This window comes from Scleropages formosus, chromosome 3, assembly GCF_900964775.1.
Source record: "Scleropages formosus chromosome 3, fSclFor1.1, whole genome shotgun sequence".
Lineage (NCBI taxonomy): Eukaryota > Metazoa > Chordata > Actinopteri > Osteoglossiformes > Osteoglossidae > Scleropages > Scleropages formosus.
The window spans coordinates 37,383,740-37,455,828 of record NC_041808.1 but is presented as its reverse complement, the minus strand read 5'-3'; the positions used below and the strand labels follow the sequence as shown (position 1 = coordinate 37,455,828).

At 42.5% G+C, this 72,089-nt stretch overlaps 2 protein-coding genes across 7 annotated transcripts; both read right to left on the bottom strand.

Annotated features, from left to right (window-relative positions):
- Positions 1 to 13,130: 13,130 nt before the first annotated feature.
- Positions 13,131 to 27,456, bottom strand: LOC108929582 (MICAL-like protein 2). The gene is given in 16 exon segments (XM_029250723.1): positions 13,131 to 14,157; positions 14,246 to 14,292; positions 14,619 to 14,733; positions 15,500 to 15,573; positions 15,869 to 15,968; positions 17,261 to 17,384; positions 17,854 to 17,918; positions 18,597 to 18,763; positions 19,184 to 19,253; positions 20,192 to 20,322; positions 21,054 to 21,572; positions 21,660 to 21,790; positions 22,137 to 22,324; positions 22,668 to 22,827; positions 26,595 to 26,643; positions 27,177 to 27,456. Coding segments are annotated over 16 exon segments (2,178 nt in total). The 5' UTR covers positions 27,320 to 27,456; the 3' UTR covers positions 13,131 to 14,062.
- Positions 27,457 to 35,025: 7,569 nt separating this feature from the next.
- Positions 35,026 to 69,344, bottom strand: ints1 (integrator complex subunit 1). 6 transcript variants are annotated; one of them, XM_018744235.2, is made up of 50 exons: positions 69,266 to 69,344; positions 69,067 to 69,147; positions 68,807 to 68,885; positions 68,291 to 68,584; positions 67,437 to 67,633; positions 67,212 to 67,349; positions 66,708 to 66,867; positions 64,593 to 64,698; positions 63,671 to 63,857; positions 63,298 to 63,443; positions 63,060 to 63,201; positions 60,521 to 60,697; positions 60,007 to 60,115; positions 59,791 to 59,911; positions 59,512 to 59,589; positions 59,054 to 59,211; positions 58,445 to 58,541; positions 58,205 to 58,296; positions 57,196 to 57,256; positions 56,838 to 57,035; positions 53,695 to 53,824; positions 53,408 to 53,587; positions 53,050 to 53,199; positions 52,438 to 52,617; positions 51,291 to 51,395; positions 50,984 to 51,151; positions 49,881 to 49,992; positions 49,608 to 49,766; positions 49,343 to 49,489; positions 48,961 to 49,059; positions 48,724 to 48,848; positions 48,250 to 48,504; positions 48,004 to 48,163; positions 47,422 to 47,553; positions 45,498 to 45,669; positions 44,487 to 44,613; positions 44,196 to 44,326; positions 43,937 to 44,024; positions 43,426 to 43,661; positions 43,248 to 43,301; positions 42,107 to 42,236; positions 41,871 to 42,004; positions 38,056 to 38,248; positions 37,534 to 37,661; positions 37,204 to 37,313; positions 36,512 to 36,625; positions 36,347 to 36,417; positions 36,179 to 36,270; positions 35,985 to 36,094; positions 35,026 to 35,453 (listed from the first exon to the last, which is right to left on the bottom strand). In XM_018744235.2, exons 3-50 carry the CDS (start codon positions 68,859 to 68,861, stop codon positions 35,338 to 35,340), a joined length of 6,624 nt encoding a protein of 2,207 aa, XP_018599751.2. In that variant the 5' UTR covers positions 68,862 to 68,885; positions 69,067 to 69,147; positions 69,266 to 69,344; the 3' UTR covers positions 35,026 to 35,337. The 6 variants fall into 6 exon arrangements, with proteins under 6 accessions (XP_018599751.2, XP_018599754.2, XP_018599753.2 ...); XM_018744238.2 differs by having other exon boundaries at positions 36,512 to 36,610; XM_018744237.2 differs by having other exon boundaries at positions 44,487 to 44,610.
- Between the last annotated feature and the right edge of the window lie 2,745 nt (positions 69,345 to 72,089).

Genomic DNA, 72,089 nt, shown 5'->3' with positions numbered 1-72,089 from the left:
AAGTGCCCCCAGTGGTTGAACACGTTATTTACAATATACCCACAATTCAACTATTTATAATAAACGCATTCCCTGCTGGAACTCACAGTAACACGGGTTGTTACAATATTGTTTAGAAACCCCTCTGTTGCTGATCTCATCCCAGTAGGTAGGCAGAGCTGAACTGACACTTCCTGCACTACACATTTTTATTCCTTGTAATTTGACATAATTAATGCCTACATTACTGCTGATAATTTAGCTGGTTAATTAAACTCAGAGGAGATAATTAAGGAGAAACGAGTGCTTGGGTTGCTAATTGTTTATGTCATTATTTTGGACCATGGGGTGGAGCTGCAGGCAGCTGCTGGGTGAGATGCGCTGTCCCTATCAGGTAATGGGTGAAATGCCAGGCCAGGCTTGTGCTTGGGCTGCAAGGAGATGGTACACTGATAAGGTGGAAGATGTCCATAGGTAGCAGTTTTAAATTTACCTTGAAACTGTGTTGAAAGAACTGGTTGTGAACCTGTGTTTTGTTATCGAGAAGAAAGAGCCTGTGATGTGTGTCTCTGGCATAAGACAGTTCACACCAAGGCCTTGGTAGGGCTACAGCAGGAGCCAATCCCCACTCTGACAGAGGCTGGGTACTAACTGGGACAAAGTCATGTGATAAAACATGCATTTGTTGGGAAATTTATGTTTAGCTGACACTTTTTGCTAAAGTATCTTATGGTTACAATTATTACTAGTGCATTTTAGGGTAAGTATGTTGCTCAAGAGCACTAGAACCAGAGGTGGGGATTGAACCTGCAATCTTAAGAACCAAGGGCAATAGCTTCAACTACTACTCTACCACAGGGGATGCGGTGGCGCAGTGGGTTGGACCACAGTCCTGCTGTCCGGTGGATCTGGGGTTCGAGTCCCGCTTGGGGTACCTTGCGACAGACTGGCGTCCCGTCCTGGGTGTGTCCCCTCCCCCTCCGGCCTTACGCCCTGTGTTGCCGGGTAGGCTCCGGTTCCCCGTGACCCCATATGGGACAAGCGGCTCTGAAGATATGTGTGTGTGTGTGTGTGTGTGTGTGTGTGTGTGTGTGTGTGTGTGTGTGTGTGTGTGTACTACTCTACCAGCAATAATCGCAAAGTGCTTTTCCAAAATGTTATCCTTTAAGCACTTTCCAAACCAAAGCATTGTCCAACACTCGATAGTGTAGCGAACTTTTGAAGATTAAGAGGCACTTTATATATGCCATTCATATTAAAAAAGAATAGTTCCACAACTGTACAACAATGGCCACTTTATTAGGTTCACCTAACTGCAGCTGGGTATGACCCACTGTTGCTTCATAAAGACAACCTTCAGTCTGGTTTCTACCATGACCATTGCACATTGCATCCTTGTTGTTAATAATATTCTGATCTCATCTAATCCTCATCATACCAACCAGTGTAAATAATCGCTTGCCCTGAGCAGGGTTGCGGTGAGCCAGAACCTACCCAGCAACGTGGGACACAGGGCTGAGGGGAGAGGGGACACACTCGGGACAGGATGGCAGTCTGTCACAAGGCACCCCAGGCAGGGCTCTGGGCCCACACAGCAGGCACTGGTCAAACCCACTGTGCCACTAGGCCCCCCCGTCTTTGTCATACCTCAGTCATTATGTTGTTGTTCTGAGATGTTGCATTTGATACTGTGGCTCATAGACTCTTACTCAGTAGACCTAAATAACTGGTTAGACTAATGTTCTGAAATGATTCTGTTCCTCATTACCTGATCACCAACAGTTTATGGTGAAATCTGATGACTGTAACTCTTTGTTCTTATCTACTGTTGAATATGGTGTGCCTCAGGGTTCAGTCCGTTTCTTTAAGGCCTGATGACTCATTGTAAGTTGTGTCTTTAGCAAATTACTTTAGTAATATAAAGCTGGAGATGATACTTTTCTGTCTCTCAATGATAGTAAAATTTGCGTTCTTGTGATGAGTGGTGTTGCCCCAGAACTCATCATTTGTGTCTTATGCTGTTGCGTTGACTAGGTCATGATTCTTTCATTTGAGAAATATAGGTATATTAAATTTTCATTGAAGCAAAATGCTGAGAAACTGGCTCATACTTTTGTATTGAGTAGAACTGACTATTGTAATGCTCTGTTACTGAGCTTCTGGTTAACTTTGAAGTAGATTGTTGGCGCAGCCATCTATGCGTTAGAGAAGTGGTAAATTAATTATAATTAACGGAGGTAACAAAATACACGCTCACACCATCAGTTTCCTTACACTGGAAGAGAAGAACATTTATTTACATATGTGCTTCATCAGGAAACATCATGTACAAAAGTCATGTGATCAATATGTCACCAACATGAGAGCACACTGAATAAAACTTCCAACATAGATTATTTTGCTCTTGACAAATGAGGAAGTAAATAGCACAGGCAACTGATTACTTTGGTGAGATCAATTCTTATTGATTCTTATGTTCCACAATGTTGTCTTCAGTCATCAGATGCTGATTATCTTAAATTACCTGTGATTAATAAGATTTCAGTAATAGGCCATGCCTTTAGCTACAGAGTCCTGAAACTTTGGAACAGCCTGCCTGTTGTTGTTTGGAAAATCTTGTCTTTGCCTTTAAATCCAGACTTAAGACAAATCTGTGTGCTGGCAAAACTAGTATAACTGATGTCAGTTTGTACCTCAGTGTCTTGTCTTTTATTGTAAAACTGTCTGGTTTCATTAACCCCTTCTTGTTGTTTTGTTGAGCATTGTTTCTCTTCTGATGATGCATGACGAGATCACCTGTGATGCTAGCGCTCCATGTTGACAGGAGACACACAAAGGTTTATTTTTCTTTTTTGCCTTTTGGTTGGGAGTTCACTGTTTTTCTTTCCTCTGTGGCCAGTTGTCTTACTTTATAGCTTTATTAACTAGTGTGGTTGTTTAACCTTTAATCTTTAATTTAAAATTTTATCTTTATTGTTGCTATGTTTCTTGACTCTTTGTTCTGCACTCTGTCTTCTGTCTATGTGAGAAGAGTGTTCTATTTAAAAAAATATTATTATTATTATTATTATTATTAATAATTAATCTTAACACAAAGGCAGGAAGATCTCAGGAGGATAGCTGTTTCTGTGGTTTAGGAACATATGTATCAGACACCAAAGATCATGATCAAAGTTGCAATGACTTCTGCATGCTTTATATAATTCACAGCCACATTGCTCACTTTGTGAGGGGAGATGTATTAGTAAGTGCTTTGAGTTTTGTTTACCAATGAAATTCATATTACTATATACACACACACACACACACAATATCTACAACTGCTTGACACCAGCGGGGTTGCGGAGAGCCGGAGCCTAACCCAGCAACACAGGGTGCAGGGCTGAGGGGGGAGGGGACACATCCTGGATGGGACGCCAGTCCTCCACAGGGCACCCCAAGCAGGACTCGGACCCCAGACCCACCACAGAGCAGGCCCCAGCCAAACCTACTGCGCCACGGCGGCCCCCCCGCCATTTTACTATACTATATCTTATACATTACACACACTGGCATATATCTTTGGTCAATACAAAAATCTTTATTGCACTATTTGCAGTCTGACATAAATTATTGTGTGCTGTTACTGTATTGTTATTGTGTACATTAAGAATGAATGATCTTGAAACTGGGGGTGCGGTGGTGCAGTGGGTTGGACCGCAGTCCTGCTCTCCGGTGGGTCTGGGGTTCGAGTCCCGCTTGGGGTGCCTTGTGACGGACTGGTGTCCCGTCCTGGGTGTGTCCCCTCCCCCTCTGGCCTTATGCCCTGTGTTGCTGGGTAGGCTCTGTGACCCTGTATGGGACAAGTGGTTCAGAAAGTGTGTGTGTGTGTGTGTGTGTGTGTGTGTGATCTTGAAACTTTGGAGGGCTTCAGTTATGTAAAGAAAAAGATGAAATAGAAGGGAAAAGGTAGTGCCCCCATTAAATTACAGTTTTTCATAATAAGATATGGTAATCCAAAAGGGCGCAGAACCCAAAAGGATTATCCTGGAAATATGGATACTCTTCTTTTAGGAAGAGTAGAAATATGAAATTAAAATGGGTCAATATTGAAAAGTAATTCTATTTGTGCCTTTGGTGAAGTTTCATATAAAATGAAATCTATTATATCATTCAATTTGCAGGGCAAAAGAGGGAAAATTGGTTATTGTCCAATGCAGGGAGACTGCAGCATAGCACCTGTATTTCTTCACTGAATTTAGAAATAAACAATTGTCACAAACAGTTAGAAATAGACTCCTGTATTAATGGCTAACAAAAGAGCCATCACTCTCCAGAACAGTTAGGAAGTGATGCCTTTTTCGTGTTTATGGAAAGGAGAGGTTTCAATGATGTGTCATAGGGCTCCACACATCTACTCATGACAAATACATTTTTGGCTCTGTATTTATACTTAAAAGAATCATACACTGGATATAATTTTTTCTGCACATGCCTGACTGGAACCCCTTTGCCTCCATAAAGAAACAGGTTTGAGGAACACGGCCACATTGTGGCCATGTAAGGGTTGTAGACATCTGAAGCTGTAGTAAGATTATTAATTCTTAAATATTAAAAAGCACAAAAGATTTTCGGTTCTGGCTCTGACATCGTGGAATGACCTCCCCCTCTTACTCAGAACTGCTTTCAAAATCTAGGAAGGGTCTTAAAACTCACCTCTTTCGGACTCACTTCTCCATTGATCGCTTAAGTGTATGATAAACATGTAAATATTTATGTTCAAAAATGTTGTCATTATAAATGTTGAAAAATGAATAAACCTTTATGCAGCTACTCGTGATGTTAATGTTTATGTTTCATCATTGTGTGATTAGAAATTGTTAAATAATTGAAAAACCAATATTCAGCTACTTGTATAACGTGTATGTAATGTATACTGGTTCACATGGTGTAAACTGTATGGCAAAGGGCCACAGTGGATGTTTCACTTCAGAGGGATAACAATATCCTTGTGTGCAGCCATCCAGTAAGTTACTGTTACACAGGCCTCAAATAGGACCGTACAATGGAGAGCACCTCATTTCATTTTTTTGATGTTCCTGAAGACAAAAGGAGGCCAAATGAACCAATATTTGTGATTACATAAGCCAATGTGGCCTTTCACCATTCCTGTGGAATCAGACTGGTTTGAGGTATTCCTTTCCACATGAAAGTGGAAAATGTATGGTCATCATTCACATGATCAGATGTTCTTCCTGCAAGTAGTGGATACTGGATGGCTGTACATTACAAGTGGAGACCACCAGGGATGGATCAGGCATGCAAAGAGATTCTTTACCTGATGCGTCACAGTATAGGTCATAAGGTGTATGGTAACATGTTGCTAAATGCAGGGGATGAGGTAGATTAAACCCAGCATAACTATGCCTGTGACTTTTCAGCACTATAGTATAGCTTATTGCTATAAAATACGTAAAAGTAAACTTATCTGGTCATTTTATATTCCCTATACTTTGGTGGGACACTGTACAGCGTAGTCCCTGTGCAATGCTGTTTTGTAAGGGAAATTTGTGTCACCGTTTTAATTTTGATAGGATTATTTTATTTTGAGACAAGTCTGAAATGTTGTGAAAAATGTAGTAAATTTTGGGCATGCAATTAACAGCTGTGCCAACCTTCATGATTGTGTGGATAAGTGAAGAAATGTCTGTCTGAATGTCACACAGAGCCATTCTCCTAAATACCAGAGTCAGTGACTAGAGAATAATGTACAACAGTGAGTTATAAACTGCAGATAATTCTGCAGTTCACAGATTCATTATCTGTGAATCATGCATATGCACAAACTCTGATTAAAAATAAATTAGGAAATCAATTTCAACAATAAAAAGTACTCTAAGGTGAAGGTGTTGCTGTTTCAATAAATGGGACAAAGAAAATGCAGCTTCATTACAAAGACCCTGCAAAGACCCCGTTACACTTTTAGAAAAGTTGTCCTTTTTAAAACTTTTGCATCCATCATAAAAGTAGAGTTCATCCTACTTTTTAATATTTAAATCAAAGCTACCACTCATTTAAGTTCCATAATTTAAATTCAAAACATAAACATGGAAACTTCTTGCCCAAACATTCTTTCCATATTGGTATATCTACCTTATAGTCTCTTAAAACATTGCTATGATTAATGTTTTTTTTTTTTTTTTTCCATGAAACTGGGAAATTGATTACATAAACTTTCAGCTAAGGCATACTTATTATAAATGTAATTATTTGATGAGCTGTGCCTGAATTGGTAAGTGTTTTCTTGAAGTCTCAATTCCCTGTCCTGAATTTCAAAGGCACAATCATATTTGCTATGGGGGTGAATAAATGCCAAGTAATTTGTCATGTGTAAATTAGGTAATCAAGGTTTTTACATCTATTTTAACCAGTGAAATACACTTCTTTTAAATATGCTGTAGGGTTATGCCAGAGATGGCAAACTACATTTCTACAAAGGGAACATTTTATAGGATAAAATAAACCTAGGTGAACACATGGATGTTTAGTGTCGCTATAAAGTGCAAATGCCAACACTCCCCGTGGCTTCTAGAAAAATACTGATCAACAAAGAACTATACTTATTTAAAAAAGTCTGCTTTATTATGGTTAACATAGCTGGTTCTGACTATAGCATTTCTGAATGCTTTAACATCTAAATCACATTTGGATGAGAAAGATGTGAAGTCCAGAACAGATTCAAAATGATCACACCTACATGAGTCAAAGTGGGAAAATTAATGGTTTAGATCTTGCAGTTAGAAGACATCACCCATGGAGAGCTGTATTAGGATTCCAGATTCAATACTTGCAATGGCCCAGATGTAATGTAGTGACACAACAAAGACGAAAAAGTTAAATGCCTAATTAGTTGACCTAATTTGATAAGCTCTTCAGACATATTAACATCAGCCCTACATTGCAAATTGGCATGGCTGATGAAAATGTAGGGTTTATTGCATTTCAATCACAAGGGTGGGCAACAGGCTGAGATGGTCTCTCGTGAAATTCCCGCTGATTGAAGTTTAATCTGAGTGCTCTAAAGCAATTAGTTTGTAGGCATTATTTGGACTCATGAATGAAACAGGGACACGGTGAAACTGCTGCTCAATCTGCACTAGTTGTACTATTATGAATTATGCACAGGAGCTCTGAACTTTGGGTGCATAGGACTACAACACCATGAATATGCATCACGTGTGTAACTGACATGTCTGGCAGTAACAGGCAGTGTATGAAACATAAGGTTGGATTAAGATTGAATCCCACCTCCAGCTGTGGTACCCTTGAGCAAGGCACTTACCCTAAATTCCTCCAGTGAAATTAGCCGTATAAATGAGTAAGTAGTTTAACACTGTAAGTTGCTTTAAAGAAAAGTATCAGCTATAAATGCAAGTCTTTATTTTTTTGGCTCTGACGGCAAGATTTTTTTATACATGGGATGTGAGTTAAGCCAGAGCTATGATGCTGTGGTAAATGACCTGTTCAGGAACATTAAACATTTTTCAACAGATACTCCATGAAACTGTAAATTTTAAAAATAAAGACTAAACAAACATTGTCCATGTTTTATGAAGTTCAAAGAAGAGGATACTGGAAAAACACAAGAAAAAGTACACAAACATCAAATACACCTCTAGAGTTAAAGGTTAAATAAAGTGCAATTATATTAGAGACTAACCATATTTATCACTTTACTTCTTCTGCTGGTATGTCTTAAATTACATCAACAGTGACTTCGCTATGAAAAATAAGTTAAAGCATAAAACTTATTGTTTCACAATACACTCATTTAAATGCAAATTCTTAGGGATGTAAACCTTTTAGTCCTGACTCTTACTTAAGAACTTCGTCAAAGCTGTAAAAAACAGATGTTTTTAGAAAAAATGTTCCATTTGGAAATAACAGTTGCAATGAATGCAATGAAACCAAGAATTTTTCAGTGTTGCTTAGCTAAAATCACTCAAAAACACTGAAGGTGTCAGTTACACCAGTTTCAGCCCTCAACCACAATTTTTTATTGGATATTCCCAAATTTCACCGAACATCTTTCTGTAATAGCAGCTACCCACCTCTTCCCACAGAATAAACAAAGTCGATTGTAATGGCCTTGGTAGCAGCAGGAAACACTGAGGATCTCAGCGTTTCTATGTTTATGCACACAACCACTAAACCAAGACACTTGTGCAGAATGGTCTTTGACAGCTCCGGCTTGGCACATCATCCCCACTTCGTGGTGAGTTGTTTCCATACCTATGGATACAGATTTAATAAAGGCTGTAAAACTGATTGGTTTAAGAGAAAATGTGAGCAATGCAAAGGCTTCAGAAAGATTGAGAGAATTTTTTATGGAACAAATATTAACCTTTGAACAAGGAGACCAATAACCACACTCCCCTGCTGCCAGACTGGGGTTCAGCACTAGTTTGCAAGGTGCTTTTCTCTTTTCTTCTGTTCATAAAGGTAGAAAAAATTCAAAAATTGCTTAAGCTGATTGCTGCTACAAAGCACTTTCACTGAAAAATGGAAATTGCCCCCTAATTAGTATCATACTGTAATATTTCAAACATCAATTAAAAAAGTATGTGTACTTAAATAGCTCAATTTTCTTCACAGAAAAGGCTAAATTAATCCCCTGGAGAAAGTCACAAATCCTGTTCTGAATTTTTTAAGGGCTTAAAATGTCACTAAATTGCTAAGTACATGACTCTTAGATAGATACAGGTTTACACCTACATTTGCATTTATTCATTTAGCAGATGCTTTTCTCCAAAGCGACATACATCTCAGAGAAAATACAATTTGTGCATTACACTAGGAGAAAGAGACATAGTTGCAGACGTGATTGTTAAGTAAACCTAGTTTGTTACTTTCCACTTGATGCACCAATGTTCATCACTCGAGTAGGTGCATAAAACAGGGTAGATGGATAGGTGAATCCTGATTTAAAAAAAAAAAAAAAAAAATTGTAAGAAGGTTAAGGAAAACAAACATTTACATACAATACAGGAATAGCGGCTGTGTAAAGGCCTATCTGGGGAAGATCATGAAGTTATGGTGCACGTACTTTTATACCACATATAAGCTGGAGAGATTTTGGGCAAAACGGGTCTGGAAAAGTTGAGTTTTCAGACCCTTCTTGAATGTAGACAGAGTTTCTGCAGTTCTGAGTGAGAGAGGAAGGTCATTCCACCACAACGGAGCCAGAACCGAGAACCTCCTTGCTTTACTTTTCATGCTTGGGACCACCAAGTGAGCAGAAGTAGGCGAGCAAAGGGGTCTGGTTGGGATGTAGTGGTTGATCAAGCCTTGTAAATAGCTAGGAGCAGTTCTATTGATGCATTTGTAGACAATAACCATGGTCTTGAATTTGATCTGGGCAGCTATAGGAAGCCAGTGCACAGAAATGAGTAGAGGAGATACATGGGAATGCTTTGGCAAGTCAAACAACTCGTGCAGCAGCATTCTGTGATCGCTGCAGAGATTTGATGGCAGTAGCAGGAAGGCCACACGAGAGATTTGAAGTAGCCAAGACAGGATGTCACCATGGCCTGGACAAGTAGTTGGGCAGAGTCAGTTGTGACATAGGGATGGGTCCTGCGAATATTATGCAGGATGTATCTGCAGGACCGGGTTGTGGCTTCAGTGTGCTGAGAGAAAGATAGGCTTGAATAGGCAAAATGAGAGAGTGTCCAGTTTGATTGATAGATCATGACAGGAAGACAGGCTAGCTGAGAAGTGAAGAATCTCCATTTTGGAGAGGTTGAGTTGGAGGTGGTGATCAGACATCTATGCAGAGTCTGGCAGGCAGGTAACAATGCATGCGGAAATGTCTGATGCTCCAGGTGGAAAGGAGAGGAGAGGAAAAGCTGGGTATCATAAGCATAGCAGTGGCATTTGAATCCATAGGAGGTTATCCCAGAGAAAACAATTAGAGCGCTAAAGGTAGCCCAATCTACTACAAGGTAATGTGGGGGCATTGATAAAGCTATAGAGGCTTTAGGAAAAGCATTCTTTCGGTGTGACCACGCAAATCATACACTTGGTCTCAGGTACATGTAAAGAAAATTGTCACCTTAAATATTTTTCACATAGCTTACAAAAATACTAACCTCCACAGCAATTTGAATACATAAACTGATTGCAAACTCAAAAATACTGATCCTGTTTTTTTTTTTTTTTTTTTTTTTTAATAATTCTAATAATAATGTGATTTTCTGAAGGAAATTGTTCATCATTATCGTTAGCAGTTTGCGGGTCACATACAACATGATTCAGGAACTTGCAACAGTACTATGAACAATAGCACCCAGATGGGAAAACAGAATGAAGATGGTAGCAATGTCTGTTGTCTCTCTGGCATTTTGCACAGAAAACATCCTTAGCAATTTTTAAAAAAATATAAATATATGCAAAGCCAAGATTTTTTAAAAAAAAAAAAAAAAAAAAAGTAAAAAGTAAAAAATTATCCACCCTAAAAATTGTTTCCTTTTGTTATGATGTAAAAAGTTAAAATACAGAACTAAAAAATTTAGTCTATTAAAAATCGCTGAGGTAAATACTGATATAAATTGTTCATGTTCATTAGTAATGTTTAAAAATATTTTTGTTAGTGAATTATGGAAATCTTACAAGAAGCTGAAGCAAAATCATATTAAACGCAACACTGCAATTTACATTGATTCCAATTTCATCTTGTGCATTAAGTTTCAATTGTATAAATGATAAAAAAAAATGAAGAGCACAAGGAAAAAGAAATCATGATCACTCAGAAATTAAGGTTTGTATTCATATTCTCAGCAAAAATGTAACATTTGAACAAAACAAAATTGAATGAAAGACAACATGGGTCAGGTGTGTGCAAGAAAGCCCTCAAATGCCTCAAGTTCAATAGATTGTGTATCATCTCACCTAGGTTTTGTGCCACCACAAATGAGAGGTAACATGCATGATCCACTGCACCCATGTGCACTGAGTAGAGTAAGACATTAGCATTTGTTAGCATTGCATTATGTGGCAGAAACTCTGAATTTCTGTTGTGGGGCTTTCCACTGATCCATGAAGCCAGTAAAAGGGATAAGAGCGAGCGCTTCTGAGGCCTGAACATATGGTACACAAATCTACTTTAGTACCCCTACTAAATTAAAGTCATAGCAATGGCGTTGTCGAAATTTGGGCAGAATCCTACCATGCTGTTAATAACATGGCTGGATTAAGGCTGTTTAGCGAAGTGAAAATTATTCATTTGAAACGGACGGAAGCCATCCTCTCTCCCCGTCATGCATATTTCAGCTCATTTGTTCACAGGAGACTTTGTACTCGGGCCTAAATCTCAATATGAGAGAATCAGTCTGTCAGTTGATGTACACATGGCCACAGACACAGCGCAACTCAATAGCAAGCCTTTTTTCTTTATGATAAGAAAATGAGATCCTTTCATGTGGACAGAAATCTGAGAAAGAGCTTGTGCGCAGTGTTGAGAATCACAGTTTACACACGTCTGCTAAAATACAGCCAATGGTGCCAAATTACAACACACAATTCAACCGAAACAAAATGTATTTTTCTAAATGCTACACAAAGTCGCATAAACCAGCTACTAAGTTGTGGAATGAGTGCATCCAAAGACCACAGAGTCCCAGAAAAGACTTCACAATGCAAGCAGAAAACACATGGTAAAATGCATCCAACAAAAGCAAACAAGAATTTGGACTTTGGTTCTTGCACAGACCTTATGATCTCAAAAATGGCTGCACTTGGCAATAAAGGAAGGTAGATATTGTTTGCTTGATGGCGCTAACGACCCTGTGGGATGGTAATTATAGCAGCAATCAGCAGAGTTGCTCTGTGGCACAAGAGACCCATAGCAAAGGGCAGCATGGTCGACTCCCAGAAATCACTCCGCAAAAAGGACGAATTTTAAATCCTGCAGCTGAATGTCATTGTCATGTTTCTCCGATTACAGATCAAAGAACGGACGCTGGGCTTTCTGGGCCGGAATTATATGCTTCCTGTTCGCTGCAATGGCAACAATTTGTATTTCGGAAAGCTAAGACCAACTGTGGATGCTAACCATGTACATGATTTTGCTGCACATTTAGGCATGGAAGGAATACGGATTAAACATAATCACTAGCAATAAGAAATAAAACGTGAAATAGAATGCCCAAATTATGTTACTGATTCCATGAACACTTCTTTTTTTAAAAAACATTTTTAGAACAGAAGCACCCACGACAGTAGCTTTCAGTGCCAGCAGGGGCCATTCACACGAGCGGCTGTTTATCTTATGAATATTAATGCCTTGCTGGTCCAGGCTGCTGTAAATGTCTATTTGTCGCCAGGAGCTTTACAAGTGAGGCCTCACTCCTGTTAAACCCATGTATTAGACACCCCCTGACATTAAACCCACGCCTTTGATTCCCAATTGCAGAGGCGCGAGTGTTTGGAGGAGAAACAAGAAGCAGAAGCTTTTTATTAACTTCCGTCACAGTGGGCCTTGCTTGAGAAGAAAACTGTGCAGTTCTGTTCAAATGTCACACTTCATAGTGGATGACTCCACCCTGAAAAACATATCACAGGTTAGTGAACCAAGATTAAGACAGACAAAAAGAAATGGACCTAAAAGCCATGACACATCCCAGAGCCGCAACACAAGACATTATGAAGTTCACCGAGGAACTAAGGACATATTGAAGTATCGCCCACCTTGGTGGGTACTGCAAGTTGTCTAACAGGTTTTTTTTCCTGCTGGCTACTTCAAGAATCACACTGAATTTTGACCCAGGCAACAAGGATCGGGGGGGACCCTGGGTTGAGACTTCGAACATGGTTTTCAACACAGCTCAGTCCGCATAGGATTTCTTCCCGTGAGTTTTCGCTAGGTGCTCTGGTTTCTTCCTACATCACAAAGCGAGGTTACAGGCTGGACCATTGATTCCAATTTACTCATGTGTGACAGTATCACTATGCTGCTCTTCTATGGACGTGTAAATACTTACACTACATTAATATACGGGCATCTCATCGGTTAAGTTGCTTTGAACAAAGATGTCTAAGACTAACATTAAAGGTTAGACTTGACCCCTAATGATAAATACTCCTGCTTTATGAAAGACAGCTGTGCCACGTAATTTAAAGGCAATATTAGAATTTATTTCAGGCCAAAGAAAACATATTACAATATTCATACAATTTAATGACAATACTAAAAACATTAATACAAATAGAAATCTTCAAAGAGTATTCTTCAGACAATGGGTCTGTCAATAGGAGTGTCTCTATAAGGCATAGAAATTTTGAAAGTTTCTTGCTATATTCTGAAAAGCACTTTCAAAAGCTAGCCTAAAATAAAGTGTTTGTACTCTGCCGATATAGCCCTGTTGTCATACAAATGGTATTTCATCATCCCATGCTTAACAAAAGTAACCTCACACTGCCACCTTCTGGTTATATAGTCTCAGCACCATTGTTTCCAGCAACTGTTCAGAAAAAAATCCCTTGCAAAGGAAATGAAAACCCTCAATGTGTATTAAAAGCTCACAAATATGCCACACTAAAACCAAAGCACTTAAAATTCATAACAGGCATTGTATTGCAACTCAGTGGACAACTGCAGGTGTTTTAAATTTGGATTAAAAATCAAGTTAACATTGACATTTCATAATTACGTCTTGTGTCAAATCATGACAGCACAACAGTTTAAATGATACATTTCTCAGCTACTAACATGTTTAACAATTCAATCTTAAAAGCAATTGTCACAAAAACTATTCATCTAGTGTAACCATCTGCAACTATTTTCAGTCACTTCATTTTTATAATTTTGCAACCACAAATCTCAGCAAGCATTAAAAAGAAAAAAAGTGTAACAGCAATGACTTTGGTTTCCAAATACATTTTTAGACCTTAAATCAGTGATTACTGGTAGTGTAATTCATAATGTAATTACCAGGAATCTATACATGTGCAGAGCACCAAGCCCCAGCTCAGGGGGAGACGTGTAAGGCACTAAACCATGGACATTAAAAATGAAATTTTCCATTTCATGAGTCAAAATTACCATTTAAGATGCATTTAAAATCGTCTTAGAGTTGTCAATTTGTTTACTTTTCTTCTTGAACAGCTTTTTAATTGTTGATTTCTTCATTTTCTTTTTACCTGCACAAGGAAGAATGATTAAAGCAAATGTCTTTCAAATTGGAAAAAAGGGATGAAATATTCCACCAGTTCATTATCCAGCACTCACCAAATTGCTGCATCATTTCATTCAGCTGCTCATCTTCTTCCATCTCCCTAAATGAGAATGCTGACCATTATTCATTAAATACTTGCTCAAACAATGACCTTTCAGTGTCAAAAAAATGTACGTTACTAGCATGATGTTCTGAATTTATTACTGAAAACCATTTATTCTTAAAGAATGATATAAATACAACAGCTGAATCATTAAATAAATCACCAGGATTTCCAAGTATTGTGTTCTGGTACACATTCTAGAAACTGAATTTTACTACTGTACTAATCATACTGAAATACACATAATTTAATGTTATAGTGTAGCAATTCATACATACTGTATACACATCAGATGGCTTTGGAACAGCAGAAGGAGAACAAACCTCAGCCTATCATCATCCAGAACCTGAATAATTGAGTTCCTGTCATCCACGATCTCCAACAGCTTGCACAACAGTTTCTGCTCCTCCCTCACATCAGCTGCAGTTTTAAGATGCTCTGGGTAGAGAAACATTTCAATTTTGATTACATGTATACAGTATATACTGTATGTATGAGAGAGATTCTTTAATTACCAACTCATCAGTATAACAGTGCTTTTCACATCTAACTTCCTATATTGTGTTTACATTGTTCCCCCACATCTGCACAAAGGCAGTGCATGTATGACTGCTAAGCCTTCTTCCTTCAACAATCATAACTCACAATCAACTGCTCACACAGCAGCAGTTCATTGCTGTAACTTACCCTACTTAAAATTGTCTGCACTTGTTAAACAGATTTCTTTAATATATGGCAGCAAACATTCAGTAGACCAAAAAGTTTCCAGAACACAAACCACCACATTGCTTGATATGTCATATTGAAATCATGGCTTGGTAGTTATATAGGAGTTCTAGCGACATTTTGGAAAATTGGTTTGGGGTTTTGAATGGACTAGGAACACCCCCCCCCCCCTTAAAATAATGGAAGATATCAATTTTGGATAACGAAAGGCTATCAGAACTGTTTTCAGGAACAGATTTCAAAGGATTGGATGACACACACACACACACACACACACACACACACACACACACACACTATATGTATACACACAAATATACATCTTGCAAAGTTTCTGCTTTATGTAATGTAAAATTCAGATTTGTCATTTTACAGTTACCTGCACCAAACACTGAACACATGTTTCCTTCATCATCCAAAAACATTAATTTTGATTCTGATGCAGATGTGCACTGCACACACTCATTCCATGACCTACCTGGCTTCTCCATCAATCTACGCAGGTCCCTCTCAACTGCTGGTTGCTGATCCTCTAGGTCCTGTGTTCTAGCGCTGTAAACCAACACAAATTACTCAGATAATCTGCTGGAAACAAGGAACCAATGCTGAATTTGAAGTAATACAGATAACACTACCAAATACTATTTCTTTTTTAAAAAAAAAAAAAAAAATATAAATTGCTTTCCACCTGCTCTCACCTAAAAGTTAACACTCCAGATAGATTCCAACAGCCAAATTCAAGCTATAACAACATTTTAAACAATCTTTGGCACCACACTGACAGACTAAATGTAGGTTTATACTTTAGAAACTGTGATATTCCATGACTGGAACAGCAACATCTTACATATAGACCAGCTCTGACTCTCTTCTCATGTAAAACTGCTTCTTCTGGATCAGGGCAAACCAGTCCACCATCAACACATCCAGCTCACCCTCCTTTCCTTCTGCAAGAGACATTTGGTCAATATATAGGGGAGGTGGTTTTCAGAACAGAAAAGGAAATAAGGCACCATACATTTAAATCATTCAAGTACTTATACAAAATTTGCAGATAACATGATCCTTCTAAATCAAATCACCCAAAGGTTTATGTGGAGGGTGGGAAAACCTTCAAATTTATATTCCATGTTTTGTGCATTAAATTGAAAAAGTATGAACATTTGGCTGAGAAAAAGTAAAACAAATGCCAAGAAAACTGGAAGAGTCCAACATGAGTATTTGAATATTAACATTTACATTATGGCAGCACGGTGGCAAAGAGAGTAGCGCTGCTGTCTCACAGCGACTGGATGGTGCAAGACGACATGGGTTTGATCCCTGCTCAGTCTGTGTGGAGTTTGTATGTTCTCCCTGTCTGCATGGGTTTCCTCTGGGTGCTCTGGTTTCCTCTCACAGTCCAAGGACATGCTGTTCAGATTCCCAATACTGTGGGAGTGACAGAGTGGGTGTGTTCCACTGATGTATGGGTGAGTGACCCATTGTAAGTAGTGTATTTTGCAGTGTAAGTCACCACTGTGAACAAGCTGTGGACTGATAACACTACATAGAGTTCATTGGAAGCTGCTTAGGAGAAAAGCATCTGCTAAACAAAATGTAAGTTTACATTATTTTAACATATGAATTACATAAGAACTTTAACACCTTTCAGTGCATTTAGTATCTTTCCCTACTTTCCATTATCCAGATTACAAATAACTATACATTGTATTTATATGCAGTAATAAATACATTTCTGAATGGCCATTTTCCAGTTACAGTACAAGGTACAGTTTAAAGTAAAAACACATGGAGAAATTTTAACTTCCGAATCATAAATAGAACACCATTTCAGAACTTTCACCATGAAAGCAGTTATATTTTGAAAATGTAATCCTATCAAAAAGACAAGCACAGCAGGAGGGGAGGAATCTATTTTCCAAACTACTACTGTATTCATAGTTTGTCACTGAATTCAACTTCAGTTTGTATTAACTCAGATTCATTAATAACTATATACTAGGCAATATTAAAACTATCTTGTCATGGTACCCATAACATTGACAGCTGCCCAGCATCAGGAACTGCAGCACCACATCTACACCACAGTGCAAACCTGAAGTAATTTCCATACCACTCTTGAATTACTCTGCACGCCATCTAGGTGTCGTGTTTCAGAGGCTAATGTCACATGCAGTTAAGATGCATGCTGAGATGTTCAAGCTTATAGCCCACTGCATGAACGTAGACTTGAACACACCTTCCTCACATTTCCGAAGACACTTCTCCATCTCAACACCCTCCTTCTCAAGCTCGTTCAGACTCTCCTCTATGTCTTTCAGTTCTCTCAGGATGTCCTCTTGAGGACTGCCCCATGACTGGCTCTAAGGAACATTTTTTATTAAAACAAAAAAACCATGAACAAACAGGAATATGTGCCATTCCCAAGACTGACCTGATGGAACAGCTACTTGTCCTTAACCGAGTATGAATTCAATCTTATAGAATTCATACATGTATTGCCTTTAACATACTTGCTAGCTCATATACTAAAGTGGGCGCCATATTTTCACATCCCAGCATACAAAAGAGTATTTTACATTGTGTACTTAATATGCAATTTCCCTCTAGTAAGGTTACAGCAACACATGCTGATGGCAAGTTAATTTGATTAAGCTTGTTGGAAGTTGTACATTTTATCTCAGGATAATTTTTTCATGCCTGAGCTACTGCATCTAGACTGTTTTGAACATTCTCCCATTAATTGGGATCCTGCACCCATACAGGTTATCATAACCTTAGGAATTTTGAAAGTGCATGCATCTATAGCGTTATTAATATAGAGCAATTTACCTTGCAGGACTCCAGTCCAGGCCTGGGGGAGCTCAAGGGTGACAAAATTTTTCCATTCTCAAGACCTGAAAAGAATTGAGAGTCAACTGCCAGAATAGAATTCTTAATCAAATGTTTTTAAAAAGACAGTCAGCAACAACAAAAAAAAAAATATTAAATTACAAACCAGCCTGAATATTAGCAGTTGTGTCAAGTGGCTCAATGCAGTAAGCATAAGTTGGCATGTGACTTAATGTGCATGTGAAGGTTTGAGAAATTGTGACTGATAACACATGTATACAACTTTTAGAAATGTTGGGGCTGGGTTTTCATCCATCCTCAAAAGAGAAACTTAATTGAAGACTTCAAAAAGTCCTTTCAAGAATTTCACTTCTGGCTCTTACATTATGGTTTAACATCCCTGTTTACAACCATAGTCATTTCAAGGCTGGCAGGTAACAGACATGTCATCAGGAGGAGCCTAGTACAAATACCCCCAACCAAAGCATTTAGCTTTATGTTCTCCATGCACATCAAGTATGGAATTGCAACTCAGTTTGGATAACGATGATTTGAGCAACACAGATTACTCAAGTTATCAAAACAACATTCAAACAATCCTCAAAACATGTAATTAAAGACCTTTATTCAGCACAGGCTAAAAGATCACATTTACTGACTGATCTTTTCAAGAAATTGTCACATTTTGATAACTGCTGCTCACAAGTCATTATGCCAAGCTGAGGATAAGAAGATGCTCTAACCTGTAGCCTCAGCAGCCTGAAGACATTGCTTAGAAGAGTATTTCCCTTGAGAGGTGGGTATCGTGAGCTGAACAGCTGGCATGGCGACAGAGCCAACAGCAGGCTTGGGAACACTGACAGGTGTTGGATTCAAATCCAACAAACAATCTTTGGTAAAACTTATAGATCTGGGGACAAAGTGAAGTATTGGATGAAAAATGTGATACACAAGTCTATCATAACAAAATGAACTTTGCAGAGTTCTAATGATCCAGATCTTACTACCTCACCTATGACTTTAAGGAACAAAAAGCAGAACAATCATCAGGGGAAGGTGTTGAGGACAATGGCTTTAAGTTTGCATAGGGCAACTTCAGACGCAACACCCCTTGGGACTCATCAGGACAGGGGAGGAGAGCGGCTGTGTGACCAGCCAGCCAAGAGCTGAACAACGGGGAGAGGCCTGCAGCACTGGGAGTCTGAGGAACGAATACAGGAGCTGAGCCTCAGCAGCAGGATTTTGTTTAGTCTTTGACTCCCCACTTCTACCCCAAAAAAAATGAAAGAGGTGGAAAAACACACGCACGCACACACACACACAAACTTACTTGTGTTCTGATCCATGTGTCAAATGTTTGACGTTTGACCTCCAGTCTGAAGGAGGAACTAAATCAGAGCCTGCTTTCCAAAAAAGAAGTGAGATTGTTACAGCCCAGATCAAAATATACTGACATCTGGTTCATTAACATATTGTTAGTTCTTCCTTGCAGCATTCACTTTTTTTACTGTAAACATTTGAATGCACACATCTATACACTACCCTTTACAGAAACCAACCTTGTATTCTTCGATTCAAATGATATAAAAAAGCTTTTCAAAACGTTAGCGTGTCCCTGTGCAGTGATTGTTTAAAATTAGCCCCAATTTAGGTTTACAATACTTCTGTTATATTGATTTTTTTCACTCCATAAATTCAAAATTGGGTATAAAAAGCCAAAAGATGTTATACATAACTTTTATAAATTCAGGGATGCCTACACACTGGTCACATAGCAATTAAAACAGTGGTTCCAAGTTGATATTTGATTCCACAAAGACTTGCTTGAACAGGGAGGATATTGTACTTCATAAAAAAAAAAGAAAAAAAGTCTCCTCTCCATTTGTAATAAAGGTATTAGTTTTAAATCTGTGTTGTACTTTCCTTAACTGAGTTGAATGCAAGACTTTGACCATAAAATGTAATTATGCTAGACAACGGTCTGAAGCCTGAGAGCTACCCACTACTTCTTTGAGCAGACCAAGTTCACAAAGAGGTGGGAGCGTCTTAATCTTCAGAATCATGAATTGCCATGCTCTCCCTTCTAATATGCCAATTTGCTGACTGAGGTGCCATTTGCTGCATTCCTACCAATTTATCTTGTAATTAATATGAAAACAGAACAGCTTCTCACTATGATATTCCCCGATTTGAGGTTCTACTCCAGGCTCACAAACAGAATTCCAACATGTGGGAGCTTACACAGAAAGTTGCTGTTGTCCTCACATCCAGTTATGGCCAGTTTGAGACTGAGCTGTCCTGTCAATGAAACTTTCCCTCCCATTTATCAAATTGTTACCTTTGGTAGCGAAGTGGGGACTTTGAGGTCTTCGAGACTCCTTGGTAACAGCCTTCAGGCACAGCATCTCCTTGCTGGTGGTTCCATGTGGTGTGGCCGCCACTGGTTTCGTAACAGCTTGTGATATGGAACTTACAAACCCAAGATGGCATAATCAAATTCCATCGACAGGAGTCATCCCCTAATAGCCAGTATAGTCATTACTTCACAACCACCTCTTATATCATAGTTCAAGAATTTTATGCCCTTAAACAAAACCAATTTGTAAAAATAACCAATATATTTATTATTCTTCACATGCAGCAGGTGGCATAGTAGTTAAGAGTTGCCATCTTCAGAACAAAATGACCCAGATTGGAATCTCAACTCCTGCTGTAGTACACCTGAAGAAGGTACTTACCTGGAATTAATCCAGTAAGATTCCCCAGCTGTATTACTGAGTAAATAAGTAGCTGAACACTGCAAGTCACTTCAGAGAAACGCACCAACTAAGTACATGTAAATGGCAACATCTAAAACAAACTAAATTCTGTCTTTGTATCCACTTTTCTTGCCTTATGCCTGTGGCAAAGCGCTCTGTGTCACTGCGTGAAGAGCGCTCTATAAAAATAAATTCAATTAAAAATGGATAGTGTTTTTGGAAACTATAGCCATTACATACGCAGCCAGGAGATTATGTACAGACTCAAGTCTCACACACAGTCTCAAAAAAGCAAATTTCCACCAAAAAAGTTAACTTAAGTAATGCTACAAATTAAATTTCATGGAAATGAAGTGACAAAAATAAGAAGTTAAGGCTGTGTCATTATTTGATCCATGCAAAAATCCAGAGTGAAATAATCTCGAACAGGCGAGACTTTACCGACTCTGTGCTGTTCCAATTTTGGCTTGATTAGACTTGTTGTTATTGTTGGTGTTCAGCCTCTGTGAAAGAAATGCCCTGGCTTTGCCCTTCTCGCTCTCCCCCTGCAGCCACAGTGTGCCATTAGACGGACTTGCGGTCGCCATAGCCAACGAGATGCTCGACTCAGGGACTGGTGTAGTCACTGCACCCTGGAAGAACCTCTGGCGGGCTGCCTGTGTTTTTGCTGCAGATGCTGTCCAGGGCCCACAAATGGAGGATGGGTCCACAGGCCTGGATCTTGAGCCGACAGGTGTGCAGAGCACAGACGAGGGCTGAGGAATGTGGCTGGCACTATTTTTGGTCGTCAGCAAGCCAGATGCAGTTTCTGCTGCAATGCCACATGTAGGAAGGCCCACTATGGTGACAGCAGCCTTCTTCCCACCCTTAGGACCCTGGTGAGTATTGCAAATAAAAGTACCTTCCCTGGACCCAGGCTTATAAGCACCAGAGAGAAGGGTATTGGAGCATTCGTTGCACCTGTCAAAACAAGCATAAACTGATGTATTAAGAACAGCAAAGAGGAGGATTATGTGCAACTGAACCCATTAGCTGTGCCACTTTTACCTGAAGCAGTTCCTGTGGTAGACCTTCCCATCCACAAAGTAACGCTGGACCAGGTGGACATGGTTTTGACAAATGACGCAGGTACTACTCAGGGTCCCGGTTTTATTGGTGCTCTCACCAAGAACCTTCTTCTGAGGAAGCGTGCAGAAAAACCATATAACAGCTACCACCAAGTACTTAAAATGAATACATTATGAGCAACAAAGTATGTGTACGCTAAATTCTAATACTTGTGAACGAGACTTTATGAACAAACAGCTACAAGTGATCAAACTGATTTTACACTGGGGCGTTCAAATGACGGGGGGAAAAGAATCATAACATCTCAGAGCAGAAGTGTCAATGCCTGCTATATGCTACATATGATATAATGTAGCCATATACTCACACAACACAGATTAATTATATTTAAAAGACATTTCTGATTTAACCATATCTGGTGTTTCTATGTGAATGGTAGCCACACTCTAACAGTACCTGATCTGTGGCCCTGTGTAGTTTTGGTGAGAGTCTGGAGGGGGGAGCGATGGCCATTGCAGTGGATGGCTGCTTGTCTACAGTTGCCTTGGATGAGAAGGTCTTAGCAATCACGGGCTGGTTCTTCTTCCCCAGTGGCTCCTCTCTCAGATCCTCTGCTGGTCTCTTGATGCCACCCACACCACCAGCTGGAAGAACATTCAGTTGACAGTCAGCGTGTACTTTCACCCTTCAGTGCCATATTCTGGGCACTGACACTGGTGGAGTAAGCCGAATCAAATGCACTCAAGATTAATCAGCTCAATAACATTAGTACACGTGACTATAAATTAACATTGCTGAAGCTTATGTACAGCACAAAAAACCCCTGTTGAGTACTGTAGAAATTATAGCAATTTAAACTTGAACATAAATTTCCTGAAATATGTCCAACTAATCAGATGAAGTTAAAGGTCAGTTTTAAGTAAAGCCCCATTTCAGCTGTGTCTGTCAGAGAAAGGGATGTGCCCCACCTCCTGTGGGAGACAAAACCCTAGTTGGAAATGCTTACTGGGGAGCGGCCATGGAAGTAGTTGTAATACTGGGACACGTAGGTCAAGATGCTGAGACGGTCAGGAACTGGCAGAGCCACCATATCTTCTGCATCTAGCAGAGCAGGAATCCCCAGCTTCTCCTCCGCTATACGGAAGGCCTGCAATATTCCACGGAGGCAGACACACATACACACACAGTTCAGCAGTCTCATTGGTATGGTTAATTTTTTTTTTTTAAAAAAAAAAGCCCACAATCACATTTCCTGCTGCAATTTACAGTCTCATACTACTCCCTGCAACAAATGTAAAGCTTATTTTCCACCCTTTTTTTTGCAGCAGCTGCATTAACCAGATCCACACAGCTTGCAGACACACAAAAACCCCAAAACAAAAACTAGGCTCACAGGAAATTGAGAAGAATAAAAGTGCTTCCTTTGAGCTCATGCAAGGTGATGACCAGGTCTTTTACAACAGACCCGGCTGAGCTAGCTGTGCTTTGCAGCCTTCTGGCCCAGCATGCTTCTTGCAGTAGACGGTTCATTAAGGATCTAGACGTGGAAACCTTTCTGAAGTTGTGTTAGTGATCAGAACAGGCCAAGTAACAAAACACTACCTGAAAGCTGACACCTAAGCACAAGACCAGGGCATTCTGTTCATAAAATATAGAGGGAGACTACAGTGTCATGTATAGGGTTACCCACAACCCAAGGAATCAGACAAAAACATTTTGCAAGTGAGAGGACTTTACCGGATGCCCAGTCCATCACTTCTACATTAAGACTTTTCATATTCTACTCAATCACCTACTTATACTTACAGCCAGTTTTATTAATTTGATCTGTTAGTACTTCACAGGCTTCATCTGAACAAATAATTAAAGGTAGCTTAATGTCAAATTCACATTGTTTGGGACAAATTTAATCATGGGAACATAATTTATACCTTCATTCATCAATGCACTTGTACTACTTTTTAAACCAGAAGGCTGCACGTGTGACCTCTAGAGCAATTTATAACAAAGCAGTGTAAACTAATTACTACACCTAGTACAGACAAGGGTCTCCAAAGACCAAGAAGTGAAACTGGGTTCAAGCAGATAATTAAACTCTATGTCAACAATAAAATGTAAATTTCAGCCTTCTTTCTGCAAGCATGTAGATGGGCTTTTTATTTCATAATGAAAACACTGAAAAAAACATTTTAAAAGTGTCATATGATGCTGCTCAATTTAGAGTACGGAGAAAGGCTCATTCATAATGAACACCTTACAACACATTCTGAAGCATTCCTAGTTTAAAATGCGCCTAATCCTGTACGTTGCGCTTACAAAGACTGTCACGCCATGCTGAACGCCAAGTCTTTCCACAGCGTGCTCAGTAACAGGTAAGACCCAGAAAAAAGGACAGGAAATCATACAGTAACAAATATTAATTTTATATTAATTATTCAGTATTCACCCAGTCATTCATGTTTTGTCGTATAGCATCCTCCCTAGGAAGTTTACCTGGGGTATTTCAACATTGATGCCTCCCAGGCGTGTTGCCTGACGCATACAGTTTCCCACAGCTATTACACACTTCCTGGCATGAAAGGTCAATACCTAAGGGCTTGAAATTAGCCTGGTCACCATGTGACTCACATCCAAACAAGAGCAGCTGAAGACATAAAAACAAGAGAGACTAAAGATGCTTTCTGTATCACACTGAATATGACATATTGAAGGTTCAAACAGCAGTGTTTTTCCAAGTCACCAGAATGGTCTATATAGACAAGATGTCCAGCTGAAGCATGACTATATACACAAAGGTACTTGTTTAGACCTAGGAGGAGGTTGGCAGCCTATGCCCCAGGAAGGGTGGAAGGCAAAAGCAGTGAGCACAAATTCCTCCCACCTGTGGAGGATGGTGCCCTTACAACTAGTCTCTCTAGTTCTCATTTTCCTTTAAGTGCACATTTACCACCTGACATCATGAATGAAATGGGTTTTAAAAAAAAATAAATAAAAAAACACACACACTAAACAAGAGGAAATGTTTTCATGGCTCCAAACACACAGAAACTGGGAAAATACAGCTTCCTGCCTTATCTGATTATGCCAATTTGCACTTCATGTATTTCAGATGTTTTGCATAAAACAAAAGCACTATCCATAAATGATGTGTATGCCAGGAATTCTGCATGTAAATCTGGATTTATGCAAGTCAAATTTACCTAAGTAGAGGGGTTTCTGTACTCTTTTTAAAAAAAAAAAAAAAAAAACACTGTTTACTCCAGGGTTGCCAACTTTCACTTATCTCAGAGTACCAAAAATGTCAAAGCACCATGTCAAATTTAGATGGGTGTTTTGTTAAAGCATAGACAAAGAGCCACAATTACAGAACTGCATGGTGGCAATTTTGTTCTTAAAATACAAGTTTTAAGCAAAGGGGTAGTTTTATTGTCATGCAGAACAACTTATATTAACCCATTTTTGGTTACATTGTGTGTATAATGGTCAGTACTTCATAATCCAAATCCTGTTGGAATGTACAGAGGGTGGACAAAATAATAAACTCCTTTTTCATGTGGTGATTCTAACTCTGAAATACCTAAATCACAAAACACCTGCAAAGGTGGCTCATATAAGGCTATTTGCCAACTAGCAGTGTGTGTCAGAGCAGCTGACAATTAGCACTTTAATATATAAGGTTTCAGAGTAACATAAGGCAGCTACCAGGCATATAATGGACACCTGAACTACAGGAGCAGCAGTCTCAAACTGTGAAAGTATTAGTGTCAAGGGGAACAGCCTCAAAAATAATGACAACATATGCCAAAAATAATAGGCAAAACTTCACTGGCAAAGAAGAAAAAAAAAAAAAAAAAAAAAAAAACCATGGACCCTTGATGAACGGAAAAATGTAATATGGTCTCAAGTCATCTTCTCCCCACCTTCCAACATCTGCACGAGTTCACATTTGGAGAAAGGCAAATGATGTCTTCAACTCACATTGTCTGTTGCAGTTAAACATGGTGGCAGATCCATATGGACAGCCACCTTGCGGGAGTCAGTCATAAGGAATGAGGCCACTTTACAGAACCAGGTGCACCCTATGATGCAAACACTTCCCTCATTATGAAGGCTTCCCTCATTATTCAAGGATGATGAGGTCTCCATACACACCGCTAAACAAATTCAAGAGCGGTCCCAAGAAGACCAGGATGAAGTCAAATGTCTTTCTAATCAGCAGATCAACAGTACAATGTTTATGGGAAGTTCTGGAGGACAGATTTCCAACTCCTCCATCCCTCAAAGAATTGAAGGCTTTTCTACTTGAAGAATGGTGCAATATCCCAGTACACACAGTTCAGGATTTGTACAAGAGCATTCCAAAAAAGGAATGAAGCTGTTCTGAAGGCAAAGGGTAATCCTTCTCCTTATATGTTCTGACATTTTGTCCAACATATTTGAATTCAACAGCTACCTAGGGCAACAGGAAGTTAAGTGGTTACAGTTGTGGTTAGAGCTGGCACCTTGTTTCTCAAGGCTTCCATTTCAGCTCTTGAAGAATCCTTGAGCAGGGTACTTACCCCAGTCTGCCCTAGTAACAATATCCTGCTATATACATGGGAAGCCATATTATGCTTGTCTAACATCACAAACTGATTTGGAGAAATAAAGGTTATTAATAATTGTAATGTTTGAGACACTTAAAAATGTCAGCTAAATTTAGTTGTATATGGGAGACCATGCAAGGTGAACCACTAGAATGATCTCATGAAGTTCTACAGATCCACCTACAAGATCCTCAAACCAAGGCAAACATGCTCATGTGACATCCTGCCAGGGGTTTCGGACACAGAAGCACCATTTCCTGCCAGGGGTTTCGGACACAGAAGCACCATTTCCTGCCATTTTTCAGGCACAACTATAAATTGTACTTACCAAGCTGTTGTTCTCATAAACATTTTCCTTATTGAGAGAGTCATAATTTCTGTGAAACAAGGATAGGTGGGATAAGTGCATGTAAAATTATACATAAAACTCAATCTTGGTTTGGTTTAAAAAAAAAAAAAAAAAAAAAAAATAGTATTAGTACTAATACAGAATAACACCAAACCAAGTAATATTTCAATATATTTCATACACCACTTTATCTTATGAAATGAAAGCTAAACAGCTACACCATGTCAGGTCAAACAACTTAAAAATATAAAAAAAAGTTTTTAGTGTAGCTCTTCTAGACTAGGAACCTAAACTAGAACAGTGTTACTGGCGAGATAGGAAACGCAGAGAGAAACAAAAGAAAACCTTATTAAAAAAGGGGAAAAGTGGAGCTAAAGTGATCCATGATCTGGACATGAATGATGAAGCGACCAGAACATCATGTCGAGCCCTGGTGAAAGCATGGAGAAACAGTAACCCCCGCCTCCCCAACACCAAACAAAACTGAGTTACCCCCCAACACGCAGCAGCGCTGCTCAAATGCTCTGTCTCGCAGAATCAGTCACAATGAGCGCAACTCACATGAGCTCCGGCCGGTGCTTGTGGATGAGCGCACAGAACGCCAATCCATCCCTGAAGGAGCTCGTCATGTTGGTAATGGACACGTCTCGGTACCCTTCGCACTGCGTTCTACACCACTGCTGCAGCGCCTTGATCGCAGCCATCCCGGTCTAGACTGTACCCTGCTCCTGCGGAGCGAACGATGAACGAAAATTGGAAACTCCCGGGAGATCCGACGCTACTAGGGGACAGCCGCGTTCGCGCGTGGGACAAGCGTCTCGAGGAAACAAACACGTTTGGAAGCGCTGGTGCCTGAAATATTGTCGTCACGCGACTAGGTGGAGCTTATATAGTAATTGAGCTTTTCTGTAATGTCTTATCACTTATGTTTTAATATTCACTCTTTCTTGGGGACCATACAACTTTAAAAAAAAAAATGTAATGTTGTGACCATTCCTTCACTTTACGTGATATTTACCGGCCTCTTGAGTCGGGATAAACACACAAATAGTAGACCAACATTTGGAGGTGTGACTACACAGTGGCGTCACTATCAACTTTACAGGGTGCGTCTTTGGTGTAAATATACCACGCTTTACTTGTTTACATAACTTTTGGAAGGAATGTTTTCACATAGCTTAGTTTCATTGTCAAATAAAAATAATTAAATAAACATCATAATGAATGTTGTGTGAACAGACCATACCAGTCTCGTTGATGTATTTGTTTGCAAAACTGTGCCTGTTGTTTAAAGAGCAAACCTCAGAAACTTTCAGCTGTAAACATCCAGAACATATTTCCTGAAAGTGAAGTGAGGTCTTAATCTCTGTGATATCAGAACTGCTGGGTGTCAGGACAGTCAGCAGTTGTGCCACAATGTTCATAATGCTTTCATTACAAGCTAAGTGTTTCTGGTAATATATTTCATCCCCCTAATTTAATACCTGACAAGCATTTATGTCACAAGTGTATCATGTTCTAATTAATTATAATTGCAGAAGAGACAAGACAACAGAAGAGAGGAAGCAAAACTGCAAACATGGATAGGAAACAAAAGAAAACCTTTGAGGATTAAGAGTACCTGGCTATCCATCCATCTTGATCATGCTTGCATTGCACAGTTAGAGTATGAATGTAAGACTAACATTTCTGATGTTTCTAGAGTTGTCAAGTGGTTATTGGGACAGCCCGTGTCAGGTTATCAGTGGGTCTGGCAGTGCAGATAAGGAAAGCATCACTCCTGGTGTCAAAGTTCACAGAAACATCGGGGAGAAAGAACAGGTGTACATGGTTACAGCACATAGTAACAACTATACAGCATAAACAACAGGAACAGGTAAATACAGCCGAACAGACAGAAGCATAAATAAATAATCATGACCATTTATTTCTTTAACTAGACTTAGCAATAGGAGCACTCGCACCGGTAGCCTAAAATATATTAAAACTAATACTCTCAACTTACCACCGCCACCAAATAGTGGTCTGAAATGCTATCTGTTAAATATTTGCTCACTAACTAGTAAACCTGCTTTGGTAAACTACTTATTCATTCATTCCATTTCCTGTCTACTTGTCCTTCTAGGGTCCATCCATCCATCCATCCATCCATCTTCCATCCCACTTATCTTAACGAGGTCGCAGTGGTAGGGTATTGGCGGCAATAGGGAGAGCAGAGAAGCCCAGACATCTCTGTCCCTCACAACATCCTCCAGCTCAACCCAGGGGATCCCCAGCCGCTCCCAGGCCAACTGGGAGATATAATCTCTCCAGCGAGTCCTGGGCCCACCTCGGGGCCTCGTCCTAGTTGGCCGTGCCTGGTATACCTCCAAAGGGATGCATCCAGGTAGCATCCTTACTTGATGCCCAAACCATCTCAACTGGCTCCTCTCAATGCGGAGGAATAGCAGCTCTACTCCAAGTTCCTCCCGGATGGCTGAACTCCTCACCCTCTCACGGAGAGTCAGTCCCACCACCCTGTGGAGAAAACTCATTTCAGCTGCTTGTATCCATGACCTTATTCTTTCGGTCATTACCCAGAGTTCATGACCATAGGTGAAGGTGGGGACATAGACCGGTAAAAAAAGAGCTTTGCCTTATGGCTCAGTTCCCCTCTTCACCACTACAGTCCAGTACAGCGACCTCATTACTGTTACCACTGCTCCCAGTCTGCAGCCAATCTCACGTTACCTTCTTCTCTCACTTGTGAACAAGATCCCAAGATACTTAAACTTGTCCACCTGGGGCAGATTTTCTCCCCTTACCTGAAGGGGGCATGGCATCCTTTCCATGAGAGAACCATAGACTCAGACTTGATGGTGCTGATCCTCATACCAACCGCTTCACACTTGGCTGCAAACGTTCCAGTGCATGCTGAAGGCATCCAAGTGACAGTGCCAAAAGGACATCATCATCTGCAAAAAAGCAGAGACATCACCTTCTGGCCCCCACATAGAATGCCCTCCTGACTTTGGCTGCACCCTGATATCCTGTCCATGAAAACCACAAACAGGAGTGGGGACCAGGCACAACCTTGGCAGAGTCCAGCTCCCCCATTGAACGGGGTTCACTTAATGCCGAGTATGCGGACATAGCTCTCGCTCCGTGTGTACAGAGACCGAATGGCCCGCAGTAGTGGCCCTGGCACCCCATCCTCCCAAAGCGCCTCACACACAATTCCTCAGGGAACATGGTCGTAGGCCTTCTCCAAGTCCACAAAACACATGTAGATTGGATTAGCGAACTCCCATGCCCCCTCAGTTTTCTGTGAGAAGGTGAAAAGCTAGTCCACTGTTCCATGGCCAGGATGGAATCCTCATTGCTCCTCTTCAACCTGAAGTTCAACTATCGGCCGGAGCCTCCTTTCTAGTACCCTGGCACAGACTTTCCTAGGGAGGCTGAGAAGTGTAATACCCAGATAGTTGGCACACACTCTCCAGTCCTCTTTCTTAAAGATAGAAACCACCACCCCAGTTTGTCAATATAAAGGCACTGTCCCCAAGGTCCATGCAACATTGCAGAGGCATGTCAGCTATGATAGCCCCACAACCTCCAGGGCCTTAAGCAGTTCTAGACGAATCTTATCCACTCCCGGTGATTTGCTATTGTGGAGCTTTCCAACTACCTCAGTGACTTCCACAGGGAAATGGACTCTGATACCCCAGAGGCTTCTGGCCCTGACTCTTGTAAGGGAGGCATATCTCTCGAGTTTAGGAGTTCCTCAAAGTGCTCTTTCCACCTCCCGACAATGTCCTCATTTGAGGTCAGAGTTTCTCCACCTTTGCTGAGCACAGCTTGAGTGAAGCACCTCCAACCCCTCCTGACCTACTGAATAGTTCTCCAGAACCTCTTTGAGAACCAAAAATAATTTTCCATGGCCACTCCAAACTTCTCCTGTGCTCCGGATTTTGCTTCTGCAACCGCAGCCACTGCCGCCTTTTATTCCTGCCGATACCTATCTGCTGAGTCAGGAGTCCTCAAAGCCAACCTGACCCTAAAGGCCTCCTTTTTCAGCTTGACAGCTTCCGTCACCACCGATGTCTACAAGCGGCTTTTAGGTTGCTGCTGTGACTGGCACCCACAAGCTTTTGGCCACAGCTGCGCCTGGCTGCTTCCACAATGGAGCTTTTGAACAGGGTCCATTCAGACTCCATGTCCCTGACCTCCTCCAGGACATACGAGAAGTTCTCAAGAAGGTGGGAATTAAAATAATTTCGGACAGGGTTCTCTGACAGTCGCTCCCAGCACATCCTCACTGCGTGCTCCCAAGACTACCAGGTCCATTTGTCAGTTTTCCCTGTCATCTGATCCAGCTCACCACCAGATGGTGATCGGTTGACAAGCTCAACACCTCTCTTCACCCAAGTGTCCAGAACATGTGGCCTCAAGTCAGATTAAATGACTACAAAGTCAATTGTTGACCTTTGGCCTACAAAGCTCTGGTACCAAGTACACTGATGAGCATCCTTGTGTTCAAACATGGCACCCCTCACCCTGTGCAACTCCTGAGTAGGAGAGAGACCACACCCTCTCGAGGAATTTGGTTCCAGAGCCAACACTGTGAGCAGAGGTGAGCCCAACTATACCTAGCTGGTATCTCTCAACCTCCCACACCAGTTCCAGTTCCTCCCCCCAATGCAGTGACATTCCACATACCAGTTTCTGCTGCAAAGGTCCCTGACACCACATGCCACCCTGAAAGGCATTGTACCCAACCCCCATGTTGGACTTTGCAGGTGGTGGGCCCACATGGTGCCCCCCACGTTGCCTTTTCAGGCTGAGTCCAGGCAGGTTACATGGGCTACCCGGCCACCAGGCACTCACCCAGGAACACTATCCCCAGACCTGGCTCCAGGAGTAGGTCCCAGTGACCCTATTCCAGGCAGGGTACACATTATACTCTTTATCTCTTTCATGGGGATTGTTGGATCATCTTTTCATTTACATTTATTTGCTTAGCAGATGCTTTTCTCTAAAGCAACTTACTACAAACACTATGCAGTGTTACTATCCCACACAACTTATTCACCAAGGTGACTTACACTGCTAGATACACTACTTACAATGGGTCACTCATCCATACATCAGTGGAACACACTCTCTCTGTGACAGTCACACACAATGGGGGAACCTGAAAAGTGTGTTTTTGGACTGTGGGAAGAAACCAGAGCACCTGGCAGAAACCAATGCAGACACAGGGAGAACATGCAAACTCCACACAGACTGAGCAGGGATTGAACCCACATTCTCTCACACCACCCACACACTGTGAGACAGCAGCGCTACGCAGTGTACTGCTGTGCCACCATGCCACCCCTCTGTTAGTCTGGATCTTCACTCCAGACCTGTTTGCCTTGGGAGACCCTACCAGGAGCATACTGCTCCCGACGATATAGCTCTGGAGATCCCTAGATCACGCAAGCCCTTCCGCCATAACAAGACCCTGATCCAGGAAGGGGTAAACGATTTAATACTAAGTTATAAGTCTTGTTTCTTACTGAAACCTGGCTTGGTGACTCCAATATGATTCTGTTAAATGAAGCAGCTCCAGATGGATATAATTATTTGCTTAAATTTCACTCTGAAGTCACAGTTTCTTTCTTGCTGAGCATTGTTCCCTTATGATAAGACCTGAGGAGGCCGACTGCCTGTCATACCAGCATCCCATGCTGACTGAAGGTGATGACTGCCTGCCACGATGGACAAGATGTACCTGTGTGAACTGGGACATCAAGTTAAGACTCAGCTACAATGTTATTATTAGTTAATTTTTTTTCTAGAATGCCCAGGAGGAGTGGGCAACCACTGGCACTTAGACTGGATGCCCTTTCAGGGAGTTTTTTTGTTCCTTTCCTCCGTGGCCAGTAGACATACCTATAACTTTAATAACTACATGGATAATGTATTAATCTAGAATATAGTCAATTCTCTTGTTTATCATAGGGGTGCAGTGGCACAGTGGGTTTTTCCTGTGTCTGCTCTCTGTTGGGTCTGGGATTCAAGTCTCACTTGGGGTGCCTTGTGATGGACTGGCATCCTGTCCTGGATATGTCTGTCTGTGTGTACAGTATGACTACAGTTTTTGTTAAAACAATTTTATAAGGGAGTTTTCAACTTTTTCAACATATGTGTGAAATGCCTGTGTCCTTACCAAAAGGAATATAGTTAAGGCAATCTATACTGGTCTTAAACGGGTGTGGGGAGCTTGGCCAGGTCCTGCTCTGTCAGGTCTGGGGTTCAAGTCGCACTTGGGGTGCCTTATGATAGACTGGTGTTCTGTCCTGGGTGTGTCCCTTCCCCCTCCAGCCTTATGCCCGTGTTGCCAGGTTAGGCTCCAGCTTGCCGTGACCCTGCTCAGGACAAGCAGCTTCTGTGTGTGTCTTGTTTATTTTATCTCTTTGCTCACTGCTCTGTCTCACTGTGTGAGAAGAGCGCTCTATAAAAATAAATTGATCAGGATTCGAACCTATGTTCTTCCATTCCACCCAACTGCTGTGAAGTGGCAGCAGTACTTGCTGGGCCACCATGCTAGCCTACTGTAAACACATCTTCTTAATTTTACAAGAAAGCTGACTAGTTTTTCTTTTTTGGTTCCTCTATTATTTGCACCTGTGTATAGGTCATTCAAATAATTGGGTGGCTTAAGGTAATTTTCTGAATCTAAGATTTGCCACAATGCCAGTCCATCACAGGGTAGGCACAGAGTCACTCACCCATTCAGACATTAAGGCCAATTTTAGCATTGTCAATTCACCTGAACTGCCTGTCTCTTGGAATGTGGGAGGAAATTGGAGCACCACAAGGAAACACATGTAGACAGGGGAAGAACACGCAAACAACACAGCCTGCGCCAGATTTGAACCTATGCTCAGACACTGAGGAAGCAGTGCTACTCATGGCATGCAAAAGTCATGTTGATATAAAATAATTTTGAGTAGTATTTTGAATTAAAATATTAAAAACATTTTATATAGTAAAATGTATGATTTTGTCAAGAGTCTGAAAGCTTTTAAAAGCCACTCTACGAACATATCCACACAGATTAAGAGGGGTGGGCTGCCACTGGCCTTTAGACCCCCAGAGGTTTATTGTTCTCCCCTTTCATAGTGATTTATAGTTTGTTTTTTCTCTCTTCGGCTGCCAGCCATCTTACTTCAACAGTTCAGCCATGTGTTTATCGGGGTTTCTGTAGCTGTCCGGCTTTCATCATTGTTCGGCACTCTGTTGAAGATCGCTCCATGAAAATAATTTGAACTGAAAAAAAAACTTCTGCACATTTTTACAATTGAGAATGTGAGAAATAGTGTCTTTGTTCCAGTTAATTCCACCACCATTAGCTCCCCTGCTTTAAAGTGACATTCTAAAATGGATGTGGTGGACAGGTCACACCAGTGGGACAAAGTTTATAAAGCAAAGATGGAGAGCCTTTTGACAGCATTAACATGACTGTTAGTCTCATCTCTCAATGAATTGCTGGGGGGACGACGACAGTGAATGAGTCCAGTGAAATATATTCCAACATCCACTAAGGTATTTTTTTTTTTTAGCTAACTTCAAAACAAACCTATATAGTCCCTTTCCCTTAGCTCCACTGAGCTTCAAGGGCTATGAAAACAAAACAGCAGATATCATGGTTTTAGTTTCAGCATGGCACTTCCTCATCTTGAGGTTACAATCAAGCAATTCTTTCCAGTAATGGCCATACATTTGCCTTACATGTATAATGGAAGTAAAACCTGTGTGTGTGTGTATACACACACACGCACACGCACGCAAGCTGCTTGTCTCATGCAGGGTCGCGATGAGTTGGACCCTAACCTGGTAACACAGGGCGCAAGGCTGAAGGGGGGACACACCCAGGAGGGGATCCCAGTCCATCACAAGGCACCCCAAGCAGGACTTGAACCCCAGACCTGCCAGAGAGCAGGACCCAGCCAAGCCCCCTGCACCACCGCGCCCCCTTTAAGACCAGTATAGATTGCCTTAACTATATTCCTTTTGGTAAGGACACAGGCATTTCACACGTAGGTTGAAAAAGCTGAAAACTCCCTTATAAAATTTTTTAACAAAAACTGTAGTCATACTGTATTTCAGTACAAAAAACTATTGTGTGCATGTATAGGAAATCAGGTTAATCAAATCACCCTACATTACCAATCGTTAAACAGATGACTGGTCATTTATATAATGACATACATTTTTGATTAAACACGAACAAAAAATGCATTAACTTCAATTGTTTGCAACATCATTTCGTTATGAGAGTTCTTATGGTGGCAAGATGCCTTACGTTTTATATTGTCCAATGCCCTCATCTGTGCGCTTCAGCAAAAGTAAGCAAATGCAAAATTAATAACCAGCTGCAGCCATCTGAAAACTGTAAATCTTTATTATATAAGGGACATCATATGTCTGTGCAGGAATCAAATCTAAGATTCCAACTGTTCCAAATATTTTTAAAGTTTTTTCCATGAATTGTAATATAACAAACATCAAAATCCACCAAACATGTCTGAACAGAAGTTCTTAGCTGACATTGCATGTGCTTAATATGGTATAAAGTTATTAACCTGAATTTTAAAAATCCAACTAAATTTGAAGTGATGCTTGGGTACATCTATCATCTTGGAACTGCACCGAATGTTCACAGCAATTTTTCCTGTACAGTTGGTTGCTTATTACTTTAAGTTGTTGCTTCCATTCGCAAAACTTTCATTGATTCCGAGATCATGGAACTGGTGTCGATCTGACCGTAAATCCCAACCAGGAATGCCTTGTGCAGCAGGATATCAGCGTGTTCTGGGTAGACAAAGAATTGAAAATCAGGCCCACTGGATGGCTCAGTGGGATATAACAAAATTCAAGAGCTGATGGTTTAATGTAGTACTGTTCTCAAATTGTATATGGGTATACTGGAATTAATAACAATTAAGTAATCCCACACTGTTCACAATTTTTGTAACATGTTGAAAACAAGTTAAAGAGGTAATTTAGCAAAAGAAATTCAATTTCAACACACATGCAGTATAGTAACTAACAAAATGTAGACCACACACACACTTTCTGAACCGCTTATCCCATATGGGGTCGCGGGGAACCAGAGCCTACGCGGCAACACAGGTCGTAAGGCCGGAGGGGGAGGGGACACACCCAGGACGGGACGCCAGTCCGTCGCAAGGCACCCCAAGCGGGACTCGAACCCCAGACCCACAGGAGAGCAGGACCCGGTCCAACCCACTGTGCTATCGCGCCCCCCAAAAAAATGTAGAGTAATCCATCTTATGAAGAAGCCTGCCATCTATAGTGATTCAAATTGTAAAGTGACTTTACCTTGACAGAGCAGTACATATTCTGGAAGGTTCCTCAGTGCTGTCTGAACCACATCAAAGTTACCGCTGCTCATGCAGTACATGAAAGTGGGAAGGAAGTCTGTGGCCAAGCTGGGTGGCAGACAAAAATTAACTGTCAGTTCTTTCTCACTTTGTCTCTCTCTCACGCACACACAGACGCAGAAGAGGGCCTACCTAGGATTGCTCTGGATGCAGCGCAAAGCCAAACTGAAGGCCATGTTGCGGCACAGCTCCTCTGGAGATGTCATTAGTCTCTGGAGGTCGTTCTGTTCACAATGAACAAAAAGAGCTCACCCCTGTGCTCAGTAGCGTGTTCAACCATGAAAATAACGCAGCACTCACCGTGAAGCACTGAATGATCTCAGGGTTTCTCTTAGACTTCTCGTCTACTTCACTCAGGGCTTCCAGGATGTCTGCGATCACAGGAATTTCATAGGTCAAGTGAGGAGTTTGCTGTGTTCTCAAGCAGCCTGCTTCCAGACAATAAGCATCATGATGGCAAGTCACCTTCTATGGCCTCCCCCATGGAGATCTTCTTCAGGTACTTGGTCATGTCAGCTGCAGTCAGTGGAGCTGAGGCTGCAACGCTGACCAGAGGTAGGGACCCTGTGGAGGAATCTTCTGCGTTATGAAAGAAATTAAGGGGAGTTTACATGAACAGCTAATAGTCCGATCTAGATACATTCCAAAGTAAAGCATATTTTACTGACACCGTGTCTGTAGATAGTATCTGTAAGAACATTAAAAATAAAGGCTCCTAAACATAACTGTTCACTTATGAATTAGACTGTGTAACTTTACACAGTCTATTAGTTGAACAGTTCTATTCCAAGGGATTTCCATAGCCATGGTTATGAATGTGTTGAAGTAGCGGTATATTCCACAAAAATGAATCCCATTTAACACTGTACACAATGACAATTATCTGTATGGTTTAGATTGCTTTAAATGTGCAAAGTTACAAAATATTAAGTTTACTGGTATGCCACAAAAATTTGTTTCTTGCAGAATTCCAGTTACTGCACATTCCAAGTATATATTTTCACAGATTTTAATACATTTTCTGGCTTGGTAACGCCTTCCTTTCTCCATCAGGTTGAAATATCAAAATGTGTACCAAAAAAAGCAGTTAAAATCTCAACATGCCCTGTTGTCAGAGCTTGATAATTTAAGAAAGCCCTGTCCAGTGAAGCACTCACCATCTCGGTCATCCGCTGCACTCTCTGAGGGGCCCACCTTCACAGGGAGGGTGAGCCCAGCCAGCAGGGACTTCAGCTGCACCAGTTCAGGGTTCTCTGAAGACAGCCCCCTAGAGAACAGGATGGGAAACAGATATGCACACACATCCACAGAGTAATTATGAGCTGGAGTTTCTCCTACATGTCTCCATAATGATGGGAAGTAAACATGAACCAGAGAGTCAACACAGGTTCAGATGCATCACGTAAGCCTTGTTTAATCATCCAGTTCTGTAGTGTTATAGGTCAGAGGATTATTCCTGAAGAACAACCGCTGCTGAGCAAACTCACTGTAGGATATCGGAATGTTTCTGCAGATATGGGATGGCGGCACTGGCGTCATGCGTGATATACTTCTGAATGAACTGCACAAACTTGTTGACGAAGCCGGACAGCTGTCGGGAATACTTCCTGAAGTTCTGTAGGACGAGCAAAGAGCAATTCATAGTAGGAGCTTGGCGGTGGATACTGTTACAGAGCAGCAGTTCACAGGGTAATTCTTCTGACAAACAAAAGAAAACTAATTTTAAACATGGATTGCAAGGGCTCAATATCATTCAGGATGGTAGAGGAGTCACAGGAAACACAATTTTCTGCTCCTAAAACTATATACTGTGGCCAGCAGCATTTAGTGATCACCTTAACATTTGGTATAACAGTATTTGTTTACAGAAAGGTATAATTAAAATTTTAACAAGTGGGCAAATGCTTCAGAAAATATTACAGTTCAATCACTCTTTATGGGACACTTTACACAAATCACAGAAGTTGTGACTCTCCTTATGGGGAAAGCTCTGAACGGCATCTCCTCACCTGCAGAATCTGAATGAAAGAAAGGAGTGCATCCTGCAGTGCCTCCTGGTATTCGCTGCGGAACACCAGTGGCTGAAGAAGCTCCAGGATGGCTAGCACATCGCTAAAGAAGGTCAGATTGTTCTGCTGCCTGAATTCCTGGAAGTTTAAATGGATCCGGCCATGCAGGAGGGCTGCAACCATAGGCAAGTGTCTGGAAGAAAGAAAGGAAAGATTGGCACAGGATTTTATACACCCGATACTTGTTTTCGTTGATTAGCTGATTCAGTCATAGCTTTGAGTGAAATTTTCAGTCCCCAGTTGTGCCTCCAGTATTAATATATGGACCTGCAACATCTTAGTCACTTTGCTACCTGCATCATGTCTCTTGGAAAAGTGTTAATGTAACCCAGGGCAGCATTGCAACATCAGCTGATGACTAATTTTACTATGAATCTACAGCTCTGGAGGATTTTGTGCTGCTCAGCACGGTGTCCCCTCCGCGAACCGCCACCTTACCGAGGTGGAGGGGTTTGAGTGCCTGAATGATCTCAGGAGCTATGTTGCCTGGGGCTATATGCCCCTGGTAGGGTCTCCCAAGGCAAACAGGTCCTGGGTGACAGACGAGACAAAACGCGGTTCAAAATCCCCTTATGACTATTAAATCAAGGATCTCGTTCACCCCGCCCAGTATGGGGTCACTGGGGCCCCACCCTGGAGCCAGGCCTGGTGGCCAGGTCTATGCCACGGGGCCTGGCCGGGCTTAGCCCAAAGCCAAGACGTGGAGCCGCTCTTCGGTGGGCTCACCACCTGCCGGAGAGGACATAAGGGGCCGGTGCGTTGTGATTTGGGCGGTGGTCGGGGACGAGTGCCCGGTCGACCCAAACCTCGGACGCCAACTCTGGCTTTTGGGACTTGGAATGTCACCTCACTGGCGGGGAAGGAGCCAGAGCTGGTGCGGGAAGTTGAGAGATACCGTCTAGATATAGTCGGGCTCACTTCCACTCACAGCTTGGGTTCTGGAACCACTCTCCTCGATCGGGGGTGGACTCTCCACTATTCTGGTGTTGCCCAGGGTGAGAGGTGGCGGGCGGGTGTGGGCTTATTAATAGCCCCCCAGTTCAGCCGCCATGTGTTGGAGTCTACCCCGGTGAATGAGAGGGTCGTCTCCCTACGCCTTTGGGTCAGGGAACGGTCTCTCACTGTCGTTTGTGCTTATGCGCCTAGCGGCAGTGTAGAGTACCCGGCCTTTTTAGAGTCCTTGGGGGCGTGCTGGAAAGCACTCCCACTGGGGACTCTGTCGTTCTACTGGGGGACTTTAATGCCCACGTGGGCAGCGACAGTGACACCTGGAGGGGCGTGATTGGGAGGAACGGCCTCCCTGATCTGAACCCGAGCGGTGAGTTGTTATTGGATTTCTGTGCTAGTCGCGGTTTGTCCATAACGAACACCATGTTCATGCATAAGGGTGTCCATCAGTGCACTTGGCACCAGGACACCCTAGGTCGGAGGTCGATGATCGACTTTGTAGTCGTTTCTTCTGATCTTCGGCCATATGTCTTGGACACTCGGGTGAAGAGAGGGGCTGAGCTATCAACTGATCACCACCTGGTGGTGAGTTGGATTCGATGGCGGGGGAAAAAGCTGGACAGACCTGACAGGCCCAAACGCATAGTGAGGGTCTGTTGGGAACGTTTGGCGGAGGCCCCTGTCAGAGAGGTCTTCAACTCCCACCTCCGACAGAGCTTCAGCCAGGTCCCAAGGGAGACTGGGAACATTGAGTCCGAATGGACTATGTTCCACACCTCCATTGTCGGGGCGGCGGTTCGGAGCTGCAGCCATAAAGTCTCCGGTGCCTGTCGCGGCGGCAATCCCCGAACACGGTGGTGGACACCGGAGGTAAGGGATGCCGTCAAGCTGAAGAAGGAGTTCTATTGGGCCTGGCTGGCTCATAGGACTCCTGAAGCAGCTGACGGGTACCGGCGGGCCAGACGGAGCGCGGCTCTGGAAGTCGCCGCAGCAAAAACTCGGGCCTGGGAGGAGTTCGGTGAGGCCATGGAGGAAGACTTTCCGTCGGCCTCAAAGAGATTCTGGCAAACCGTCTGGCGACTCAGAAGGGGGAAGCAGTGTTCCGCCAACACTGTTTACAGTGGAAGTGGTACGCTGCTGACCTCAGCTGAGGATGTCCTCGGGCGGTGGAAGGAGTACTTTGAGGATCTCCTGAATCCCTCCGACACTCCTTCCGTAGAGGAAGCTGAGGCCGGGGACTCGGAGGGGGACTCGTCCATTACCCTGGCTGAAGTAGTCAAAAAACTCCTCGGTGGCAAGGCTCCGGGGGTGGATGAGATCCGCCCCGAGTTTCTCAAGTCTCTGAATGTTGTGGGGCTGTCTTGGCTGACACGCCTCTGCAGCATCGCATGGAGTTCAGGGACGGTGACTCTGGACTGGCAGACCGGGGTGGTGGTCCCTTTTTTTAAAGAAGGGGGACCGGAGATTGTGTTCCAACTATAGGGGGATCACACTCCTTAGCCTCCCTGGGAAAGTCTATGCCGGGGTACTGGAGAGGAGAATCCGACCGATAGTCGAACCTCGGATCCAGGAGGAGCAATGCGGTTTTCGCCCTGGCCGTGGAACACTGGACCAGCTCTATACCCTCACTAGGGTGTTGGAGGGTTCATGGGAGTTTGCCCAACCAGTCCATCTGTGTTTTGTGGACCTGGAGAAGGCATTCGACTGTGTCCCTTGTGGCATCCCGTGGGAGGTACTTCAGGATTATGGGGTTCAGGGCTCGTTGCTACGGGCTGTTTGTTCCCTGTATGACCAGAACAGGAGCTTGGTTCGCATTGCCGGCAGTAAGTCAGACCTGTTCCCAGTGCGTGTTGGACTCCGCCAGGGCTGCCCTTTGTCACCGATTCTGTTCATTATCTTTATGGACAGAATTTCTAGGCGCAGCCAGGGAACAGAGGGTGTCTGTTTTGGTGGCCGCGAGATCTCGTCTGTGCTTTTTGTGGACGATGTGGTCCTGTTGGCTTCATCAAGTCAAGACTTGCAGCGTGCACTGGAGAGGTTTGCAGCTGAGTGCGAGGCGGCGGGGATGAGAATCAGCACCTCCAAATCCGAGACCGTGGTCCTCAGTCGGAAAAAGGTGGATTGCCCCCTCCGGGTTAGGGGGGGACTCCTCCCTCAAGTGGAGGAGTTTAAGTATCTCGGGGTCTTGTTCACGAGTGAGGGAAAAATGGAGCGGCAGGTTGACAGACGGATCGGTGCGGCGTCCGCAGTAATGCGGTTGTTGTACCGGTCTGTTGTGGTGAAGAAGGAGCTGAGTTGTAAGGCGAAGCTCTCAATTTACCGGTCGATCTACGTTCCTACCCTCACCTATGGTCATGAACTCTGGATCATGACCGAAAGAATGAGATTGCAGATACAAGCGGCAGAAATGAGTTTCCTCCGCAGGGTGGCTAGGCGCACCCTTAGAGATAGGGTGAGGAGCTCAGTCACCCGGGAGGAGCTCGGAGTAGAGCCGCTGCTCCTCCGCATCGAGAGGAGCCAGTTGAGGTGGCTCGGGCATCTGTTCCGGATGCCTCCTGGACGCCTCCCTGGGGAGGTGTTCCGGGCATGTCCCACTGGGAGGAGGCCTCGGGGCAGACCCAGGACACGTTGGAGAGACCATGTCTCCCGGCTGGCCTGGGAACGCCTTGGGGTTCCCCCAGAGGAGCTGGAGGAGGTGTGCAGGGAGAGGGAAGTCTGGGGGGCTCTGCTTAGACTACTGCCCCCGCGACCCGGTCCCGGATAAGTGGAGGAAGATGGATGGATCAGCACGTTGTGATGGAACCCACCTGAGCAGCAGGACTGGGTGACACACTGCCAGCTTCCTGCAAGCCAGGTTGGCATCTGACACACGGCTTTCAGCAGACTTGGAGTCCCCAGGATCAGAAAGGAGGGCAATCAGCCGGTGAACCAGTGCGTCCAGCTGAGGAACACAGCAAAGAGAGCTCTGTTACACTCAGCAACTACACCTCCAGGCTGGCAGGGTGCAATCAGAGCATGGACAGGTGAAGTCATTCTCCACTACCTTGCAGGTACTCCCATCAGCTGCTCCTTCACTGCTCAGGGTGCCATCTGGCAGGGCCACATGCTGGATGACCTCTGGGAAGTGCAGGTATATCTGGAGCAGTAGGCTGTGACATCTTTTACTCATCACGCTGCGTGACATGGTAGACAGAGACAGGCCAACAAGAGCTGGGTAAAATGGTAAAAAATGTGTTCTTGTAAGTGGACAAGTGAGCAAAGGGAGGGAGCACAGCCAACACAATGACAAATGGGACAGAGAGCAGCCCCACCCCACACGGAGCGAAAATACAGGCAGCACTACCAGAAATACGCTTCAGCTCTGAATAAAGCCCCCATCCTAGTTACCTCCAATGCCCCTGTTCATCTCATTTCACAAAGACCCGCTAATCCAGAATTACCATTTCCAAAAGAATAAAGGGTGCATAATGCCTAAGAGACAAACAAGTGTTTACTGTACAGAAGGCCAATGGCTCCCTTTTTTATGCACTCGTATTATCTAGTCATATTTTCACTGCTAACCCTTTAAAAATTAGGCTTAGCTTTTAAAACTTGAAATACTCCTACTTGACCTTGGTCAAAGTCTACAGTTCTAACTGTCATTTAAATACCAAGAGCATATAAAAGAGCCTCAGTTCCTTAAAGGGCTCCCACATCTCATCCAGTTCAGTGAGAGCAGGGCACCACAGCACAGCAAAGCATACAGAACTCCAGAGTTAATCCTCCCTGCTCCATAAAGTTAAACCAAGCTTTTGCAAGATCACAGAAGGGTTTTGACTCCTTTAACTGAACTCCGAGAGGCATAATTAAAGTGCTGTTTGCCATCCTAAGAATCTACCGCATCTTACAGAAATAGCATGTTCTTTGTTCTGTCATTTTGATTATCTTTTCCCAAGCTGGGACTGGCAGGATGACCCAAATTTATCATAACATTTACTAAGGGCAAACGGCAATCTTACATTTTCTCTTTAAAAAGTGTGTCATACAATTCTACCCACCCCCTGACGGGTGGCTTCTAAAAATCCCCATTAAATGCACACTGCAGAAAAAATACTACAGAACCGCTCAAGATTAACTCTACAGCCTTTGACAGACAGCTCAGCCATGGTTGACTATGACTAAACGTAACAGATTAAAAGGCATACAGAGAAATGTGGTTTGTGGTCCTAATAAACTGCAGTCCAATAAGATGAGAATTTCTGCTGAAGACACAAAAATTGCATCAAACATAAATTCAGGAGAACAGCTCGGAGATGTTATCATACTAAAATTGTTTGCTGGCCAATCACGATATATGACAAGACCGGTGAGCGATATCAGTACCTGTCCCCCCACTTCTTGATACAGTTCATCAAGTACTCGGACACCTTCTTCACACTCTCCAGATCGCCATGGCAACAGCTGTGCAGCAGGGGCAGGCGCAATTGAATAAGCGAACAGGAGGCCATCTCCACACTCTTCCTATCCTGGGCTGTGAGCTCTGACTCCCAAAGGATCAAGTCCACAAGGCTGCTTAGTTCTGCTGGCTTCAGGTGGAGAACAAACTTCTCTGTCCGTTTCTGGTACAAACACACAAAGCAGTTTTTTCCACACAGAGACATGCATCACCTAAAAAACTCAATTTCTTTTGGGAGCTGGATGCTGCTACAGTGCACAGGCCTTTCTGTCTAGTCTGTAACCTCTGTGATCTTACGAGTCTTATGTAATCTTTGCTACGTAAACCATTCCCATTTCTGTGGCCTTGAGCCAACATTGTTGAACAGCACAAAGCTCCAAAGACAGAAAAGCCTGCATCTCCAATAAATGCAGCAGCTTCTTCCTTTTTATATTTTACCTTGGAGGTTTTCTGGTCACGACCCTGCCAGATGCGAGGAATGTGGGTACAGGCCCACAGGAAGTCCAGAGCAGACGTGGGATCCCACCTTAAATATTAACCACAGAAGACATTCCCCACACACAGTATTCCATGAAATACCATAAACAGAACATATTATTAATCTGTTCAAGCAAACAAAAAAGTAACTATGCCCTCACATTACTCCATACTACGTTTAGATATTTTGTGTTCAATGGAATAACGCTACCAATTGTACCTGAGCTCCTTCTGCTTGGTGAGAAGAGTGCTGATGCACTGGTGCAAGGTCGACCAGTTGGACTGGTGGGTTAGCAGGGCCAACAGGTAGGGCCTGTAAGAGGGAGCCAAGGGCTGCTGGCTGCCTTTACCCTGAAATAAAGAAGAAATACATTTACATTTATTCATTTAGCAGACGCTTTTGTCCAAAGCGACATACATCTCAGCAAAAGTACAAATATCAGGCATAGAGCTCAAACCAAGCTGTGTATGAGATTTAATCAGCAAAAACACACAAGAGAGTTACAGTCACCTTGTTAAAAGCAAAGAGCAGCCGCTGCTGAATGTCTGGGCACAGCGAGGTCACTTCTGGATCCAGCAGCTCGAGCCAGTCAACCAGCAGCCCTGAAGCAGACCCAGTCTTCACCACCTCAGAGCTGCCGCACAGAGAACAGCTTAGCCCTATTCATATAACTCATTTGGACACATTTATGGATTTATTACATTTACACTAAACACTTATTTCACACCAAAAAAATGCTTGTAAAAACCTATTTTTTTTTCAGGAAAAAAAGGACAAAGCTGGAGCTTATACATAGCAGGTCTCATGTCAATTTTGCCTTCCTAAACCTAAAAGTGAAATATTTTCAGAGATTTCCATTGAATTTTGATTTGATCCTTCTGATTCCACTGTGTAATACTTAGCCGTTATTGCTATACACTGTAAATTGTGCACCACGCGATAAAAAAAAAAAAGAGATTAAGAATTTTAAGAGTTTAATATGAAAAGCAAAACAATCTCGAAACAACACTGCCAAGAAATAAACACATTTTTACAACTTATGTTCTACTCTGGACCTGGAGCTGTTTGAAAAGATTAAGTACAAAAAAAAAAAAAAAAGTCATATAACCACCACAGCTAAACGAGATGGTAGTCTTGGAAAATATTTCTTGCTCTATCCAAAGTAAACAGGCAACTTGCGTTTAAAGTTTTTGCAAGACACGCACAATACAAGTACAAATATTTGCTCAAGAGTGAGAAGACTAAGCCATTGTATCTCAAAAAGAAATACGTTTTGTTTTTATTGAATGGGACAGCTGGTAGCGTAGTGGTTAGAGCTACTGCCTTTGGACCCAAAGGTCGCAGATTTGAGCCTCACCTCCGGCTGTACCCTTGAGCAAGGTACTTACCCTAAATTGCTCCAGTAAAATTACCCAGCTGTATAAATGGGTAAATAATTGTAACCTCCACACTAAGTCGCTTTGGAGAAAAGCTTCAGCTAAATGAATAAATGTAAATGTAATGTATTGCAAAACGTCTCACTTGTTTGAATCCACTTTCACTGCCTTGTCCTCTGTATCCTGAAGAAGCAGGGAGGTAACCATGGCAACCGGGGCTGTAGCATTACTGGACCCCGTCTTCATGCCAACAGTCATCATTAAGGACAGCAATTCCTCGACGTATGGAGACTTGACCTCTATCAAGCCCTGCAACACTGAAAGGCAAACAGCCACTTTAAAAGCACAAAAATCCACACTCCGGGATCATGGAACTGGTGTCGATCTGACTGTAAATCCCAACCAGGAATGCCTTGTGCAGCAGGATATCGGCGTGCTCTGAATAGACATAGAACTGAAAATCAGGCCCACTGGATGGCTCAGTGCGATATAACAAAATTCAAGAGCTGATGGTTTATGTATTACTGTTCTCAAATTGTATATGGGTATACTAGAATTAGTAAGTAATTCCACACTGTTCATAACTTTTGAAACTGCCATTGTAACATGTTGAAAACAAGTTAAAGAGGTAATTTAGCAAAAGAAATTCATTTCAACACATATACAGTATAGTAACTAACAAAATGTAGACCACCCCATCTTATAAAGAAGCCTGCCATCTATAGTGACTCAAATTGTAAAGTGACTTTACCTTGACAGAGCAGTACATATTCTGGATGGTTCCTCAGTGCTGTCTGAACCACAAAGTTACCACTGCTCATGCAGTACATGGTGTTTTGAAATTTTGTTTTTAAAACATACTGATAAACACATTTAAGTGAGTAACAAGAAGAAAATTGGTAAAGCTCGCCAATTTCAGAAACATGTAAATGTAAACGAACATCTGTTATCACACAGCTGAACGTACAAGATTTCCCATCACAGCAGAACCACTCACTGTAGCAACAGCTCCTTAGACAATTTGTCAACTGCCTTCTGTGTGAAGACATTTACTTCTTGCTGATTATTCCACTGACAGCTGTACCAATACAGTAATAGTCATATTAAGCCAATATCCCCTCATTCAAACTTAACCGGCTCTGAAAATTAGTCCGTAAGCTGAGTCAAGATACTGAAGACCTTACAGGGGAAATTTTTACTTGTTTCCAAATGACAAAGTTCTAAAATGATATACAACCATAATATATACAACCACTAATAACGTTATTCCAAGATGTATGAAGAAGGTCCCACTTAAAATTAGTTGCTGCAATTATGTTTCATAAAGTGCTAACAGTGTAGTGCGATGCATCTGTAGTAGGTGTGTGTCATGGACATTCTGGTTGCAGAGTGCAAATTCTATTATTCTTACAAATGGAGCAGCAGTGCAAGATGAGTGTGAACTGCATTAAGGAATATGTATGGGTAGCGGACTATTTAAATGGAATGTCAAAAAGGAGACTGGAAATGCAACGAAGAGAACATGGATAGAGTGGATTTTGGCTGTTATGTAAAGAAAGTAAAGCAAACTGATCCTAGAGCAATTTTCACGGTACAATATTACTTATCGTCATAACTTTGTACATTTGTATGTGCGGAGATTTTTACTCCTAGATTTTGAGCACTTAGAGATGTTGTGTCTAAAGAACTGGTGATCAGTGGTGCAAAAGCTCTTGGAGTCTGAAGAACGGAAAGTCCATATCTATACATAACATCTGTATACTAGGAATGGGTCTCTTGTTTGGCAGTACAGCACCATGGTATCTTTCTTTTGACGTTTTGTGTTAAAGAACAGCAAAGCTCATAAGCAAACAGCATGGACTGTGCAAATAAACAGAAACTGTGTCAAAGACTATAATCATAAAGGAATTAATAAGAGCAAATGTTGCTTTCATTTCAAACATATTTCATGTTGTGATGGTAGGAGAAACACCGCAGGGCAGAGTCATGTTTCTATAGGATCAGTGCTGGCATTACAGACACTTTTGTGTTGTGTGGCATGCTAACAGAACGCAAACACTGAAACATACCCTTCTTGATGAGCTCGGGTTCTGCATTCCACTTCTCCCCAGCCTGCAGGGTGGCAATAACGGCTTGCACAGACATTTCTAAGTCCCGCCGGTATGCCAGAGCCTCAGCCAGGTGGAGGAAGCCAGTGCGAACTGGACACAGTAAAAATCGGCTAAAGCCCTTGGTAGCGGGCAGACCGCTAGACACTCAAAGCTAAGAGAATACTTCCCTAGCACAATACTGCAAAGCTATTACAGACTATGAGGTAGCACAGCATTAGTATGTCCTCAGACAACACAGAGATAACCTAAGCATATAATATTATGTAATTTAAAGAAAATTATCAAGCTTATTATTTCTAAGCAGACAAATAGAGAGTAAAAGCACCTTAAAGGGCATTATGTAGAGTACACTTCCAACTACAAACACGGAGTTAACACATCCTGAAGGCGTACTGCACTTAAACTTACTAAGAATGAACATTCAGTTAATTCAGGCTATCTGAACTGAAGGACATGGTAATGTCCCAAGTTTACAGTGCAGCCTTCAGTAGATGGAGTCAAGACAACAGTACGACAAGCTTATGGAAGTGAACAACATACCATCGCTGAGGCGATGTTTGTGGGAGAACTGGGCGGCGAAAGACTTGAGTAGGGAAAGCAGGGGCCCTGCTTCCACAGCGGGACTCTCCAGCCATGTGAGCATCTCCACCACAGCCTTGAAGAACAGCGAGGAGAAGGCCATATCCTGGGGCATGCGGCGCTACAGTGGAAAGGGCACATGTGAGCTCAGTATTACTGCATTGTTTCTTTAGTTTACTTGTGCCCTGAAGGCACCAAGGGCCCTACCTGGTACTGATGAAGCAAGCGCAGCAGGGGGCATGAGAGTGAATGTCCGCGGTGCATGGCAGCCACAAGAGCACCAGCATGGGTGGACCCCAGCAAGGCTGCTAGGGCCTGCAGGAACTGGGATGCTATGCCCCCAGGCTGGCTGTGGCCTTGACGCACACGGGCTAGCTCCTGGGAAAGAGCTTGCTGGAGGGCTAGGGAACGCTGGCGTGGAGGAGGGCTGGGCCAACGTGGGTCCACCTTCAGTGGGAAGAGCTGGAAATCCAACCACATGGGCCCTGCGTCACTGACAAGTACCACTGACAGATATGGCAACACATAGCTCCGATTTTACCTGCAGGAATTGCAGAGTAACTTCTGAAGCTTCACATGAAAGCCGGTGGTCCTCTAAATCATACAATGTTGCAAAAACTAAAATACAATTTTAGTGAACTAAATAACATTTTTTAAATCTTTAAAATAAATCAGAAGCACCTGAAGTAGCAGTCCACTGAAGTCGTCATCAGGGCCAATAACAGGAATTTTGCTAGCTGCTCGGACCTTCACCGTACCATGGGGCGCTTCCACAGCCACTTTAACTCTGCTCACTTCACCACCCTCTAAAGGTGTAACAGAGTAATAAAGCCATTAAGAAAAGGTCAGGTGAACACAGTTAATAAACTTCTACTAATTAAGGGAAACATTGGGGTGCTAGAGAAGTGAAACACTGACCTCTACTGGGAGGAAGGGAAGCACTGAGCAGGCTGTGGAAAGTATGACCCCCGGTGGCCCCTCGCTCATGCTGCACCTCCACCAGATGGGCCATGTAGTCTGAGATGGAAACACAGGGTACACACACATTACTAATAGCACATTGCTCAAAACAGCTGACACAAATAAATAATGAAATCCTGAGGAAGCAAGATGGAGTTGAAGTGTGCCGATTGTTACTCCAAATCCCAGCTGCTGTACCCTCAAACAACACTGTTAATATAAACTGTTCCAACAGTGATTGTTGAAATAGCTGCAGTTCAGGCAGGTCTGGACACAAATAATCGTGACGAGAGCAATGCGCAAGATTCTACAGAAAACCAAGGGAGGGGTTGCAACTTACTCTTGTCCATGATGTTCTGCTCCAATGTTTGTGGGTCATGGGACACAGCTTGGTCAAGGTACTGCAGCAGCTTACTCATGCTGGACACGGGAATGCCAAAGGACTGGACGAAGAGCAGCAGTTGCTGGGGCTCCAGGTCCTGCAAGGCTGTGCAGGACAAATTTGTTTCAGGACCATAGATTCCCATGAAAACAGGAAAATCCTCCTTATTTGAGGTACAACACCTTCCCTATCACCTTTGAGCTCCCTGAGCCACGGGACATACCAGCATCGACTAATCTGGAAACCTCTGAGCGAATCATTCGAAGCTTCAGCCAGTCAGGTAGCAGGAGGGCTTCCTCAGAGGTGTCCACCAGGAAGGCAGTGGGGAGAGGCTTCTTATCAGGGAACCAGATGTCAAGCAGAGTATAGAAGTCACTCTCCGCTGAAAATCAATACACACATTTAAGTGTAGCAGTACTGCAAATTAACAAGCCATTTTATTATTTTATTCTACAAACATTCATTTGGTATGAGAGAGCAGAGGCAGCACACATACCTTTTGGAGGCCCAAGGGTCAGCAGTATGACCATAGCATGAACTACAAGGATATGCATAGTGGCCGTCTCTCCGGTGGTCCAGCGCAGGAAAACTTGGTCCTGTGACTCAGACTGACAGGTCAAATAAACATATTCAGACATGAACAAGTGATAAACATGCTCATGTGATCAACTTAAGTTCAGTTTCTTTTTTTCAGCTGACTAATGGCAAAATATGTTTTAACATAGTACTGTGTAAAAGTCTTAGATACTTAGATGTTTCACAAAAATATTTTAGACGGTTATTTAATGTCTTCTGCGTTAGTGTCAATGGGAAAGAGCATATTTTAGATTACCAAGCATTCCTTTTGCAAAAAGTTACAGTATTACAACAAGAGTTTTTGTATGTCATTAAAGAAAGCAAGGGTACACACACACATGGTCTGAAACCACTTATCCTAAGCAAGTTCACGACTAACCGGAGTCTAACCCAGCAATACAGGGCCCAAGGCTGGAGGGGGAAGGGATGCACCCAGGATGGGACACCAGTCCATCGCAAGGCACCCCAAGCAGAACTCGAACCCCAGACCTGCCAGAGAGCAGGACCTGGCCAAGCCCGCAGCACCAAGCGATTGTTGATGATGGATGGTTACTAAGCTTTGTAGTAAGTTTATTAAGAGCATTATTTTTGGAAGCACTCACTTTACAACTCTTTTCCCCAAGTGCCTAAAAGTTTTGCACAGTACTATATAAGACAAGGACAGGAGCAAGATAAAAATAAAGTGTGAAAAAGTACTCTATTACTGTACATTTTCGTTACTGAATGTTTCCATGTCTTCGACCAAAGCACAATATTACAGAGCACATGATCGAACAAAACACTTTTCCCCCCCACTTATTTCATGCAGAGAGGTATCCAACACCAACTGGCAGAGCGCTTCTTCACAGCACTATAACTACTGCACTGTACATGGAGCTTTTTCCATACTTTTTCCACTTACGCTTCCAAAGAGCAGCACAACACAGTAAAGAAAACCTACAACTGCTGTGTGGGGTACCAGAGTCCACCCATGTCAAGACACCCAAGCTGCAGGACAATCAGAGCAAGTAAGACCTAGCTCACCCAGCTGTAGAGGTCCTCCCCCTCCTTGGTCTTTCTCATTCTCCTGATATAGGTGGAAAAGATGGACAGGAGGGCGCTGAGCACAGCATCTGATTCTGGCCGACACGAGTGTTTACAGAACAGGCTGTTCATTATGGTGGAGCGCTCCACGATCAGTCGAGCCACATCCTGGAGGAAGGAACACACATGGAGACAGACAAACAATTCTGCCAGTAAGTCCAGAATGTTGAAAATGCTGGAGTAACCCTGGTGGGGGGAGGAGAGGGGGGGGGAAAAAAAAAAAAAAAAAAAAAAATACAGCATTTACCAGGGCAAGATCATTGTGAAGAGCCTGATCCTCCACTGGGGAATGCTGGGAAAGGTATATAAGGTAGGCGCTAATGGTCTGAGGGTCTGTCTCCATGTGGATTGCCTGGCAAGAAAGAACAGATACTTTCAAAACAAACTCTTAAAACTGCATTTGTACATTTAGCAGATGCTTTTCTCCAAAGTGACATACAGTGATTATTAACTGCTATTTAACCAACACCTTTATGCTAGAGAGACTACACTAAACTCTGTACAGTCATTCATCTACCTGTACACCAGATCACCTGAAACCTATGTCTTTGGACTGTGGGAGGAAACCCATGTGAAAATAGGAAGAATATGCAAACTCAGTACAGACTGAACTAGGATCAAAATGTTTAACTGCAAACTAGACACGATCGCTATGTGCTATGCCAGAGTGGCACCCTAATTGCTGACAAAAGAGATAAGGAGTCCTGTGCAATAGAGTGAGTTGTATTCGGTCTGCCCCCCCCCCCCCATATGAGGAGTGGAAAAAGTTGCCTTGTTGGAAAAATCAAGGTTCCTCTTGCATCATACTGACGGACACGTCAGAACTGGGTGCAAGCAACACGAGTCCACACAGTCATCCTGCTTGGTGTCAGCAGAACAGGCTGGTGGTAGCAGTGTGATGTTTTCCTGGCACACATAACTGGCAAGTTATATCTATCTACATACTTGTTGACAAAGTTCATCCATTCATGACTACAATGTATCCATACTCAGATGGACACTTCCAACATGATGATGCACCATATCACATGGCACATATCGCCATCTGAAAAGATGAGTTCTCATCGTTTCGGTGGCTTGCACAGCTCGGATCTCAGTCTAATTGAGCATCTTGGATGAGATGGAAAGACTGTGCAGCTGTCCAATTTGAAGCAACTACGCAACACAACCACTTCCACATAGTGAAACAGTCCTGAACAATGTATCAGCCACCTTGTAGAGTACATACCCAGATGAATTCATGCTGTTCTGAAGGCTGAAGGACACTCCATACACTACTAGACAGGTGTGCCTAGAAAACTAGCAACTTGGTGTATATGCTAGACAGGCAAAACTTTATCACTGAGCCCCCATAAAGGCTGCCTTCACACTGCTGCTGCTTAGCTGCCACACACCTGCTGCAGGGCACTGGCTGTCATGGCGCGTACACTCTGGAATAGTGGTAGCTTAGGCAGGTCAGCTAAGAGCCATTGGTAGTTTGGCAGCAGTTCGGCATCCCGCGAGTCTTCCTCCATGGGTTGCTCACGTTCCTCGCCATCCCGTGGACCACCTTCGGTGAGCACCAGTGCCAGACCCTGAAGCACATTGAATAGTTACTCAAGTTATCCACACTGACCCAGGTCTGGATTAAAAAGTGATGTGATGGTGAATATACTGTATAATTCCTTCACTGATTCTGTAGTTGTTTTCACCCAAAATTTACTAAAAGGCTTCTTAAATTGTACATTTGCATGTATATTGAAGCAATTTACACATCTTTCACAATAATACAGCAAACCACCTCCTCAGCCAAAAACAAGTTAAATCCACAACAGGTTCTCAATTAAAAAATAATAATAATATATAAAAAAAAAAACACTTATTTAGTTGGTTTACAGGAGATTATCAGGAAAGACAAATGCTTTTTCATCAGTTCTCATCAAGACAGCCATCTGTTGTGGTATTTCTCAATGAAATGACCAAGCCCAAGCAACGAAGCATGAGCAAGAACATAAGATGTACAGTACCTTCATGGCCAGCACTCTGGATGCCACCTGACTGGAACTGAGACGTCGCAGGAAGTAGTCAAGCACTTCGCAGGTAGTCTGCTCATCTGCTTTGGGCCCCAGGAGCAGGTCCTGCAACCGCAGGAGGAGCTGCTGCTGTTTCTGCTGCCGCTAGGTGGACAACACAAAGTAATTGGTGTGACACAAAATTTAATATTTGAAGCTCACATAATGATATTACCCAATTTTAAAGCTAGCTTTTGGCTAAAAAATTCTTTAAACTCACTATGCTATTTGCAACACTGCATTACAGATTTGTTTGCTTTGACAAAACACTTGTTTGTCTCAACATATCTAATCTCAACTATAAGTTGCATACTTGTCTTTTTTTGGCTCTCTGCTCCTTGCTTTCTCCTTCTTCCTCATCCTCCACTGGTGAAGTGTCATCTGCAGCATCATGCAGCAAGAATTCACACAGACACTGCACAGGCAGTACATCTAAGGACCCTTCACTGGACTGGACAAGGTCAGCCAGCCAGGGCATAGACTGAGAGGATGCCTGGGAGAATGGATGAGAGAGCAGTTGCAGAAGGTTGAAAAATCTGAATGCCTTTACTGGTAATGGCACCAAATCACAGGGTACGTTGGGAAGACTGAGGTCTTCACCTGTCTCTGGATAATGTTCAGCAGAAAGTCTGGGTTGCGGCTGCGACACAGCAGGTGGCCCAGGTGCAGTGACTGATTCAGGCTTCTGACCTGCTCCAGTACAAGTGGAGGAGGTCTGCGAGGAGGACCCCTGTAAACAAGTATAACAATGAATTCTCACCTTCAGCCTGGACTATGAGAACAAAGAAAGAAGTCAACTGGGTCCTCAACTTAGGAACGCAGCTAAGACTGGATGTTCTGTTTGTAACTTGATTTGTTTGTAAACCCAAGGTCACTTTTATGACTAAGCCACAATCAATAAAAGCTGAAAAATACACAAAAAGAAAACTTAGACAAAGCGTTAAATAAAAATGCACTTCCATCCATTAATTTTCAGTACATATTTGTACAGGGTTGTTGTGGTCTGCTATACCCCAGAAACAGAGGGTATATCACAGTGTCACACTTATTTGTGATTAACATCAAACTACATTAAAATTAAGTCATTTAATATAACTGAAAATAGCAATGTGTCCATTCCATAACCTCCTCTGTAGTACTGACTGACAGATTCACAACACAAGCATGTTTGATGTATGACAAGTTCATCACTTTCAACTTTACTATCTACACAAACAAATTTTAACTGTATTGTACCTGAATTCCTTGAGGTAAGAGCTATGTGGAAATCTTGGATATTAGCTATACCAGATAATAACTTTCAATTTAACATTTATTAGCTTTGACCAATGAAAATTACAATTAAAATTACAGATTTTTTTTTTTTTTTGCCGCAAAGCTCTGACTGCCTATTGATTTGTCCCATAAACAGGGGAAACAAGCTGTAAACAAAGTGAAAATAAGTGAAATGACTGCAGTCCCAGAATATGGACCAAAAGCATGACAGAAATACAAGAAATTGTTGCTCCATGCCAGACAAATAACATACAACAGTGAATACTACTAAAAATAAATTTCAAAATCTGTTGACAATTCATAACTCACATTTTCGTAACATGAAAGGTAGGCGTATACATACAGGGCTATTCACTACTGCCTTTTAACAATCTACTCCCACTATAATTCTGTTTCATAAATGTGCTGTTACAAAAATTAATATTTTTAAAAATATGTACAGACACTCCTTGACTTATGTAAGGGTTCTGTCCCCGAAGCCCTTACATTAGTGGAATTTGACGCAAGTTGAAAATGACCGACCCCCCCCATTAATTACACCAGCAATGCATACAAGTCTACAGTACTATACAGTACATTGATATGTCAGTATTTCTTTCACATGAAACAAACATAGAATTATGAATGCAATTCAATATAAGAAAAAACTAAACAGAATTTAAAATATTTTTCATTGCACACACAGACACTTAAGCTCCATAACCAATTATATAACTATAAATCCATCCATCCAATTTCAATCACCAATTTGTGTTGAAAAGGGCTACAGTTATACAGAGCCCATCTCAGAAGGACTGGCGGCAAAGTTGAGGGGCTACACCCTAGACAGGAGACCAGTCTATCGCAGGGTAGCCACATTCACTCACTCATTCACACTGTAAGGGCACACTAATTCACTTGAACTGCAAGTCTTCGGACTGCGTAAAGAAACTGGAGCACCCGGCAGAAACCCACACAGACAGAGGGAGAACATGCAAACTCCATACAGACTGAGCGGGAATCAGACAAATATCCTCTTGCACTGCCCAGGTGCTGTGAAGCAGCAGCACTACTTGCTGTGCCACCATGCTAGCCTGTAATTATAAATGTTATGAATTGCATTTTTCTGCAAGATGTGCGTTGCTTTGGAGAAAACACACACACACATACTGAAACTGCTTCTCCCGAGCGGGGTCACGGCAAACCGGAGCCTAACCCGGGAGCACAGGGCGTAAGGCTGGAGGGGGAAAACACACACCCAGGACGGGATGCCAGTCTGTCGCAAGGCACCCCAAGCAGGACTTGAACCCCAGACCCACCAGAGAGCAGGCACAGGTCAAACTCGCTGCACCACCGCACCCCCCTGCTTTGGAGAAAACTGTCTGCTAAATAATAATAGCATAGGAATGGAATTTTGTATAGTAAAAATGTAATGTATAGTAAGAGTTTGGCGTATAGTTAAAACAAAAAAAAAAAAAAAAAACACTTGAAATTTTGAAACCTTACAGAATAACTTACATAAGCCACATATTGCTTAACTCTGGGAGTGCATATATTCTAAAAACACTAAGACTTATTAGATTTAACCATCGAGTGAAGCCAACTTGCGGCACAGAGATTTCCTTTGGAACCTGGAAAAAGTGATTAAATTTGCAAGCAGCATGCATTTCACTTGCACAATTTCATCTTTATGCAATAAAGTCCAAATCTTACGTGCAAAGAAAAACGTTATATGACTTAAATGAGTAAGTTTCATGCTAATAACCACACAGGGCACCAAGTTCACATCTTCACTTACTATAGTGAGCTATGATGCCCGTTTCCCTGGTAACAACTCCAGATACCACCTTTCTCATCTCAGTGACAGAAATGGAAAAGAGAAAAACACCTTTTTTACAGTTAATATATTTTCAAAATGCATTGGAAAAAAATGTTTTTATTCAGATACCTTGAATGAAATTCAACAAATGTCTGTTCCATGTTGATGTTTTTGTTTGCTGAAATCAATAAAACCCACGTATTAACGTCATAAGGGCAGTACAAAGGGGCCAGGACATACCCAAATAAACATTCCAGAGATAACTTCAGAAAGGAAAAACACTGAAAACAGATGAATAGACTGTATCTCTTATCAGGCATCTTACTGTGAAGTTCTCAACCACTGAGAACAAAAAATCTATTCCAAAAAAAATCATTTCAGAAGAATTAACATCATAAAATACCACATTAGTGCAGTGCAAGGGAAAAAAGAAACACTGTGTGCATTGGAAGGCGTGGTGGCGCAGCAGATTTGGCCTGTGCCTGCTCTCAGGTGGGTCTGAGGTTTGAGTCCCACCTGGGGTGCCTTGCGACGGACTGGCGTCCTGTCCTGGGTGTGTCCCCTCCCCCTCCAGCCCTGTGCTGCCAGGATAGGCTATGGCTCGCCGCGACCCCGCTTGGGACAAGTGGTTTCAGTCAGTGCGTGCGTGCGTGCGTGCGTGTCTTCTTACTGTGGGTCTAGGCTCGTGAGTTGGGACAGCAGTAGACTGTTGCTTTCAGTGATGGTTTGCTTTGTGGAGGCAGCTGCCAAGTGGCTCTCGAAAGCCAGGATCTCTTGCTTCTCTCGCTGCGAGATTTGCAGCTCGCGGCTAATCATCTCTGTCTTGGTCTCCTCATCTGCTACCGTGCACGGAGGGTACGAGTAGTTGCTGCAAGGAATAAAAACCCTTAGAGATTTCTCCATCAAACAATCAGTACCATATTATACAATTTAAATTTACAGCTTAGTCAGGAGAAACAGCTAACTTTATAAGTGTATCAGATGACAAGATGGTTTGTGCACAAGTATGAACAAAACCTAAAACTTACTTTGTCATCACCATTTCCATAAGCATTTTTAGAGTGGGATAGCCTTCCCAGGCTGCCAACCCTGCACAGAGAAAATTAACATGAATCTTTAATGTAATGTATAATGTACCATTTTTGTCAAAAAAAATATATAAAACAATGTTATTTTAAAGGGGGGGGGGGGCGCCGCAGTGGGTTGGACCGGGTCCTGCTCTCTGGTGGGTCTGGGGTTCGAGTCCCGCTTGGGGTGCCTTGCGACGGACTGGTGTCCCGCCCTGGGTGTGTCCCCTCCCCCTCCAGCCTTACGCCCTGAGTTGCCAACTTATACTCCGGTTCCCCGCAACCCCATATGGTACAAGCGGTTCAGAAAATGTGTCTGTGTGTGTTATTTTAAAAATTATATTAAATACACATTTTAACGGATACATACTAAAAGATGCCTTGGACAAAATGTCAAATAAAACAGAGAGATGCTTTACTTAAGCTGTGATGAGCAGTGACATTATGAAGTACATTTTACAATTTTAAAGGATCAAAAGCAGAAAAACAGATATACAGTTAAACTTAAAAGCCAAGAATTTAAGGACAGCTTTAGGGAGGACAACATAAATGGTGGGGGCAGCTGGTAGTATACTGGTTACAGCTGCTGCCTTTGGACCCAACAGCTGCAGATTCAAAACCCGTCCCCCTCCAGCTGAAGTACTCCTGAGCAAGGTGCTTACTTTAAGTTGTTCCACGAAAATTACCCAGCTGTATAAATGGGTAAATAAGTCACTTTTGGAGAAAAAGCATCAGCTAAATGAATAAATAAAATGCATTTACAAAATATTATAGTGGTATGGAATTTCACTTCTAGATACTTAAATGAAAGAAATTAAAGCATCTTAAAAATAAGGATTTCTACGTACGAGTTATGGATTTTAAGTTTTTCATACATCAAGAGTGATCTAAACCAGTGTAAGATCTCTGGGAAAGACAATCAAATCATGGCAGCATTGTACTGATGAGGCCTGAACGGGTCAACTCTTACCTATCTTGTGGGGGTTAAAAGCAGCCACCACGAGCAGAAGGAGCCACGCTTTCCAGTACAGTGTCGAGATGGCCAGGTTTGGTGGCTGGTACCTTCAACAGCATTGGCCATTAGAGCATTATGCTACACAGCCGAGAATAAACCTTCCTAACTTTCTGTTGCTGTTGTTCTATTAATGTCAAGCTGAACAAAAACTGTCTTTTGCACCTCAAGTTGAAAAAGCAGTGATGACAAACTTACCCTGCAGGAAGCTGGATGTTCTCTGGGTGATGGTAGGTACACAGGTTCAGCACAGCATCAATAAGCTGGATTCTCTCCACTCTCAGTACATCTAAATCTTTAGGACAATAGATATCTAGTTACCACAGATGTAACTAGATAACAATAAATATATGCATATATTTTTAAAGAAGATTTGCCATTCAGTTTTGTCATTTTACACAGGACAAAACATTGTTCCAAAACCTGAATATGATATTTCATGTGGTGGCAGTTCTGCTTCCAAATCAGTGCCTTGCAAATTCCAAAAAGCAACATTCCTGAAGATGAATATGAAGCGGGGTGGCAAGTAACTTAAGAGTTTAGAGCTGCTGCCTCTAGACTAGGAGGTCCCAGGTTCAAATCCCACCATCTGCTGTAGTACCCTAAATTACACCAGTAAAACTGATAAGCTGTATAAATGGCTCCATCTTTCGTAGCTTTAGGGAAGAGCTTCAGCTAAATATACAAATGTGAATATTCACCTCCAACATTATTGTTTAGTGTCACTTTGAGCTAACAAACAGTAAAAAGAATGAACGTGGATGAAGTTTCTGCTACAGATACAAATTCAAGTTGTGAGGTCTTCACCATCAGATTGCACTCCAGCTGCCCTCTTCACCAGGTGGTCTGCCAGCTCCATGGCGTCAGCAGGTCCCAGGGGAAGGTCACGTGACAGCCCAATGACCAGGATGCGCATCAGTGTGTCTTCGAGGAGTGGCACTTCAGAGCACAGGCGAAGGAAGAAACTAGCGAAGGCAAACAATGTATACTCTTACATTCTTTTTGTCAACTACTCGCTAACCTCTCTTATTCAAAGTGATGCCTGTATATTGGCTTTAGAGTTACATACTGTGCTTTTGCAAACACGTGGACAACTTAGCAATTCAAGTTTACAAAAGGGAAAGCTGGAAGCCCCTGCCTGGGACTTTTCCTGGGTCTTCAGGTTTCTAATTTCAGTTAATCTCAAACCTGCTGATGGAACAGTCCGAGGCAACTAACAACACCACAGAGAGGGAAGCTTTTCTAATGGCATTCTGAGCTCTTACTTCCGGTCACTCTCTGGTGGCCAGTTATCCCATTTGTAATACGTCTCTGGCTGCTCAGTAAACAGGACTTTGTGGAGGCTGGAGAAAAGAAAAAGTCAAAGTCAAGACAATCAATAATGGCAGATTTAACATTTCTTGTCAGTGGGAGAACCAGCAGTTGATGCACCACTGTTGGTATCTGGACTTTTATAAACACACTGGTAACACCTGCAAAAGGTTTGAAAACATTTTGTACTCATTGTCAAAATGTGAATGCTACCCTTTGTAACATACACGCACCAGTGTACATAGTCCTTTGGCCCCACTTTGCTAACAGTGGGGACGACCGTGTGGAGCCACCACACAGCATCTCTCTGGATGGCAGCAATCTGGTTCTGGAAGGACCGCAGTGCTTCCAGGTCTGAGAGGTGTAGAGAAACAGAATAATGTAAGTACAATGTGAGTGTCAGAGAGTCTTCAACATCCAACATCTTGGTAAACAGTGGTGGAAGTTACTCTTTTTCTCTCCCTTGTCCCAAGCGATGCCAGCCTCTTTGACCTGAGCGGTGATGCCTAGCATCATAGAGACAGTGAGCAGGTCTGTCACCTGGATAACAAATCGCTCCTGTGGAAACAACACAGAACACCATCAGAAGGCAGACGAGCCATCAGCATTAATGTCAAACACATACACTACCTCTTAATGTGTTGATCAACATGGACAGATGGAAACAAATGCAACTGTCTACTATTGCCAAGCAAAAAAAGCACTGAGATTGTAAATCCTGATGATACAAGAGTCCATCAATGGTTTGCCTGGATGTCATACTTAGGAAAAGGATTTTGTTTCAAAAAAAAAAAAAAAAAAAAAAAAAAAAACACCCTGATGCAATGAGATCATGAACTACCAAAGAGAGAATAAATAAATCACAGATCAGAAGCCTAACACATTAAAGTGATGTAGCATTTTTATGGCTCTTGTTATACATGTTGTGACAACAGTAAGTTTCTACTTTCCACCAAATTTCACCTTGAACTCCATCTCCACATAAGAGGCCTCCTTCCTCTCCTGCATCAAGCCCAGGCAGAAGGACTGAAAATTGATCTCATGCTTGGTCTGCTTGATTATTTCCCTCAGTAGGGCCCGCGAGGCTCGCAGGTAGTCGTCTTTGTTGGTCAGCAGGTCCTGGAAAACCATGGCCAGGAACTAGGCCAAATGTTGAGAGTCTACATTAGACCCAGGTAGTACCAGCTAAATCTACTGAAAAGAGCAGCCCAAAATTCTGCCCTGAGAAAAGCTGCTTTGAACAGTGGTTAAGAACAAGATCTTCTAAACACACTCCCAGAAAGGGAAAAGAATTAAAAGAGAAAAAACAGGCTGCAACCACAAAAGTAAAGAAGGCTGCCATTGACGTAGTTCAGCTGTGCCAGTTCACCTTCAGGGGTAAATCTGGAGGCATGGAGAAGAGAGATTATCTGGTCAAGCATCCCATCTAGGCATTATGAATGAGCTGTTTCATCAACTGAACGGTATGGAAGCTAAGCAAGCTTGCAAACTTAGGTGAACACTGTCAATGCAAAATCAAAGAAACTTACCACCTCCTCCATGATGGGTTTTGAAGTGAAAGTCACTGATCTGATTGACTACATGAATAGTACTGAAAGTCACGTTGTCAAGACTCTAGATAAGATCTTATAATTGGAGGAGACAATGGAATCAAAAGATAAATCAGAAGGTACCCTGGAGCAGAAAGCTGAACTGTCCCAAGTGAAACTGGTTGAACTGGAATATAAAGACTATCATAAAAATTAAGATTTTGGGACTGCCTGAGAATACTGAAGGAAACATCCCTCTTAAATTCCGCAGGACGAAGTATGTGCCTGAGCCAATTTGACTCCTACTGAGCTTGATTTTGTGTACTGACTAATGGGCTGCACTCCTGACCCAAATGCCCACCCAAGGAGCATTCTGGTGCGATTTATACAATTCTCCAACAAAGACACTGAGAAAGCTGCAGTGAGGAAACACCGCAGCAAGGAATCATCTTTAAAGATACCCATCTGTGATTTTACCCTGACCTGTCAACTGAAACATGGAAAAGATACCAATTTGATTTAGTCAAAGTCTTCATATAATGCAAAATATACAGAGGTTTTCCTTTTCCAGCCCGATTATAGTGTTTCTATGAAGTAAGTCTTTTACTGCTCATCTTTTACTGCTTGACATCCACCACTGCTTTCCTGGTTGATCTGAAGATCTAAGATGAAGCAAAAGTTTTCATTCTGTTCTTCCAGAGCTTTATGTTTCCTTCTCGGTTCAAGTCTCAAGTTTTTATTGTCATAGGTACCACAACCGCGTACAAGTATCATGAAATCCTTCTTGAATGCTTCTCCTGTGTTCAACCACGCTTTTTGTTATTAATCTATTATTACTGTTATCATCATCATCCGCCTGAGGGAACTTCACTCTATAGTCTTATAAGGGTTGGTAGATGTCAAGGATGTCCAGGATTTAGGAGGTGTCATCCTTGTCTCACGCTTGTAATTATAGCCAGTGGCTGAAAGGTTAACTGATAGGGACACTGCTGTTTGTTAGAGCTGTTACAGTCTACCTTTGGTTCTTGTCTTTTAACATCTCTCTGTTTGTCTTTCCCTTTCTTTATTTGCTTCTTTTTAACTTAGTGAGTCTGACAACAGAACAAAATGTACTTCATGGGTAACTATTCTAATGTTTGAGAGTTTCTAGTTAAATGTTAATATAAATACAGGTTGGAGGTTTTTAATATGCCAAGATAAAATAAATTGTCTGTTCTTAAGTTCATTGAAGTCTTTCAAAGACTTGCCAAATTTATTTATTTTGAGGGGGGGGACCTAGAAACAGTTTATTGTTGTGGTCTATACTCATACTTCTCTTAATATATGGAGGATGTCAGTTATGAAATCTCTTCTGTCAAAATCTGATCTGAATGACAACTCATGGATTCATAATTCTTCATCCAACTGACTTGGATAATGGCTGTTGATCACATGCATCACTGAGATGCACTGTTTGCTTTCCTGGATTTATACTTGTAGATGCAGTTGCAATGTTACTCAATGTTACCATATTCTGTTTGTCACTGTGACCCAGTGTGGCTGCAGTTGCCAAAAAACAAGATCTTCTGACTAAGAAGCTCACAGGGCAATGGGTTAAGGATGTTTCCTTGAAACCTAAATTTTGAGTTCTGCTCTTTCTATAACACTTATGAAAAAAGACCATGAACTGTTCAAGTAATAACACTCTGTTGCATAAACGGATAAGCAATTAAGCAGCTTTTTGGAGAAACCCTACATACGACAAAAGCAAAAAAAGTCAGGGGACAATCTAAACAGCTTATTAAAATTCCAGGTGAATAGATTAGTAGCAAAAAAATTCTAAGCTTCACAAGCCACTTTGGGAGGGAAAAAATGTGCCTGCTATGAAGCTGTAAGTACAATACATCTGAGCACACATGAAGTCCAAGGAAAAGGAAATCAAACTGTACTCTGTTTATATAGCAACTTCCCGAGTATGCCACTCTGCTACTTACCTTGGGGGCCAGCTCAGGACTGTGCTGCAATACCGTGTGCAGAACCTGCATATTGTTTGGGTTCCTGGCATTAGAGAGCTCGTTGAAAATCACCAACTTCACCATGGTGCCCAGGTTATCTCTATGTGCATTCAGGAGTTCCCTGCAGCCACAGGTGACAAAAAGAATAACTGTCTGAACTGCCTGGAAGTGCAAGATTGTCAGTGGGGAAAAAAAAAAACAGCCCAGCAACACACACCTGACACACAGCATGTAGTGGTTCAGCAAGACTTTTGGCTTGAGGCGGATCTTGATGAGGTTCGAGACTACCTCCATGTCATCTGCCCCATGAGTGTTGCAATTCATGCAGAGTGACATCAGCAGATCCTGGGCTGGTCGTGTCAGCTGTGAAAAACAAGGACAGAATGATCTGAGGAAGGACAATTACTGGAAAACCCATAACCAGCCAGCCATCAGTAATTGCAACCTCAACTCTGAGAAACACATCGCATGATGTGGAACACGCTAAAGATGAAAACTCAAGTGTACTTTTCACAGGCCAAGACAACTATAATAGGTCATACTTTCCTGGCAAGCACAGGCACTGTACTATCAGTATCTTTGTCTCTCACCTTTGGGTTCTGCAACCACATCTCCAGCCTCTGCACAGCCATCAGTCGCACCTCCTTGTAGCCACATGTGGCAGTCAGTAGGCGCAGCAGATTACGGGACACATTGTCCATAGGCTGCCGGCGGTTCAGCTGGTCACGCAGAACGTCCAGCACATAGTCCTCAACGCTCTCTGCCAACTCCTCATACCTACAGATCCCCAAAAAGGGCATGAACATGTGCTTCTTAAGAAGGCTGGGGAACCATTTCCAGCCAAGGACTGCAACATATGATTTCAACATACCATCAATTTAAACCTAGAACTTAAAGTGAAACAGCATACTATCCAATGAATAATGGGCGAGGACTGGAGCACTGAAAGTAGTGCTGACGTCTCACAACACCTGAGTGGTTTGAGAGGGTATGGGTTCAATCATCGCTCAGTCTGTGTTGAGTTTGCATGTTCTCCTCATGTCTGCGTGGGTTCCTTCCAGGTGCTCCGGTTTCCTGCTACAGTCCAAAGACCATGCCACCCATACTGTGTGTGTGTGAGTTTCACTGATGTATGGATGAGTGACCCTTTAAGTTGTTTATCTAGCAGTGTAAGTCACCTTGGTGAATAAGGTGTGGGTTGATAACGCTACATAGCGTTAAATGAAATTCGCTTTTGCGAAAAGCATCTCGTAAATGAAGTAATGTAAACGTAAGGTAATAACCTCACCAAGATTGTTGCGGTGTGTTGAACCGCAGACGTTCCATACAACACACAGAAAATAATGCTGGTCAGTGCTAGCATCTGGGTAACTGCTAATCCAAGCAGGATAACAGTGATCTGAATTTGTGAAACTACATAATGTTGAGTACATCCCCAACGCTGAGTAAATCACAGTTGTGTGTATAAGAGCACATAAAAGAGTTAACCAACACACACATGCATATGTTTACCTGGGCATAACCTGTCCATCATCCTCCGGACTCAGCTTCTCTTCTGCTATTAACAGCTCTGTCTGGGTATCATCCTCATCTGGAGTGGAAGGGTGAGGGCTGCTCCCTACACAGGAGGGGGAACTTACTGAAAATGAAGCTTCTGCTAACTCACAGAGCACTGAAAACCTTTATTCTTGTGCTCATCCTATGTCATCCAAGGAAGCCAAGTTCACTCTACATACTTGTAAACCAAGGTGAACTGGATTTTGTAACTTCAACCAGTTGATAAAAACGTGACAAAAGAAAATATAAAATACAACCATAGTCGCAATGAGAGCAGCAACTATAAAAAAAAGAAAAAAATATGACACACATACTTAATCTTGCCCCAAGACGGACCCATTCAGGTTATAAGAACTCAACTTTTGAGGAGCCTCATCTAATAACCCTACTTCAACTAATGAGGCATTTCTTCATTTTTCTAAAGACCAAATTTAAATTTCACAAATCCTGACAGCTGAGCAGTGTGACACCTTTACATTTATTCTTAGAAGATGCTTTTCTCTAAAGCAAGTTAACATGATTAATTAGTATATAGCTGACACCTTTATCCAAAGTGACATACAGTAACCGATACACTAAACTCCTTATTCACAATCACACATTTATAGATCATGCATGACAGCCATAGATTAAACCCAGAAGGGTACACCTTTACAGAACTACTCGTGTGATGTATAGTGGTAAATAGGGGAGTTATGAATAACTGACTACTCTAGACGCACATGTCTGCATCCAGATCTAATGCATTCCTTGTACTTTTTTCTCCGAGTTCTGTGCTGCTTAGGAGAAATATGTTGACTCAACAAATGTAAATACACTGCTATGGAGTAATAAATGAGGGGAAATTGCTATGTTGTGTTACTACTCCCCAATACCTACAAGGCCTGATCACTCGCTACACTCCTCCACCTCTGCCCGCTTGGTGGTCCCATGCACAAAAGGTCCAAAATCAAAAGCACTAAGGCTTTCGGTTCTGGCTCCAATGTGGTGGAATGACCTTCCCCTCTTACTCATAACTGCTGAATCTCTCTCAGCATTTAAGAAGGATCCTGAAATTCACCTCTTTTGTACTACTTCTTCCCTGGTCTCTTAAGTGCATGATATATGTGTAAATGTTATGTTTATTAAATATGTGATTACAAATTGTTGAATAATGGATTAACCTTTATGGAGCTATTCATGTAATATATACTGGTTCATATGGTGGAATGTGACAAATTAACTGCGCTTTAAAATCACGTCTGCATCCAAGTCTCTCTTTCTGCTCATGTAATGTCCTTACTGTATTCTTCTCAGATGTATATCACTTTGGAGGGGAAAAAAGCCTGCTAAATGAATAAATATAAATCTTATAACTAATATCAGAATTCACTTTACGGAGGTTTTTTCAAGACTGCATTACCTTCAAGGGGAGGAAGACGATAATGAAAAGGTGAATGGGTTGGTGGCAGTATTAAACACCAGCCTTTTAGATTAAGGATTTGAGCCATTCAGAAAACATCTATATAAGATTATCATGTTGTTCGAACACTTTTTACAGCTAGAATTATGTAAAGTGGTTCATCCACGTATGAAAACAGTTGGGACCAGGATACTGTAACTTGTTTTGTTCATAACTTCAAAAGTTAGTTTGACCCCATGTCACAATAGATAAAAGTTTAATAATACAGATATCCCTTAATTTATTTGCAAGTTCCGAAAAACCTTCAATACAGATATAATAAACACTGTTTAAGACTCACTTTTCATTTTCATTACCTTTAAGATATGTTTAAGTTAAAATTACTGAAAATACCCACCCTCTAAAATCTCCTATAGAATAAAAAACCTCCATAATCTTCACTTTTGAAGTGAGTTGAATTAAGGTGGTTCCACACTCCCATATTATTAGGGTACCTTACTACCATGTATCGATTGAGTGGCTAAAAACACACTGCATTTGCAGTGCTGTGGGAATTCTAGAAAACTGAAAGGTGAACAATGCAGTTAGCAGCAAGGCAGTTACACAGCTAACAAGTGCTGTAACTCAACATCTGATCACACCTGCACAGCATTTCTGCTCTTGCATACCTGCACTGAGGTCCCCCCCTGAGCGACCGGTTTCTGTCTGCAACAGCATACTCTTGGGGGGCATCCGGGTCGTGAAGGCTGTCTGGATGTTGTCCACAAAGGTCTTGCAGTGACAGCTGTCTACCCAGATGCGTTCACCCAAAGAATCCTCAATGTAAACCTACACAACATCACAACACATGTCAGGCAGCAGGTATCACACAATAAAGTCCACAGTGACAATGTCCCAGTAGGAGCCCTGCTGTTGTAGTGCCACTAAACTGAATTCCTCTCATAGTGACCGACTGGATGGCTTTTATGGAAGGAGAAGGTATGGAAGTGGTTTCCCAGTATGTTCCTGCCTTTTACAGAGGAGAAAAACATGCACACAGACAGAGCTGGATTTGAAGAAGTTGTATGCAAGGCAGCAATAATAACAAATTAGGGTGAGGAAAACCAATACTGCTTCTCCTGAAATGCCAATGAATGAAATCAGAAACATTGAACTGGGAGCCTTGCTCTCACTTTCACAAAGATCTCAGGCCAGTTCTCATCCTCTTCATAGGCAGCCATCAGCAGGTTACAGGCCAAGACAGACACTAGGCTGTTTCCCTTGGCTTTGAAGTTGATGGAGGCATCTCGACGAAGGAGGCTGCAGAGGGCCTGGAGATGAAGAGCAACAGATATGAGGCTAGGCTGTCCCTGTGGCCTGGATACCCTGGCAATCAGAAGGGGGAGGGGTATGCTCACCTCTATCACTCCTTCAGTGGCAAAGACATTGGGCTTGATCTTGGCAAGGTACATCAGACTCAAGTACAGGGTGATGTCAGGCTTGGCACGGGTCAATTTCAGCTGCTTAACTGCACCACAGAGAATGCCCTCAATGCGTTCATCGTTGCCCTCTGCCTCTGCGGCTTCAATCTCATCCAGTAACACAGCCGGTGGGACTATTGGAAGACATATTTCCATTTATTCATTAAGAGGATTTTTATCTCCAAAAAAATTAAAATGTTAAGTTACCTGCAAATATTTACCCAGTTTAAACCTGTGTAATTTCACTGGGGCAGTACAGGGTAAGTACCCTGCTCAGTGGTACTACAGCAGTAGGTGATGTTCAAATCTGCAACTTTCAGAACTGAAGGCATCAGCTGTAATCACAAAACTATCAGCTGCCACAGATTATCCCCTAACAGATCACAGGCATACCACCAACAACTCGAATGAAGCCAGGAAAGTAGTCACAGAAGGCCGTAGAGAGGAAAGCAGCAGGCAGTGTAGCAGTTAAGGACATAGACCTGAAACCCGTCAGTTGGTGCTTCAAATCCCACAAGAGAAAACTACTTAATCTAAAAGAACTGCGTGTGGATAAAACCATCTTTGGACAGTTAACAAAACAATAAAAGCACATCTTATCAGAAAACACAGAATTCAGCAAAATGAACACAAGAGGATATACAATTAATTCAACTGCTGGCATTCATTCAGCAATGTACACATGCATTTACTGCAGTTACCTTCAGGAAAAGAAGTATGGTTTGATAAAACCTGTCTTTAAACAAGGTTCAGCACATGTGAGAATGGTGTCCGGAGCAGGTGTTGCTTACCTTCAATAGGTACAACTGAAGGCTCCTTTATGGAAGGAGATATTGATCGTTTGTCCACAGCCGCAACATCAGCTAGACGTCCCAAAGCGCTGACCGGAGGTGTAGAGGAGAGCTTGGGACGCTTGGCAAGACTGGAAAGTCCAGAGTTGGAGGACGAGGGCAAGGTGGTGGTCTCTCTCTTGCGATCAGCAGGAAGACCAGAGGACGTGGGCTTAAGAAGGACAGCTGGGGCTTTGGGCTCCCCTCCCTGACTCTTTGATCCCAGAGCTATGAAATCCCCAGGAGGCGGATGACCTGCAAAGAGTCACATATGAAACCCACTGTCAACAAGCGAGGCTGACATTTACGTTTAGTCATTTAGCTGATGTTTTTCTCTAAAGCAAGTATACTGCTAGGTAAAGCCAGTATCAAACGAACAAACCAAAAAAAAAAAAAAAAACAGCAAAAGGCAACTTTTTCAGCAGTTGCTGTTCAACACTCCATCCATGTGCCATCCTGTCCAGTCCCCTCACACACCTGACGGTTTCGCAGTACTTGGGCGTCTAATAGTGGGGGGCTTTGGCCGATTCATCGTGTAAACCTGACGCAGTCAGACCTGAGCAGAAGTGACAGAGAGAGATGATAAGGCAGCACTAAGTTTAATAAATCACACTAATCAGGAATCACTCAAACAAACTGAAAAAATTATTTGCACACTAAGTAATGCAACATGAACATGTTGTTACTCTTTCTGCACGGTATTACATACATAAAGTTTAAACTATAATAGAAGTTACCCAAACAGCTGGTCCCGTCAAGTCGCTCTGTTAGGCAAGCAGTGTGCAGAAGACACATACAATCTAGTCTTCATGACGGGCCTGGGGGCATCGATTGATTTGACAAAAAGCTCAACTAAGAAGAGGTTTGTTGTCGTTAACTGCTTCAGCTATTACAGAGTTGTTTAAAAACTTATGAAAAAATAAAGACACCGCTTACTCTCTTTTTTTAGGCTTGTGATGACTACCTTGCTTCGGGTACCTTCCTCATCCATTGACTTCACTGTCTCTACCCAGCGTACAAAGCACCGGAAGTAGTCTTCTACGCATGCGCGTGTACGAAAAGAAAGCGGAAGTACGCGTACAGCGATCCAAGTCAACCGGTTTTACACGACCGGTTTCGATGATTCTGAACTCGAGAGGACGTTCAATAAAGCGATACATGTCATTACTTGAAGTTTTACCAGCCTCAAAAAATTTTACGATCTGAACGTGAAATATTTTAGGTTGATGGAAAGAAACAAAATTTAAACATTCACTTTATATTATTATGAAATGTAGTTGTACTGGTGGGTCTGGGGTTCGAGTCCCGCTTGGGGTGCCTTGTGGCGGACTGGCATCCCGTCCTGGGTGTGTCCCCTCCCCCTCCGGTCCTACGCCCTGAGTTGCCGGGTAGGCTCCGGTTCCCCGCGACCCCGTATGGGACAAGCGGTTCAGAAGATGTGTGTGTGTATGTGTGTTGTACTGTACAAGAAGTGTACATCTTTTCGTTGACTTCCCCCTGGCTAGGTTTTGTTTTTCTGTGTTAATAATTCATGTATTATAAGTTATTGAATTTTTCTTTAAAAGAAAGAACACACACTCTCTACTGAAAGCTGTTAGGAAGTGGTCCCCGAAGTACGACGGAGTTAATTTCTCATTACCTTGTCTTAAGTCAACTTACTTACATTTATTAGCAAACGCTTTTCTCAAAGCAGCTTACAATGGATACTGTTATCAGCCCACACACCTTTTGCCATAGTGACTTACACTGCTAGATACACCACTTACAAGGGATTATTCCTCCATCAGTAAAACCCATTTTCTCCGTATCACTCACACTATAGGGGAACCTAAACACCGTGTCTTTGGAGGAAACCGAAGCACCGGAAATCCATGTAGACACGGCGAGAACATGCAAACTCTACACAGACTGAGCTAGGATCGAACCCACATCCTTTCATACCACCGAGGTGGTGGGAAACAGTAACGCTACTCGCTGTGCCATCGTAGTGCGCTTCATCGTACGTCGCAAACTCCCTTCCCTTGTACGTTGTATAATAAGGTTTTGTCTTTTTCATTAAATTCGCTCAATAAGGTTGATGAGACTTCCATCGCAGGTCGCATCATGTTTTCAGAATACTATTTGATGTTTCAGAAAAAAAAGAAAAAAGACTTTAAAGCCATAGTGTTGCGTCTTCAGTAGACAAGGGAAGCAGGAGAATTATTCTTCAAAGATTTTATTAACGATAACGAACAAGCATGGAACACCCCAAGTAAACATCACCACGTGCACAAACTCGCTCTACTTTTCTTCCCTCTCTACAATCTCTGTAACCGCATCGCAAAAGCCCGAACGCTAACTAGCGGTACGCCAATGTAAGAACACCACATAAGCTTGTGTATCTGTTTCATATATACGTTGAATCATATGTTATGATTCGAACATGAACAGAAGTCTATGAAATCCTGACATTAAAATTTACTCCAGAACGTTTAGCAGTTCTGTTTTGCTCTGACATTGCACTGAAAATGTAAGGCAGACAGCAGTATTGCAGCAGCGGCAGGTGGAGCTGTGGTTCTCCCATAATGCATTGCTGCCGCTGCGTGTATTCTAAAATGATGTCAGTCTTGGAAGCAGTAAAGACAGCTGTGATGCAGATAGTCAAAATTTCTTCTTCAGAAAAAAAAAACATCCAAAAATGAAACTAAAATCATGCACTTGTTGTACCAGTGAGAAAATATTGTAACGACCCGCGTTACTGTTTTAGGAAGGAAACCTTTGTAATGTAAATAGTTGCATTGTGGGGAATGATGTTAAATGTGGGTGTGCAACCCCTGGGGCCACTTATGGGGGAAATAATGGGGTGACCGTATTTAGGAGTAAGGCTCCGGTTCCCTGTGACTCTGTATGGGACGAGTGAGTGAGTGAGTGAGTGAGTGAGTGAGTGAGTGAGTGAGTGAGTGAGTGAGTGAGTGAGTGAGTGAGTGAGTGAGTGAGTGAGTCTTGGAAGGTTGGCTGTAAGTGCAGGTTTTTTATACTGAGCTGCTGATAGTTGCCATACACACCCACCCAGGGATATGCTTCTACCAGGGTCTGGGGGTGAGGCGATGAAGCTGGGCCAGTACATGGACGACACTACGTTGTTGCTGTGCTTGGACCGGTCAGGTGCTCGGCCTGGTTCAGGCATTCGAGCGTGCCTTAGGCTCAATGCTGAACCTCGACAAGTCTCTTGTGAAGTTCTTCGGCAGCTGGAAACATAGATAAGATTGCATCAGTGGTTTTTCCCAATGTGAGGGTCCTCTTAAGGTGTTGGGGGTCAACTTTCTTGTAGAAGGCACAGCCAGGGTTAATTGGGAAGAACGTTTGACCAAAGCAAGACAGAAAATCGGTTTGTGGAGGACAAGGTCCCTCTCCTTAATAGGGAAAACACTGGCGCTGAAGGTGGACATCCTCCCCACTTTGCTCTACCTTGCGCAGGTGTACCCCTTGCCCCGCACGATGCAGAGAGGCCTCAGAAAGGATGTTTTTGATCTCGTCTGGGGGGGCAGGTATGTGCATGCGAGGAGAGAGGCCATGTACCTTCCAAAGGAGGGAGGGATGTGCCTGACATTCCTCTTAATCTGGATTGTCTCTTCCTCTCCCAGTTATGTAACCGACTGGCAGCTCCGATTGAGCATCCCCACCAGTACTTTCTGCGTCTTTGGTTGGCCCTTCCGACGCGCCAGTTGGTGAAGTCCTGGTCCAACACTGGGCCTAATGCCGAGACACGGCCCGCCCATTA

Bases quoted from the DNA above. Each gene is read 5' to 3' on its own strand.
- ints1 (XM_018744235.2), bottom strand. From the start codon at position 68,861: ATGAATCGGCCAAAGCCCCCCACTATTAGACGCCCAAGTACTGCGAAA. The intron at 68,585-68,806 runs GTGTGTGAGGGG...GACTCTTTGCAG, and splicing joins AAGTACTGCGAAACCGTCAG to GTCATCCGCCTCCTGGGGAT. The intron at 45,670-47,421 runs GTATGTTTCAGT...TTTGCCTTTCAG, and splicing joins ACCCGAGCTCATCAAGAAGG to TGTTGCAGGGCTTGATAGAG.